Source organism: Petromyzon marinus, chromosome 55 (genome assembly GCF_048934315.1).
Source record: "Petromyzon marinus isolate PM22_M1 ecotype Great Lakes invasive population chromosome 55, UKy_Petmar_22M1.pri1.0, whole genome shotgun sequence".
Lineage (NCBI taxonomy): Eukaryota > Metazoa > Chordata > Hyperoartia > Petromyzontiformes > Petromyzontidae > Petromyzon > Petromyzon marinus.
The window spans coordinates 12,425,590-12,481,167 of NC_133721.1; the positions used below are offsets into that span (position 1 = coordinate 12,425,590).

Sequence of the window (55,578 nt, forward strand, 5' to 3'; positions counted from 1 at the left end):
TTGTAAAAAAAAAGGTTTCAGTTTTGTTGCCAGAAAAAAGGGGGAAAACCCTTATTAAGTGACATTGGTTAACGGTTTTTCGTGTAACGTTTCACCTCCATTGTGACCCCATGGTTTCGACTTCACGTTGTGATGTCACGTTACCGTGTTCACGTTCTGCACGCGGGGCGCCAATTTTAGCCAACCCGAGCGCTCGCACGTGGGGGCCGAGCCGCGCCCTCAGCCAATCGGCGACACCCATTTGAGAAGTTTAGACCTCGACTGCCTTTTTTTCTCCATTGTGTTTCCTGTTTTCGCAGTGTTTCTCCCGCAGACTCAAGTCATTTTTATTTATCTTCAACTTAAAAGTAAAGTTGATTCACAGTTATTTCGGTTAACGGTCGTTTTCATGGAACGGATTAAAAATGCTAACCGAGGGACTACCGTACAGGAAAAGACGATAGAATTTAAATTATTTCCGGCTGCCGTGTGACGGAGTGCTCCCCTCCACAGCGTGTGAAACATTTGTCACTTGGGGGATCCCAGAAGTAGCTCTGCATTACCAACTTCCATGGGCTGCGAGTCCCCCCCCCCCCCCCGCCAAAAAACAGCATCCGTCTCGTGACCCGGCAACGACAGCGTGACTGGAATAGAATCACCAGCAGCCAAGGCAAAGAAAACTCATTAAAAACGCAATCTGACGCGGCGTTGAATCGAGGCAGAAAATATCTTATTTATTGGAAGAAAAAAAAAGTGCAGAGAGAGGCCGGCCCAGCGACCGAGGCGACGTGCAATCGATCCCGACGACGCAACCCCTCCCAGCGGCCCCGAGGCCACGGGGGCCGCCCCCCCCCATCCCCTCGTGGTGGGGGGGGGGGGGGGAAGCTAGGCTACGAGTAACATCTAACACAGCTCTACGGATCACACCGAGTCCCAGGGGCCTTCGCACAAAGCACCGCGTCGCACGCGTGTATTGATTACGTCAGTTTGTACTAAGTGTCAAGCGGCGGCGGTCTACCGCAGACTTCTCTCGTCTGGCCGCACGTGCCTCTGCACTGCAGGGGCACAGGGACCGCGACGCTCGCAGCTCAGGAGACAGTGATCCGACACGCGCTGCCACGCTGAAGCGCGCGCGCGCGCGCTTACGCGACGGGGTCGTTAAATACACCAAACGGCACCGCTGCGCGGCACTCGCACTGGAAGTGTGCGCGCACGCGAGCTTGCACCGCGAACGCACGCGAGCTTGCACCGCGAACGCACGCGAGCTTGCACCGCGAACGCACGCGAGCTTGCACCGCGAACGCACGCGAGCTTGCACCGCGAACGCACGCGTGCAAGCTCGCGCGTGTGCGGGGGCGCTCACGCGAGCGTCCGGTACCTGCTGACCGCTGAAAGGCAACGCAGAGGTTTTTGTGTGTGTGTAAAAAAAAAAAAACCACCCTTCTGCACGGTCGTTTTGCGCGGAACCTACAAGCGATAGTAGTAGTAGTAGTAGTATTTTCACAACAGCATCATCTTCATACTTTTTTTGCGTCCGGACACACGGCTAACAGAACGACTACGTGGAGATGGCAAGCGACACCGCTAAGCGTTCCACGGGCAGCCCCCCAGCAGCTTGGGCGGTGCGGAGTAGAGGGGCGTTGGGGGGGGAGGGGGGCGGCTGCCGTGTGACAAAGCCGGGCAGGAGCGGCTGTGCTCGTGAGCGGCTGTGGTGCAGCTGGTCCTCGGTGCCTCCGTGGCACGCGCCTGCTGCTGCCCCGCGGGGGGGGGCGGGTGGACACCCTTGAGGTGGGGGGCCCCGGGGGACGGGGTCCTAGGAGGGCCTCACCCGCTCCCCAGGGAGCGCGTCACCTGACCCTCACCCGCCACCATCATGGCCGCGAAGCGCGACGCTCGGTTTTCCAGCAGCGTGGACGGCGAGTCGAACTCCACTACCTAGGGTCGGCGGAGAGGTGGTGAGGGAGAGAAATCGCGGGTTACATAGATGCGGTGGTGATGGTGGCGGCGCTGGACTGCGATCCAGTACTGTGGATCGTGCGACTGTTGTTAAAACTCCCTTCCCCCGTCGGCGACGAGGAGGTGCTGTACCCCTGACTTTCCAGGACAAGGCAGCGCGGCAATAATGTGGGCTCCACCTGCTCCGTCTGTGTGGGATAGAGCGTTTCCCCCTCGCTACGCACGTGGGTTTTCTCCGGGTGCTCCCAGTTTCCGTACCACATTTTTACAAAAATCGCTCATTAATTTACCTGTAACACCTTAATAAACATACGACCGCAGAGCTTGGGCAACCGTTGACTGTTGGCACCGGCTCATCGCGCGGCCGCCCTAACCGCTCGCCTGTGGTACCCTTGCACCTCCGAGTCGCCTTCTCCATCAGCGCGAGCGAATACTGAGCTGGGCGCGTCACAAGTCGAAATCATTATTAGACTGTTGTCACCATCTTCGTCTCGGGCGCGACCTGCGTGTGCACTGGCCCCGTGGCCCAACGTGCCTGCCCCTGGTCCATGACCATGATGCGGTCGCACGACAGCACGGTGTTGAGTCGGTGGGCGATGGTGAGCATCGTGCAGTCCCCGAACGCGCGACGGATCGTCTCCTGGATCAGCGTGTCCGTCTCCGTGTCGATTGCCGCCGTGGCCTCATCCAGCAGTAGAATCTGTCACCATGGAGACAGAGCGGCGGTGCGGGCGGGGGATAAGGAGGGGGGGGGGGGGTTAAATGGCACTTAATACCAATTTCGACTGCAGTCGAAATCTGCTGAAGGTGGGAAACCTCCCCCCCCCCCCCCCCATGGCCAATGACACCGATGATGTGACCAGGTCTCAGTTACCACCTCCCAAGCAGCGGCACGTGTGGTGGGGATGGAGTCGACACTCCTCCTCTCCCCCCCAACTAGTCTCATATTCTCTGGATGAATGGAGACATTGAACCGAAAACACTATGTAGCACGATTTTTGTCCCTGGGTAGAAAGTGATATATTTTTTTATTGCTTTTGCCTAAAAAGTATAGAAAATGGCTATTATTATTCCCCACCAACTTTGCTTTTGTGACCAGGACTTTACGTGATGGAATGACACAAAAGCACGCCACGTTTTCTCATATCACTGTCCTGGTCACAAAAGCAAAGTTTGTGGGGAATAACAGCAATTTTACGTACTTTTGAGGCATAAGCACTTACCACACCTACTACCAGGGGACAATTTTTTATTTTTTATTACACAGTGAAATCGGATTGCTCGGGGGTGGCGGAGCGGTGGCCGAGGCTGACGTCAGTGGCGAGAGCCGACCCAATCGACTATCCCCGGATAGCCCTCCACCCCGACTCTTGAAAAGGCAGTCACACTCGGTGCGGTGAGCGTGTTTGCCGCCATCGCACCTTACTATGGCGCAGGATGGCACGTGCGACGCACAGCAGTTGCCGCTCGCCCACTGAGAAGTTCTCTCCGTTTTCCACCACCTCCGTCTCGAGTTTCTGCGGGAGTTGTCCTATCTGCTCACACGCACGCACGCCAACAACAACAACAGATCCCCCCCCATATAGCCTCAATAGACTTTTGGGGCAAGTGTAAACGAGTAGCAGCTATGAAGGCCGGCACGGCACACAAGGGGGCTGGGGTGGCTGTGTCTGGCGATGGCGGGTTTAACGACATTTATATTTACACGATCTCACAAAAAAAACTCAATTATGGACAGACTGCTGGGGCGAGTTCTGTTAGCAAGTAGCACGTATGAAGGCCGGAACAGCACACGAGGGGGTATGGGTGGCCAGCACCACGCCCGGCAGCCTTTGTCTCCCTAGCGGATGTTTACACACCGCACCAGGTTCTCATCCGAGGCCGAGTCGACCTACAGGAGGCCCAGGACCGGTTCAGATAATCGTCACCGGTGTTGGTCGTGAGCGGGAATCGAACTCAGGCGCAGCACGCTAGCCGCTGTACAAACCTGCTGCATCTACCACCCTCCCACACACGCACGTATGCACACGCCGGTTCCAGCCTCCGCCGTGGTTTTGTCTTGGCAAGCAGCTCGTAGCTCTGACCTCCGAGCCAACCCCGGCCACCTCCCACAAAAACCCAAACTGGACACGGGGACATGGCAACGGCGCAGACGACAACGCGCCAGCGTTGCGTCGAGCGACGGTCAAGTTGGGTGACTCACGTTGTCCTTCATGTGCGTGCGCTCCAGGGCCTCCCAGATCTGCTCGTCCGTGTACAGCCCCAGGGGGTCCAGGTTTGTGCTGAAAAACAAAGGGCACCAATCAACGGGACCGCCCCTTTACATTTATATAAGGAAGTCGAAAAAATTGTCGTCATCCCGTAATAAAAATAAAACTGAAAAATTATCCTCATGGGATCACACACATCAGGAAGATCGCCCCCCCCAACCGCAAAACACTTGGCAGGACCCTCCTGAAAAAAAATCTGAGACTTTGCAAGGCTTTCCTGGGTAAAGCAGCATTGTCGTTAAATACTGATAATAACAATTATTATCACGGCTGTCCGGCTAAAAGCCGGATTCAGAACGGCAGGATGTCAGCGGTGCCATTCAGCATCTCTCCGGCATCCTCCGAACGGGCCCGGGCCGAGGTCGCGAAGCGCGGGGTTCGTACCGAATGGTCCCGATGAAAAGCACGGGCTCCTGGGGGATGATGGAGAGGCGGGAGCGCAGGTCGCCGAGGCCGATGTCGCCGATGGGAACGCCGTCGATGGATATGGAGCCGCCGCACAGCTCCACGAGGCGGAAGAGACACACGCCCAGCGACGACTTGCCTGCATCGCACGCGCATGGCACGTGGCGGTGAGAAGGCGGCACGCGAGAGGGCGGCACCGCCAAGAGCGTGCGACGCTCGTTCGGGGAGACTCGGCAAAGTTTCCACGATCGAAGGACAATGACTGAATCAGACGTGCATCCTCGTCTGTTTATATACGGGTGCTACAGCCGCCACAACTATTATTTTTGTCTACGTAGACTTGGAATGGTTTTGAAATGTAATGTGTCCGAGCCAACTTTTGAAACAGGAAATGCATTTTACTTGATGGGCCTTACCTAGTAAAATAAAAAGTTTAGTTTTAGTTTGTTTACTTGTGCCGGCCTTAATAAGTGCTCGCTAACAGCACTTGGCCCAACAGCTTGCCAAGGCTATACGAAGGGGACGTCTGCGTGCGTTTGTATGAGCGGCAGCGGAGCAGCCAACGCACTGCGCTACAAACCCAGCGACCAGAGTTTGATTCCCGCTCACGGCCAACACCGGTGACGATTATCTTAACCGGCCTTCAAAGGTGCTGCTCGCTAACAGCACTCGCTCCAACAGCCTGTCAAGGCTATACAGGGGGGGACCTCTGTGTGTGTGTGTGTCGTGTGTATGTCGTGTGTGCGCGTGTGTATGCGTGTCTATGCGTGTGTATGCGTATGTCGCGTGTGTATGCGTATGTCACATGTGTATGTCCGTGTGTGCGCATGTCCGTGTGTGCGTGCGTGTGCGTGCGTACGCGTGTGCGTGTGACCAACCGGAGCCCGTGCGCCCCACGATGCCGACGTTCTCTCGCGGTTTGATGTTGGCGGTGACGCGCTTGAGCACGAGCGGCAGGCCCTCGCGGTAGCGCATCTCCACGTCCTGGAAGGAGACCGAGCCGTGCTGTGGCCACTCGGCGGCCAGGGGCTTCTCGGGGACGTGGTCCGGGGCCTCCTCCTCCAGGGCCTGCGCGGAGAGAGAGCAGCAGCATGGGACGACGGTGACGACGACGACGGTGAAGCAGAGATTCGCACGAGCAGCACGCGGCACAAGTGCACGACACGCACGTACACACACACCACACATAGTATACACACTACAAAATGGTACACACACGCCACACAGACACTACTAAATCGTACACACACTACAGATATTACACCTGAGAATTACACAAACACGGGACCACACACGCACTGCACACACATGCGCGCACTGCACATATTAAACACACGTCTGCGCACACAATACAAGTATTACACGGGTGTAACACCCTCGCCAAACGGGATGCCCCACGACCATTACGTGCCCCCCACCCCCACCTCGATGTAGTGTTGGATTCTTTCCACCGAAGTGAAGCGAGCCTCCGTCTCGGACGCCAGGCGGATCGTGAACTGGAACGTTCCCGTCAGCTGCGGGGGTTTCACACGGACGGACGGGGGGGCGCACGTGTCACAATGGGCGACGCCATCACGTGGATTGCATCGTGACGCTCGCCCCGTTGAAAACAAACCCCATGACACAGACCGCGTTGCAACAAAAGACAAACATCCCCTGGACAACCTCAACACACTGTTGCGGGCAAGTGCTGTTGGTGAGCCGAGCGTGGTGGGTGTTGCGCGTCAACACAAACATTGTCACGCACACACAAGCAGACCACAGGTGGACAACAGCCACTTAAGTACCGGTGATGTGCGCTCGGAGGCTGTGAGAGGTAACAAAGGCAGGTGGTGTCGGAACAGACCCAGGTGTTATGCGTGGCGTAACGACACACAGACAAAGAAACCCCCGCCCCCCCGCCCCGTATAGCCGTAACAGCTCGTTGAGGCAAATGCTGTTAGTGGGCACCTATGAAGGCCAACGCAGCACACAAGGGGGCGTGGTGTGGTGTGGCCGGAACCACGCCCGGCCGCCTTCATCTCCCCCGGTGCTTGCTAACGTCTTACACGCACCACGAGGCGCGGGGCCGGAGACCGATTCAGATATCTTCGTCACTTCACATCGGCCGCGAGCGAGACTCGAACCTCGGGTCGCTGGGTTCACAGAGCAGAGCCCCTCAACCACCGCACCACCAATAACGACACGCGCCACCGCACGTGACCCATCGCCACCCAGTCTCCGAACGCCGCCCCCTCGGCCGCCCCCCACTCCCCACGCCGCCCCCTCGGCCGCCCGTCCCACACCTGTATGGCGTAGGAGATGGCGAGCCCCGCGTAGGCGGCGGGGATCTGCCCATGCATGAGCACCATCATGAGCGCCGTGGTGGTGATGAGCGCGACGCTGATGATGTCGAGCCTCACTGCCAGCCAGCGCACCGCGCAGCTGAACAGGAAGAGGCACGCCTGGTTCGTGTCCAGCAGCTCCTGGTACCTGCGCGCACAAAGATGAATATTCTCCGTTTGTGTGTGTCTGTGTGCGAGATGGTTACCTGCCGAGTAGCGCAAACAGTACACAATGTTGTCCTACGTCCGACCGCATAGCCGCATCCGAGTGAATTCACACTGCATGGTAGAGCGAATTTTGGGTAGGAATAGGGGCAGCCACATGCACAGCGGAAAAATAACACAAACCGAGCTGGCATAGAACCTGCCCATCACAACACAGGGGACAGGACTCTTGCCACAAACGAACCTGTGCAGGAACTCGTCGGACTTGCTATAGGCGTGGATCGTGGGCAGGCCCTGCAGGCTCGCGGCCACGTGCGACATGAACGGCGAGTGGCTGATGTTGTCCAGGCGCTTGAGCTCGCGGATGAACACCCTGACGGGACACAGACACAACCGCACGCCGTCTTAGCCGCTACACCCGGCGGCAACGCGCATCGTGCACCACCGCACCGCTCGGCCTGTTAAGGGTTTTTCACGCGAGCGATTTGCAGGCCGCGTCCACGGTTGTCGCAATGTTGTCTGCAACGGATGGATGGCCTGCAATCCCCACTCTCTCTGTGCCTCGCCCAAGAGAGCACCGTTGCACGTTACACCATTGAGAGAAAAAAAACCCCCATCTTGAATTACACCAGGGAAATTTTGGCCTATTTTTTTGGTCAAGTGATGACGGTCACCACCCCCACACCCACAGCCACCTCAAGGTCCTGCCATGTAACAATTCACCCAGCACTTGCAAAGAGCCGATTTGATCGCTTCATCTCCGCGGCGAACGACCCCTTCTCAAAACACGTCCATCGTTAAGCGTCATCCACCGGCCATTCACCCTTGTAGCCGTGACTCGTGCTGCCCGAGCGAACTAACTTTTCTCACAGATCAAAATGTACCCGCGCGCGGGTGTTGCTAAACGTGAGACCGACGTACCACATCGTTCACAACGGCCCGCAGCTCACCGCGAAATCTTATTGATGATGAGGAAGAGGACGCAGAGCGGGATCACGGCGAGAAGGAACCAGGGGAAGACGGCGGCGATGACGCCCAGGCAGAAGAGCACCAGGATGACGTTCTGGATGAAGAGCTCCGCTTGAAAGGGCATGCGCACATCCACTGTGAACACGCACGCAGGCACCACACAAGAGTCAGAGACTTACGTGCTAGAATTTCACGCAAATGCTTTTCCCGGCCACTCGTGATCCGCGTGTGGAACTTCAGAGTGAGGCCACGGGGTTGAGTTTTGGGGCCAGGCACCGCACGACTCACGGGGGGCGTCCATCCGGATATTTGGCCGATACCAGTCACTACATTTGCGTGTTGTTGGGGTTTTTGTTTTAGCTACGGGAGCAAACCAGAAAACCCAGAGGAAACTCATGCAGAGCAGGGGGGAGAGGAGAGGTGTGGGACACACACAGACTCCAGAGAGAAAGGCACCCCGAGTGGGTAATCGAACGCAGGCCGCGCGGCGCCAGTGGCACCGCTGCGCCACCCTGCCGCCGTGTACTTCGACGCGGGGCGCCCGACGACGACGCGTCGTCTGCGTCACGGACGACGGCGGTGGTGGCGGCGACGGCTGCGGCGGCGGCTGCCGTGTTGGCGTCGCTCACCCTCGTCCATGTCGCGGGAGAAGCGGTTGAGCAGGCGCCCGGTCGGCGTGGTGTCGAACACCGTCATGGAGCTGCGCAGCACCTTCAGGAAGAGCGAGTCGTGGAGGCGCGACGATGCGCGCAGCGTGCCCTGGAGACGCGTGCGGCGGGAGCGAGGGCCCCAGGGTGAGTCGCGCATGCTAGCGCAGACGCCACGCAGCGCGCGTATACCGCACACACAACGCGCATGTGCAGTAAACACTCACCACACCACACACAAACGTTTAATACCCAAACATGTGCGCAACACATACGACACTTGCGACGCACGCACATTTTGAGCGCGCACACACACACACACACACGCACCCCACCAATTGCACCACACAGACCGCACATGTGCAACAAAGACAGATTCCCCGTACAGCCTTAACAGACTGTTGCAAGCAAGTGCTGTAAAGCGAGCAACTATGAAGGCCAATACGGCACAAGAGGCGATGGAGTGGCCAGCAGCATGCCCGAGTGCCATTGTTTATATATCGCATCAGGTAGTCATTGACAGCTGAGTCGATCTAGGGGACGCCCAAGACCAGTTCAGATAATCGTCGCTGGCGTTGGCGGTCGTGCGCGGGAATCGAACTCGGGTCGTAGCCGGGTTCGTAACGCGGCTCCCCAGACGTTGAAACACACACGCACACACACACGCACACACACACACGCGCACACGCGCACACACATGCACGTAGCACGCGGGCAGAGCGACTCTCCGCTACCTTCACAAAGGCGATCCCGCGCACAGCCTTCAGGAACAGCATGGCCACCATGGAGAGCGCGTACACGCCGGCGTAGAAGTGCATGTCGCGGTTGTCCTTCATGCTTCCCATGCCGCTCAGCAGCGTGTCGTTGGCGCTCCACGTCGACCAGTTCTGAACAACGATCGCGGTGGGGATGGGGGTGGGGAGGTGGGGTGGAGGGAGGTGGGGGCGCTTTAAATGCCACCGAGACCAAGACGTGGAAGACGTAGATTCGAGAATATTAACAATATTAAGAATCACGTTTGGAATAAAAGTGGGCTTGGGTAGTAGGGCACGTCGCATCAAGCGATGACGGCTGGCGGTCAAGGTCAACAATGGCGGTCAAGGTCAACAACGGAGCGGCAGCCAAAGGAGACAGCACGCCCGACAGCAGACATCCTCTGCAGAGATGAAGCGGTGAAATCGACGACTTTGCGGAGCGAGCGCACCGGATGAGATCTCCACTGGAGGAGGTGGAGCTAGGAAATCAGGTCAACGGACCTTCGCATCGCGAGGCCGCGCGGGACGACGGCCCGCCTGGGGGGGGGGGGGGGGGGGGGGAAGGCCAGCAGCGGACAGATCGCGGCTGATGAGGACGTCGCGACGACACATTACAACGACGGCGGCATTGGCGGCTCACCCCGCTGCCCTGCTTGATCCAGTAGCTGAGCCACCAGTTGCTGAAGGCCGTGCTTCCCACGGTGAAAATGAAGAGCGACAGAATGGCGATGAAGGCGCAGGGCCCTCCGGCGGCGCCGATGTACACCGCGTACACCGACCACGGCACCGAGCCGTGGCCCTTCTCCTCGGCCGTCATCAGCTGCCCCTCTTCCTCCTCCTCTTCCACCTCCTTCTCCTCCTTGCTGACAGCCGGGGCGTCGTCCTCCTCCGTGGCCATGGCCACCAGCTGCTTGTTCTTCAGCTTCTTCTTCTCGGCCGGCTTCTTTACCGACTGACGCGCGCTCTGCTTCTCGTCGAGCTGCCGGGGGGGCAGAGGGGCCGCGGTCACGGCGCACTCCCCAACAACCGCCCGTCCACGCAGCATCAATGTCACAATCACAGGCAGATTTTATGATAGGACCTTCTGTGACAGTATGAAAGTGTGAAAAATAAAACAAGTGTTCATAGCCGCTCACCCCGAGCTAGAAATGCTCTGAAACGTGCAATGTCCTTGTACTGATCGCCTTTTTGGTGTTCTCTGGTCTGACACTGGTGGTGAGACTTGGCCAATCAGTTTCAAAGACAATGCAAATGTTATCAGAGCATGTTTAATTTGCATATTCACCACAAGTACTGTGTGTGGTTAATGCAGACTTCATTCCTTGCAAAAGGTTTTTATTTGGTGTTTGAACATCTTAACACCTGCTGTATTGCCAGACAGCGTAAAACCTATTCTTATTTTCCATAGTCATAGTTTAGAACATTTGATAATTGCTCCACGTTTAAGAGTGTTGCCTGCGCTGAGAAAACCTGCGGTGTCATTTTTTAAACGTAGCCAATTTGGACAGTGACGCAGGGCACACAATGGCCTACTACTCTGTTCCCAACGATGTCAGGGGATTTGTTTTTTACGTCCAGCAATAAGCACACGGCGCGTCATTTCCGGCTAAAAACGCTCGCGGTATTAATCAGGGTGGCCTGCCAGAGTGAAACCGCCAACTTCTGCAGCGACAAACGGCAAACTCTTGGCCACGTCACAGCCCCCAAAGGCAAAAGACTCCCCCCCCCACCCCGCCCGCCGTATGCTACAATGTGCACTTCTCTCGTGCTTTTGTATTGTTTTTGTAACGTTCTGACCCGCGCGCGACTGGACATTTGTGAAAAAGAGCTTCATAGCGCATCGCATTCCTCCGGCATGAATAAATATTCCGGGTACGCGCAGTGCCGTGGGGGGAGCACGCGCGTGCGTGCGCACGGCCCGCGCATGCGCGCGTACCTTGTAGTGGGAGCCCTCGTTTGCCGAGTGGAAGAGCGCCGCGTAGTCTCCGCTGTTGTTCATGAGCTCGGCGTGCGTACCCCACTCCGCCATGCAGCCGTCGCGCATGAACAGCACCACGTCGCACTCCGCCAGGTACTGCGCGAGCGCGCACGCCATTACAACGGGAATGAGACGACTCTCGCAGACACCGCGGACCGAGTGGGCGTGGAACTAAAGAGCTCAAGCCGTAAACACCGCACACGCGAATACGCACGCACACACCATTTACCCAACCCCCTAGTGCGTGCGCTACACGTACAAGGACGACGATTCCCCCATACAGCCTTAACAAGACTGTTGGGGCAAGTGCTATTAATGAGCACATAGGCTGGCACACCACACACAAGCGGGGGTGGCTAACACCACGCCCGGGCACCTTTCTCCTCCTAGTAGCGATGTTTACACACCTCGCCAGGTACTCATTCGAGGCCGAGTCGAAGCTAGAGAAGGCTCAGGATCAGTTCAGATAATCGTCACTGGGTTCGTAGCACAGCGCTGTACACACACATAACACACACATGCCACAAACACCAAACACGCACACAGCCGGGCCTCGGTTCATCTCAGAAGCCACATCTTTGGAGGCGAGCCGGCGCCCTCACCTGCAGCTGATGCGTGACGAACATCACCGTCTTGCCGCGCATGCCGGTGCGGATGGCGTGCGTGAAGAGGTGCGCCCCCACGTGGTTGTCAACGGCGCTCAGCGGGTCGTCCAGGAGGTAGATGCTGCGGTCACTGAACAGGGCCCGCGCCAGGCTGATGCGCTGGCGCTGCCCGCCGCTCAGATTCGCCCCTCGCTCTCCGATCTGCGGGCACCATCGCACACGCACGAGCGCGCGGGATTACCGCCGGTGCCGGCACCGGCGCAAGCTCAACAGCTGACATTTTAAACAAAACACGTAAGCGCGGGCCCGTTACAGCCCGTCGCGTAAGTTGCGTGATTTCGTAGCTCCATCTCCTCCGGCCGTGGGGAACCGGTCCCGACACATCCGTCCCGTCTATAAGGGGTGGGGGAAAAGCGGGGGAGGCCCGCTGCACCAAGTGAGAGCATCACGATGGGGAAGGAGGGGAAGATGAAAATGCAAATGGGGGTGGGGGGAAGGGTGACGGAGGGTTCTTAACAACACAAATCTGGTCTCAGGTCACCACGTGGCCTCACCAGAACGTCGGGCGCCAACGGGAGCGCGCCGGCCAAGCGCGAGCGACGGGCGGCCAAGTCTCGCGCCCGCATCGCGGACCGCTGCGCCAGGGTTGCGACGGCTCTCGCTACGGTCGCGTCCATCTCACAGTCGTCGCGACCAGAAGGCGCGTGATAACGGGGGGGGGGGGGGGAAGGGGGTCGTCGTTTGGCGTGCGAGCGGGATGGGGGCGGCAGGGTCCCCTCTCACCTCTGTCATGTCTCCGTACGGAAGCATGGCCAAGTCGATGCGCAAGCAGCAAGCCTCCAGCACCATGTTGTACCTGCACACACGCAGGTGAATACACACGCAGGTGAACACACACAGGCATACCCATTCCAGTGGCCCTTACTCAAGCACCACGGTAGCAACCCCTAAAAAATCCTTCTGTTACGTTATAATTGCACGGCTATGCGTAATTCAAGAAGAAATGATGTCAATGACAAAACGAATTTTGACGAACATGGAACACCGATTTCAAACCCTTATAAACAGTTTGCCTTGGAAGCTAACCCCCCTCTTCCTGAAGACGACCGCTTGTGTTGCGATAGAAACGTCGTAGTTTTTTTGTTATTTTTTTGTTATTTTCTTTGAACCTATCTACGTGACTTTACCGAAAGACCCAAGAATATGGACCACCCACGCAGGTACACACCTAAGCACGATGTGTGCGAGCCTGTTTCTCTCGATGAAACAAACACGCCCAACTGTGTCTGTACAGCCCCATTGAGGTGCTGGCGCAAGACGCGTCGGGGGTGATGGCCGGTGGTCGAGCCCAACAACAGAGTAGCAGCTAAGGAGGGATCACGCCCCAGACGTACAGGTACCAGACAGACAGATGTTGCCATCGACTAGTGTAAAGAATCTGTTAACAGATGGCCACAGCCTTCACACGGCAGTAAAGACGTGGCTAACGCTAATGATGACTAGAGACCAAAGATCGTATTCTTTGTCATGGCTCGGGCTCAGGTGAGGAGGCTCAAAGCCATTCTGAACTCGAGCCGGAATGGTCCCAGCCGTGCTCAGGATTTCCGTGAGCCCGGCTCGAACTGAGCCACGGCTGAACCGCTCATGGCGCGTCTTTAAAAGCGAACGAGCGACCCCCCCCCCTCCCCTCCTTTCCCTCCCTCCCCCCCTATACCTGGCTTTTCTCCTTAGCATGCTGGTTATTTCTCCCCTACCCCCCACCCACCCCAACTTAAATCTCCATCATCCCCCTAACGCGAGCTCCCCACTTGGCTGGGACAGCGGTGGGTGGGTGGGGGGGGGGCCCTAAAATTCCCCTTCTTCCCCTCCGCCCTTCCATCGCGGTTCCATCGCGACGGAATGGATTAACCGTTGAATCCTCTGTACCCCATCACCGGAATTGTACCGCGTGTTGTATCTGGCTCGTGTTTGGTTGTCAAAAACAAATTACCAAAATGTAAACATCTTTAAAAAAACACAGCGGCCCAAGCAGAGGCCACCGTGGAGCCGGGGGCGGGTCAGGGGGTCGGGGCTGGCGCCCACCTCTCCTCGTTATAGGCCTTGCCGAAGAGGATGTTGTCTCGCACGGTGGTGTTGAGGATCCAGGCCTGCTGCGCCACGTACGCCAGCGTCCCGCTTACTGCCACGCTGCCCTCCAGCAGGGTCATCTGCACGCACACACGCGCCACTCGCGTCAGCAGGGGCACGCCAACACGCACGCGCACTCGCTCGCGCTCTCTCACGCTCTCTCGCTCGCTCGCACGCGCTCTCTCGCACGCACACGCACTGCCAGGCGCTCTCGCTCAATCGCTCACACAGCCCCACACGCTCCTTGCGCGCACACACTCACGCACGCACACACGCACAGTCTTCTCACGCGCGCACACACACAGAGCCGCCACAGCCGGCCACCGCAGCGAGCATCGCCCATCGCGCATGGCTGGCTGCCGACGGCTCGTCGACACGATAGGCCATGTGCCGTATCATTACAAGAGGCTTTTTCTCTTTTTATAATTATCACTGTCGTTCGTAATACTCTACAACCTGAAAAAAACGATATCGTTTCTGTCGGGGTATATGTAAATATTACATATTCGTGAATTCCGTGTAATTCTGCATAAATAATTAATCGATAGAAAAACAGCAATAGGCCCTAACCCTGACTGTCATACGCTCACACCCTTTTACCCAGTAAAAAGTAAGCCCGCCATAAACCAAAACCCCAGCTCTGAACACAACCCCTGACCCCACAAGCTACTTTCCCCTTAAGCCAGTGGTTCCCAAACCTCCTTCAAATACAACAACTTTGTACGGTTACCTTTGGTGTTCTGCCGGGAGGCGGCAGGGGAAGGCACAATCGTCGGCGCTAAAACCTTGCGACGTCACGGCAAAGCAACGCGCCGGTTAAACCCGGCCGCTCACTCCGCCGCAGCATGGGCCACGCAAGACGCGGAGCTTGGGAACCGCTGACCTAAGGAACTCCCCCACACCCACCCTCCCCCCCTTCCCCCCTCCCCCCCGTGCCGAACAGAAACCCCTTGAAGGCGAACGGGCGGGCGAACGAGCGGGCGGGCGGGCGGGAAGGAGGACGGGTAGGGGCAGACGGGGGGAGGTGCGGTGGAAATCGTTCTATACCTACAAACCCGTAGGCACTGTTGGCTCCTCTAGCACACCCGCTGCTGTGCTACTAGGGAGAGAAGGCCTGGTAGGGAGACAAGACGCGTCAGGGTTGGCTTTGCTCGGCAATCCCGGCCCGCAGGGCTGTGTCTAGCAAGGCTCTCCCTTTGCTTTTGCTTTGCGTCAACAGCAGCTCGGCCGGCTGGCCGGCGGCGGCTGGCTCTGGCGGTACAGGTGTCCCGTGGGGGTTCGAGGACGCCGGGGGCTTGCCGGCCACAAGCCGTCACCCAGCCAAAAACGTAAAACTGTGCGCGGCGGCGGCGGCGGCGTCGAGGCCGTGCGTGAGCTCGTGCGAGAGCTCCCACCGCCCTACGGTGCGGGAGCTCGGCACCGTGTGTGGACCGTGCCGAGGGTAGCAAGACGTAGGCAGGCCTGTGCCGACCCACGCAGTGGACTGAGCAATGAGGCTGCGGTTACTTGTAACTGTTTATTCAATTTGATCGTTCGCAAGGACGCATCACCTGTAACACCAGCGAAGAGCAGCTCAGCGTTTCGGCTTTAAATTTGAACCAATTTCGGTCTCCATCGCTACTCAGCTGGGTGTTAAGATTTCCTCATTAAGACGTGGCTACGGTTGCGAATGCTCGCTTTGGATAGCTTTGTGCCCGATGTCAAACACAAGATGGGGGTTCTCCCAAAAACGGGCGTGTCCATGACATCATATTTCTGCTTGTCCGGGGTGAGGTGACACCGGTTTTTTTTTTTGGTTTTTTACTACACGTCTGTGAATTTTGCAACGTCGAGTTCCACCAAAACATTCACGGACACAGATAACGTCGAGCCAATTCGGCGCGGGCGAGTTACGGCAAATTCTGCCTCAAATTTCAGCTCGGGCGCCGAAACCCCCGTGGAACGTCATGCGGGCGGCCGTAGCGAGAGACCGGAGAAGCCTTTTAAACACACGCTGGCACTCCCCCTACGGCTGCGCGTTTGGGCCGCTCGCCCGTTGCAGCCAGGCCTTGCTAGAGACAGCCCGTCGGGCCCGGGCTGGGACGGGCGGGGAGACGGGGCCTCCCCACTCCTCCCAGGACGAGCCAGCCCCCGACCTCAAAGCAACAGCAGAGCCACTCCACAGCCACTCCACGGACCGCGCGCCACGGTGGCCGCAAAGGCCAGGGACCGGCCGCAGCGGGGCCGGCGCGCCCTCCAGCCACGGCAGCCCCCCCCCCCCCCCCCACCGCGGTGGCGTGAGCGAGCGGGGGTGGGGGGGGGCCCTCGCTGGGACGGGTGTCGGGGCCCGCCCGGCGTGTCCGTAGCCCGAGCGTTTACCGTGGACGCGCTCGTGGACTTCACCGTCTCGCACCGACCCAACCGCACGCTCGATGCGCCGCCTCGCCAGGCCACGGGGGGAGGTGATGGATCTCTTCGCGAATTTAAGTGCGGGGAAGCGAAGAGGAAGGCGGTGGTGGAAGGAAGTCGTTGGTTCGGATCTCTTGATCGTGGAAATGGAGAAGCGCAAGACGGCGGATGACGAAAATAATATAAATGAGCCCGAGTGGAATGCGGGGCTTCGTTTGATGGGAATATTACGCCACGAGTTGTTTTTCAATTCCATCACCAGCAACAAACACCACGGTCGGCCGGAGCGTGTGGGCTCACGACCCGTGCATTGATCGGCACGGCCGCTACTACCATCGAGCTCGGCAAGGCGCCATGCCGATTCACCAATTAAGAAGTGGAGGGGAGGGGGGGGCGGGAAGTGGCGGGGGAGCGAAGGGAAGTTTATTCGTCGGCCACCAGGGGCATCACCCCCAGGGGCGTTCCTCCAATTGCCCCCCCCCACCCCACGGAAACAAGAGGAGCGGGGAAATCGTGCGAGGGCGACGACGTGCGGAAGGAGTGGGAGCGCCAGACTCGGGGAGGCCGGGCCGAGCGGAGAGACCCCGCAGATGTTGCCGAGAGCCGGAGCTTGGCTCGCAACCACGAGGCCACATCCAGCAGGTAAATACAGCATCACAGCGAAAAAATCGACAAGTCAATAAAATGCACTTGCAAAAACAAACGAGTAAATAATGCTCTTAGAAGACGGGTTCGCCTTACCGCATGGCGATTCCTTGGGAAGACGGTAACGGGGAGGGTGGCGAAGTCCTGCGCTGGGGACGCATGTTAGTACAAGGACCCTAGCTCCGGCCTACTCCCCCGAGCCTCGCTAATCCTACCTACCCCACCCTCTACATCGTGGTTCCCCACAGCCTCAAACAGGACCCTAGGGCATAGTCTGTTTTCGTTCGCATCAGCACGACGGAGCACACACACAAAACAGGAGCGAGCATCGGACTCATGGTGTCGGTGGGGGCGGCAGCAGAGGGTAAAGCCAGGGGATGAGTTAACAGGATGTGTTGGGCTGTACCACTGTCAAAACCGCACCACGACAGAACTGTTAGGCACAACCTAGGCGATGCTAAACAGTGGTGGTGGAGGGGAGGGAGGGGGGGAGGAGGAAGAGGAGTCGGGAGGGTGATTAAAGTCGGCGCGGGACTCACCTCCGTGATTTACTAAAAAGGGGCACGCGGCCAAAATGATGATGAGCTGTACCCGAGACCCTAACGCACCGCACACCCGCAGAGTTTAGGAGAACAAGCCAAGACATCCTGTTAACTGCACCCCTGGGCACAGCAAAAGGCGAGAAGGACCCGGCACCCAAAGGCACCCCCGTCTCACCTGCCCCATGACGGCAGAGATGAGGGACGTCTTTCCACTGCCCACGCAACCACAGATACCCAGCAGCTTGCCCTGCAGGGTGGGGGGGGGGCGGGGCGAGGGCACAGCGGACGCAAGCGCGGCATTAGTAGTCGATCGGAAGAATAAAAGGGTTTGTGGATGAGAGGGTGGGTGGGTAAGTCAGTAGATTAGTGGGTGGGTGAGTGGACTGGTGGGTGAGTGAGTGGGTTGGTGGGTGGGTGAGTGAGTTGGTGGGTGAGTGAGTGGGTGGGTTGGTGGGTGAGTGAGTGAGTGGGTTGGTGGGTGAGTGAGTGAGTGAGCAATTGGTTGAGTGAGTGGTTTGGTTGGTGAGAGACTGAGTGAGCGAGTGGTTGAGCGAGCTGGTAAGTTGCTGTGTCTGGGTGCGAGGAGTCCCGCCCAGGATTTAAACGCCGCCCCCACCACCCCCGCTTGCCAACGGTTTGGGGAAACTGGTCTAGATTCCCGGGACGTGTGCAGAGAAACGTCGGGGCGTCGTTGAGAACGACGACCCGAATGCACGTCGGAGGGCCGCATACGGCACAACCGAGGAAACCTACGCGCGGGTGGTAACGCGGAGAAAAAATTGACAAGTGTGCAAAGCGCAGTAGAGAGGTGCATGCCGATATTTTTCAAACGGCTCAACATTTGAACAATACTTTTAAAATCTCCGGTTGTTAAGTGGAATGACCGACAGGCACCTATCAATTAATGAACAGCGGTAGGATGAGCCGATTAATCAGGTGTGCGCAGTAGCTTAGAACGGGTGCACGCTTGGAATTAACACTGAAGGACAGCCACAGGAAGGCACGGATCAAAGAGCGAACACACGCTTTCGGCTGATATCATAAACCCCCGACCTTTACAATGGTAAATGTCGTGGGGTTACTCTACAACACACCGGTGAACTGAAGTAGTAACTAACTGGCATGTTTTGTTTTACGTAACAAACCTCACTAATTGGCTGTGTCGGGTGGTGGTGGCGGGTTTAACGACACATCCATATTTACGTGATCTAAACCAAACAAAAAATGTGTCATGGATAACATTGGTGGCGAAAGCCGTGTTGAACGCACACACGAGAACGCATGTGTCCCGAGTTCCACTCCCTCTCCTCTCTCTCCGCTCACCTTCTCCACCGCGAGGTCCATGTTGTGGAGCACCTTGAGGAGCCGCGACTTGCGGAAGATGCTCCTCGTCTCGTCCTCCTCGTCGGGGCTGTCCACGAGGAGGTGGCCGATCTGCTCGGTGAGCGGCCCGGCTGGGGGCGGCCGCTCGGCCACCACCTTCTTGGCGGCGCCCCGACGGGAGGCCTCCTTGGCCTTCACTCGCCCCTTAGGCTAACGACAAAAGCCCCCTCATGTCACACCCACGCGGTGGCGGCGGTGACCATGGCGGCGGCGGCAACTGAGCAAGCGGGGGGTGGTTTAAATCCCGGGTGGGACTCCTCGCGCTACGACACAGCAACAGCAACTCACCCGCTCACTCACCCACCTACCAATACTCACTCACTCACCAACCCACTCACACACCCACCAACCCACTCACACACCCACCAACCCACTCACTCATTTAATTCACCACACTGCAGGCCACAAAACTTCTCTCTCTCCGCTTCTTCCCTTACACCGCTCCATTTTGGAATCCCCCTTCCACCGTCTCTTTTCCAAAGCTCTTATAATAATGATACTAACCTTGCCCAATTAAAGAAACGCGTTAATTCTTTTGTCTTTCACAACTCTGGCAGGGCCGTTTGTTGCCGCCGCATTTGCCATTTTGGGCCCTCTGGGCCTGTGCTCAAGGGACCGTGGGAAAGGGAAAAAAAGGCAATTTTTTTGTTTGATGCAAGCACAACGGGCGAACGGGAGTGCTGAGGAGGGGGCCGTGAGTTTGAACGCACCACGGGCGAGCGAGCGCGCGGCGATGCCTGGGTGCTGCCCGTCAGCGTCTCCCAGGCCAGCGTGGCGTTCTTCAGCTCCAGCGCAAGACCGGGGCGGCTGGGCTTGGCCCGCGCTACGTGCAGATCCTCCATGAGCAGCAGGCCCTGTGCCACGGCAAAAAGGTGGGCCACGGAGAGGTCCCGGTTGAGTCGTGAGCGCGCGCGCACACACAAGTAGGAACGCACGCAGCGTTGTAATAACGGTAGTGTCATTTTGATGCTTGGGCAATTCTGATAGCGGCAAGGATATTTCAGATGAGCTGTGTAGGGGGCCATGTTGCACTTGCAGCAATTCGAGTCATTTCCAAATGTGGCACGAATGTTTTCCCGTAACGAAGGCAAACAACGGCCGACGGCCTTCCCAAACGTCACGGGGTCTCTAGTAACGGCCACCGAGAAGCGGACGGCGCGCATTTATGACAGAAACACACGCCGTATTAAACAGGGCGGCCGCTGGGGTCGAGCCACGAACCTCTACTCTCGCTCATCCGTGCCAGACCGGCTTGCCCACTCAGCCGTGGCCGCGGAGCGCTCCACTTGCGTGGAACTTTCAGAGTTATCGATTCGTTTTATTTTTCCAATCTTCTCCAATTTCATCATCCCAGTCGTGCCATCGGCGTCGCATTATCAAATGTCGGCAATGGTAACGTTCGCCATAAGCTGTAATTTAGCTCGGCCCCGGAGACATCGCTGGAAGGGATGATGATACGATGGGCGGAAAACAAGCGACGGCATGTGAGTTGAAGGCGATAACGTGCACGAGTGGATGGAAACAGAGGAAACGTCGGGGTGAAATCGTCTCATGCTAAAAAGTGAGAAGGATCGTTGCATCGTAAGACGGTGCGCGGGGGTGTCGATGACACGTGGAAACCCAGTAGAGGACACACATTGGTTGACGATGGCAATGAGCAGGGGGTTCCAGCCGTGAGGTTGTGTCGAGGATTCAGGGAGGTGCATCGTGGCGAACGGGTCTTACCGAGTGGTGCAAACCACATGCCATCTTTACCTGGAAGCGGTCAACCGCAACAGAGGCCTCGGAGAGAGCCTTCACTGAAAACGGAGTCACTTTGAGGGCAAAGGTCATGGCATTAAACACCGTCACCACAGTGAAAGCCTGGGGAATACACGGAAAGGAGGATGCCGTTAACAATCGAGGCAGAAAAAGGCAACAGCATTCAACAGAGGCAACGCGTGCACGTGCATAGAACTGGTCCCCGCGTTTACTCACCGTCTTGGCACAACACTGCGCGGACCCATCAACTCGCTAACGCTACAGAACCCGCTTTGAAAACACAGGCGGCCGAAAACCCCGATTCGAACCCAGAATCCCAGCGGCGCGAAAGCACCGACGACGGCGTCCTTAGCTCTCCGTTTTACGCCACGCATCGCGACACGCCCACCCGCTAAACACCCAGCACTGGGCCCGGCCACTGGCGAAGCTATCGAGCGTGCAGATGGGAAACGCCGTCTGGAAGGGCCTAGTTTCCGGGGAGAAAATTTGGCGTGGGAAGGGGGGTGGGGGCGCGAGGGGCATCACCTGCGAGGCCTCCAGGTCATATCCCAGCACCATGTGCGTGGAGAAGGTGACGACGCTGGCTATGACGACCACGATGGGAGCGACGCCCACCGTGATGCTCTGCACGTAGCCCGCACGCTCCATGATGCGCCGCTCCTCTGCGCGCACCGCTGCGCACCGACACGCGTGACAAACAAGGCACACGGAATTTATTTGTTATTTTTTTTAAACGAAGTTGCTAAGCGCAGGCCCAATGGGCCAACAAAACAAGAAAAAAGAAGCCAGCAACACACGACACAATTGAAATTCTTGGGAATTTATTTTCAGGTTAGCCAGGTAATTATCTGACGAAATAAGCAAATCCATGGGTCTCCGAACGAGTCTACGCAACGCGCCGTGGGTTTATGCAGCGGCGTCCAATTGCAACCACGTCTCACGATGCCGCACGGGAGAAACGAGTGGGCGCGTCGAGGCGGTCGACCGTCAACAACCTCTCGGCGGGAAGGCGGACGCAGTGGCGCGATGCGGTGCCACGGAGGGGCGGTGCCGCCGAGGCCTTACCCAAGATGTTGTGAGAAAAGGGCTTCTCCCAAGCGTACATCTTGATGAACTTGATGCAATTGAGGACCTCGTTCATAAGACGGACGCGCCGGTCCGTCACGTCGAGGCACTTCTTGCGGAAGTACGCCGTGAGGCGGGACACGAACATCTGCGGCAGACGCGTTGGGGTTTTTTTTCCCCGCGATCGCGAGTTCACAACCAACGCTACTGCGATTACAGATCAAATGAAATTCAACATAACGGATGAAAATGTTATTATTATCAGTTTAATCTTTCATGTCGTAACCAGTTTTGTGATATTTTTACGGCTAAGTTTACGTGGGTGCCATATTGCTTTTTTGTGACCCAGGTCTTCCTTGACTTAAAAAGGGCATTGTTCTTTTTGCCTCAAGGTGACTATATCACCTAGTTCTAATAAAGTTGGGGGAAGAAAAAAGTCTTCATCAATCCACCGCTGGATGAAAGCCTCCTCCCCACGTCGTCGGGTTTGCTCGACAAATTCTTCACCCTGCCAGTCAGTGCGGACTGGCAAAGGGGGCGGTAGGCCTAGGTGCGGTTCCGAAACCACGTTAATCGTGACCGGGAATCGAACCGAGGTCGCCGGGTTCAACCACTGCACCCGCGCACCGCCATCGTTCGTTGGGCGCGACGTCAGCGGCACGGCTTGGCTTTTACAGCGGGGGGGAAAAATACCTCGCGCCTCTTGATCTGTGCCAGGCTTGGCTATAGGGGGTGAGGAGGAGGGGGGGGGGGAGAAAAACAAAGAGGTGAAAGAGGAGGCACGGGCCGGGCGCGCTCCTCACCATGCCGGGGTAGAAGAGGATGAAGACGGCCGAGCCGAAGAGGGCGGTGGGGCCGAGGATGAAGAGCGTGTAGACCATGCCGAGCAGCGCCACCAGCGGGCCCCCCGCCAGAAGGCTGCCCACGGCCGCCGCCTCGTACACGCGGTGTCCGTCCGTCGAGCAGATGTTCATCAGCTGCGGGGATCGTTTTAAAAGCGCGGGCAAAAACACGCGGGCACACGTCCACACGCTCAGACGTGCACGTCAGAGATCGTAAGCGCCGACCGGCTTGCGACCGCCTGGGGCAACCGGACGATGGGATCTGGGTGAAGATGCACAGGTTGGTAGCTGGGGTTGCGGGGTCAAACTGAAGGCGAGGTCAAGGCTTGTCCCATCCGCGTTGCCACGGCTACTTTAGAGCAGGCCGGCTCAATTTTGCCAAGAGGGAAAGTGGGCCCGGCCTGGTTTAACACGACAGTCTTACTGGGCTGATGCGACTATGGATACACGGCCCACCCGCTCGCTCTTAGAACGCCGGCAACCAAGCTGTTAACCCCATGATGTCACGGGGTTAACTGAGCGTAACTACTCCCCCCCCCCCATAAAGCACTTAACTTTCAAGTAGACGATTACTCGGGAGAGTGTCAGCTTTCCCAAATTGAACCCCGTCAATTAAGTCTTAAATTTACAATCGCGTTTCGGCAGTCGGAGAGGCAGAAGCAAGCAGCCATGCTCACATGGCCATGAAGATGTATTGAGGACGCTACCCCAGCAGCTGCGCACCATGCCATCCCAAAAACCGTCCGGCATGGCTCGGGTCAAAGTTTCTAACGGCCAAGAGAACGACACAGCCGGCCGTAGACCATGCGAGCGAGCGCGTGCGAGCGAGCGCGTGCGAGCGCGCGTGCGAGCGCGTGTGCGCGCCAACCCACCTCCCCCTGCGTCTTGTCGCGCAGGCTCCGCAGCTTGAGCACCTTCTCGTAAGCGAGCGACAGCGTGGCGCCGCGCAGCCTCGAGCCCGTGCGGTAGTTGAGCGCCCACGTGAGCGCCAGCGACCACGAGCGTATCAGCTCCGACAGGAAGATGGCGGCCACGAGCATGAGGCCGTAGGTGAGGTCGGCGGCCTCCTGCTGAGTGTACTCCAGCAGCCGGCGGACCACAAACGCCTAGCGCACAGAGCAAGGCAGAGACGGGCGCAGCGCGTGAGCCTCGCGCTGCCCCGGCGCTGCGGCGGAGCTGTATGGGGGGGGGTGGGGGTCAAAGGGTGGGCACAAGAGCGGTTAAGTCTCGACGCGGTGACATCGGCGCGGGTGGTGACGTGTGACGTGGCATTTACTTAGCGCGTGTTTTTTTAAGTAAAACTGAATTATAAGGGGGGGGCGGGGGGGCGGGGGGGGGCTACTGTCGGCGGGGGAGTTGTAACGTAAACAAAACGGCATTGTGACGGCTTGAAGGGAGCATATCATGCGAAGGACATACCCAGCGCACCGGGCCAGCAGAACAGTGCAGGACTGCCTGAGGCAAAGGAGGCCATGGGCGCTACCAGCTGCGGAGAGAGGTCAGCACTGATCGCTGGCACACGCACACACGCACGCACTTTACAGGCCGCCGCGACGGATCGTTTACGGTAAAACTCACGCTTACGCACACGCCCCTGTTCAAGGCAACCTCGTTTTTATTGTGTGTTTAAGAGTCTGGAATGGCCTGGAAAATTGCACTGCGCCCGACATGCACGCTTGCGTCAAAATTAATAAGAACCGCGGCTCACTGCTTTTGTTATAAAAGTATAAAAACGAAAAGTAACGGCACGGAAAGAGGCATCGATTTACACGCTTCCGCTTATTGCTAATTAACACCATCACAAAAGGGGCGGTGGAATGTTTTAACAATTAACTCATAAACAATTGCACCGTCCCAATCATAATTATACACACGACTGCATTTTAAGAACAGCTTTTCGATTTCGCCAACTCAACTTTCACGCCAAACCAGCAATGAGGTCGGTGCAAGTTTTTAGAATGTCATTAAAACACTGACCACCCCCCCCTTTGGGATCGCAGCACTTAAACATCATCCCCACCACCACCACCAACCAGGGTCAATCCACTGCTGGATTAAGGCTTCCCCAAGCCATCGTCATCTCACAGTCCCGCGACGCAGCAATGCGTCGTCTCGGACCCCCGCGCACGAGTTGCTTTCATCGCTCTCTGCCGTCTCCGCGTGCGAGCTTAAAGGACGGCACAACCCGTGAAAGACAGGCGGCCCCTACCTTGTAGCTACGTGCCAAGGCTCCGTGCATTTCGTGGGCGGACCCAGGTACGTGCGAAGACTTTGGATGCTACTACGGTCAGGAGCATCGATGCGACATCACCGCTGCGACGCTGCGTTACAAAGCACGGGAGCGACACAGCTGTGACGTCATTGGAAAATTCCGAACCGTCAATCGAAAGTCTCCTTTGGTCACCGAGCAAGCTTCGTGCGTGCATGTCGGACAGCCCAGGGACGTACGCAGCCTGGTTACGTATCTACGGCGGAGCTCCGTTTTATTATCGTGTCTTCATTTGAGCGGAGAGGGTGTTACCATTAGAGGGCAGCACTTGTTCGGTCCTGCTCGGTCAAAAGGTCACGACGTTATCCCGGACACCTGTGCGGGTAGCGGTTAGCGCAACGTCCCGCTATGCTTCCTGCTTTCACAGACCAGCATGGTGACGTACGGTCAAACGACCACCACGACCCCACACGGCATGGGGAGGCGCTCATCCAGCAGCGGAGTGACAGAACGGCTGCGCGTGTACACAGGCAGTTCTAGGGCGTGTTAAGTCGCGAAACGTGCAGTTCTCGCAGGGGTAGTAAACAAGCACGTCTGTAACGATGTACCGATAAAAAATAAAATTGTCGCTCGCAGGATACCGGCACGGAATCCCGCGAGTGACCATCGATTATTTACAACTTGAAGCGAGCGACATCGCCACGGACTGACACTCAAGCGCACCAAAACCGTAGCGAGAATGGAAAAAAACAAAACAATTCTCAACAATACGATAAAATCGTAATCTCATAGCGCATCTTTCGCAATTCGGTGAATCAAGAGGTGGGGAGGACGGGATGAACGGCGGTGAATGCTGCTTACGCTGGGTTCACGTGGTGCCAGGTCAAATCGGCATCTAATTGAACAAGGGGGCATCGAATCGGCAATCAAAATAAGATTCTGATGTTCGCGACACGTGCGTGCGAGAATTAATTCCTTCAGATTCGTGCGAAATTCGCACGCGGTGTGTCCCGTGCGGCCGACGCAGGTATGAAGAGAGTCGCTTCATCCAACGTGACCGCCGTTAACGTCACGAAACTTAACCGTGGAATCGAATCACGACCCCCGAATTGTGACAGCTCATCAAGCAACACACGTTTGTGGTGGGGGGGGGGGGGTGAGGGGAGCTGTCTATCGTTACAAATCTACACCAACCAGTGGCAACACTCGCAGCTGGGGTCATCGACAATCATAATCAAAGCAGCAGCAGCACCGTCAGCTGAAATTATAATCGCAACCCATCACATAGCATGCAATTAACAATAATACAAATTTATAAAGCGCCACTTAAACAACTGCTCTCAGGACGCTTAATTACGATGTTTGAAACCAGGTCTGGCCACCACTTTACCGAGATCATACCAACCAATCATTCTTAATAACTACACAATGTCTATTTTTGCACCCCCACCACCACTATGCTTCGTACATATGTACGTTTCGCACTGTATGTAACCATGCTATCGGAGGTGCGGGCGGTGGGGAGGGGGGGATAAGGACAACAAACTAAACACAAAGCGGTTAAAAAGAAATGAGCTTTGGGTTGAGGTTGGACTACCGAGGTGAAGGTCGGCTGCCAAAAGACTCCTAGATTCACCCCGACTGTGCACGACGATAACTCTCTGCTGCCTGCATGCACCGGCTCCTCACTTCCCATGTTCAAAACACGGCAATGCACCCGGGGGGCCAGTTATAGGGGCAACCGGATTGGCGGGCATCGCCGTGGTAACAGCTTGGAGTGACGCGGTTCTCTCTGGCCAATGAAAATGAGAGTTGGTTAAAAACAAGCGAGTCTGATGAGCAACGATTGGTCCACGGGACGCACAGACTTGGGTAGCCATGACCACCGTGCGATCTAATTGGACGTTGCCATGACCTGTTGTTCACTAGAATTACGCTAGGGGGAGCAAGTGACCACATTTGCACAGATTTCGGCGACTTGGCATGATTATTTCACTTTTTTAAAAAGAAAAGCGGTGCGACAACGGTTGCCGGTGACCGTTGACGGCAGCGACCGCCCTAAAACTTCCCCGTGCGTCGCGACCGCTAGGGGCAGTCTGTGAGCTTTTGGGGCGGCCGGAGGGCCAGATATTTGCCCCAACTCTCGATGCCTACGAGTGTTTTTGAGCTGGCCGCTCACGCACGACCGAGCACAGACTCGGCTAGAGAAGAGCGAGTTGGCAGGGAAGTGTGAGAGTGAAGCCAAAAGTGCCAATTACACAGCCATCGAGTTAATTATTTGGGGGGGGGGGGGGGCTGAGGGGGGAGGTTGGCATCGTTCTGTCTCGGTACTTCCTCTGCACCCACATAGAGTGACGCCAATGATAAAATTCACTGTGCCACCTTGGGTGGGAAAAGAACACGAACAAAAACAGAAGTGACACTCGTCACAGAAGGACTGGGCTAGGAAAGACATCTGTTTGGGATATGGAGGGGGAGGGGCGGTGGTGGCTGAGGGAGTCGGGGAGGGGGGCAAGAGCGGTCAGCCTCGCGTGAGAAGGAGCCATTTGTTTACGCGGCGTGACGAGCGAGCGCCAGACCGGGACGCCGTCGTCACGCAAAGCGTGCAGCAGAAATTAAATAATCCACGGCTCTCGCGTCACATATGAGACACTAAAAAAAAAGAGATCTCAGCTTTGTAAAGACGCGAGCGCCGCTTTGGCGTGGGAAAGCACCCGGTGGCCACGCAGCGTCACCCCCTGCCCACGTCACTTGCAGCAGCCGCCGCCACCACAAACTTCTAACCGAATGTGTTTTCACAACTAAATATATAATCTCCCGTTATGAAAACCGTACCACGCCCTGCGAGTCCTAGAGCCACTGCTGACGTTCTTTCCCACCACCGCCATCGCCAAACTTCGTCGCTTAAAATCGCTCGTGTCAAACGACCGACCGAAATGCGGCACATTAGAAGACGCTGTTGGTAGAGAGGCTACAGTGCAAACAATTATCAACGGACGCTGAAGAGGCGAGCCAGCACCTTGGATTAGAGACTAATTAAAACTGCGGTTGGGCCGCCCGACTTCTCTTCCACCATGCAGAGGGACACTGTATTATGAGCAATGCTGCGGTTGGCACGCAGGAACAAACGAGTCCACGCGACTCGCCCAAGCGCTTAACGCCAACGCCGCGGGGCAGGCCTCCATTAATTTTCGAGCGACGCTCCAGTCACAATGAACTAGAATTCGGATTTTCCAGACAGCCCAGCAACCCTTGCACAAAAACACGGGAGCACGGCCGACGCAACTTCTTTTGAATGGACTCTGAAGTGTCCTGACCCACGCAAAGGCAGGAGAGGACCCTCGTAGCCTCGCACGCAACCGTGACAACCACCCCACTTAGGAGTGGCCCGACCTCGTGCGCGCTGAGAAACATCGGCAAAAGTCGCATGCCGGCAAACGTGCGCGCGGAGCGTCTGGGCGCGTCCCCGTGCGCCCGCCGGCCCACCACTACGCGACCTCTCCGGCCGCAATCGACGCAGAGCCTGAGTAGGCTGCGGCGGCGTCACGCTCAAGAGCGGCGGCCGCCGAGGTCACGGCCGTTTTGATTTCCTCGCTGCGGCAGTTTTTGTTTTGTCGTTTGCCAAACTGTTTTTTGGGCAGGGAGCGATGAGAATGAACAGCTGTGGAAGGGGGACACCGCCCGTCTCCACGATTATTTTCGCCGCGGCATTGCTCGTGAGGGTTCGTGGATTTGCGTTTTAATTGTCTTGAGAGGTAGCGGGAGGAGGGAGGGGGGGGCGGCGGGTGGGAAGACGGTTGTCCGGTGGGTGTTTTTGGATCATCTCGCATCTCACGGCTGGGTAGTTTTTAAGAGTAGGCGAGTATAGGTTGTCCTTCGCTTGGCAGCGGCAGGCTGGGGAACGGTGACATCTCTCCACGCAAGCCCCCTCCCCCCACCCCCAACCCCCGGGGGGGGGGGGGGTAAAGGTTTTCTGGCGCCGAGCCTCGCAGTGAAATTTCGGCTTTTGGCGGTGGGACGGGTTTCTGAACGAGCGGCGACAGCGTCAGCTTCCCGAGCGGTCTTTGACGGCGGAGCAGCGCCGGTGACTCTCGTGCGCGCGCGGCACTTGCGATCGCGAATGCGGGATACCGGAGTCCGGCGAGCCCCTTGCCACGGATGCCCTCGTTCCATCGCACCGTCACCCTTGAGGGGCGAGGCAAGGCGACCTGACGTCAGATCCAGGAAATCCGTAAAGGATGACTCTCGGCAGAAGACGGCGGGAGCAGGAGCGACGGGGGGGGTGGGTTGGGTGGCTGGCATTGTTTGGTTGATTGTCCGTGACTTTAAATCGTTTCGTTTCTTTGCCCGCGTTCACGCATCGGAACTTGCCGTTGTGGGTTTGAGGCTGGAATGACGATGCACATTTCACAATTTTAAAGCAGTTGTTGTCGTTACGGAGTCGCGGAAATCATCTTAAAATGGACGCGCAACGACCATTTTCCCGGCTCGCGCCACGCGGCAATGAATTTTAACGCATCCGACGGAATAAAAAAACAAGGCAATAACGCAAATACTGTACACAAAATCGACGCAAGAAAAACAGTGCATTGTTCAAAAAAACATAATTCAGCAGCACCAATCGTGACTGATAAATCCCTACCGCACGAGTTCATTGTTACGTGAACCTGCTACTACCGTTAGCAGTTACAATCAGAAGTACCTGCGGAATGCTTTGTTGGGTCATTGCTTGCGGCTGTGAAGGTCAATGTGTGTATGCATGCATGCAAAGAGGCTTTCGAGTGCAGAAAATATTTCTGTAAGGGCCAAGTGCAGATGCGAACCCAAGTCAGACCCCTTACGCAAGACAAAAGTGCTCAAGGGTGTTGATCAAAAGGTCCACTCACGCATTACAAAACAGCACAAGCATTCACTTTGGCACTCTCCATGTACTCCTGCTGGGCACGCGTACACACACACACGTACACGCACACGGGCGCACGTACACACACGCGCGCACAAACACACGCACTCGCAGAGACAAAACTGTCACCGTCAACAATCACGTAAACATGTACGTTGAATCACGAGCGACACGCACACACTCGCACAGACAAAACTGTCACCCACGAACAATCGCGCATCGTACATGTTGAAATGCGCGCGCAGGGACGAACACGCACCCGGACACTCGACACGAATGAGAAAACCCAGCGTCTCTGGGCTTACCTGCGGCAACCACTCCTCAAAAAAAAAGAACGCTCCTAACCCCCCCCTCCGCCCCAAGGTCTCGAAACTCTACACGCACACAGTCCGGCGTCAGGGAACAACCAAACACTCAGCGGTGCAGCGCACGACGCTGCCACCGCCACCGGCCAACGGCCCCGGCCAAGCGGCAATCGAAAACCTCCCTCGCTCACACACGCGACGGTGCAACAGCCAACGCCAAAACCGGAAAAAATATCATGGCAAATTACTTTAACGAAAACAAAACGTATGGCAGAGCGGATCGATCGAGGAATGGCTGCAGCGATCGTTTCCGCTTGCTCGTTTCTCAACAACTCGGCACGAACGGTCGCAGCGGCAGCAACAACAACAACAAGAGTTACTCATGCAAATATGTGTGATTTGTTTTTGCAGCAGATACATTACCAGACACAAAGAACTAGGGGCTGGGAGGTGACTTGCCTCTACACGCCCGCAGACTCTGGAAAACGAATTCATACAACTCTGCCCAAGTTATCACACAACAACGGCGAAGCCAGCGGTCCGAGCGAGGCTCGGAGTCAGGAAGGAGACAGAGAAGATCAGAGCAAGAATCAACCTCACAGAAGCAAAGCTGAACGAAGCCAGAGGCAAAACAGCAGCTTATCGTGTGCGTCGAGAGAGAGAAGTAATCACAGCATTATATCTCCGCACACCCCAGTGCTTGGAACACAACTGCTCAAAAATCGCAAAGCTGTCAGGCGACGAGACGAAGACCACTTACGGTAGGTAATGTGCACCCCTCTTACCTGCAAGCCTTCACAACAACAACGACAACATAGCTAGCAAAAGACTCGCACCCACCTCTCTCCTGAGGACGAGGACAGTCACAACAACACTAGCTGGTCAGACACATACCAAGGGCCGGGAACGCAGACAAGGCACTGTTGGACAAACACCCCCACCCGTCAGAAGACCCATCATCAACAAGGACATCGGATCGGTCGTTCGGTCGGTCGTTCGTTGAGCGGGGGTCATCGCTTCCCTTCACGGAGGACCTCTACCGCTGGCGCCCGTGGAGGGCGCCGGCTCGCTCGTCGCATCTCCACGGCAAAACAGCGGAGGGCGCGCGCGCGCGCATCCGCACGCTCCCGCGCCGCCAACCGCCGGAGGATGAGAGGTTTCCGTGGCGACCGGAGTCGAGGCCGGGACGGCGAAGGTTATTGTTTTTTTTTATTTTTTGTCGCTTTTTTTTTTTGTGACGGGAGCGGCCGAAGAAACAGCTCGGGCCGGCCGGGGTCAGGAGTGCGCGGTGGGGATGAGCAGATGTGTGAAGTCACTCACGGGGCCACAAAATCCAGCGAGCATGGTGATCATCAGGCAGAGGATGGAGATGACGAGGCGGGTTCGGCAGAACCTCCACATGACGCGCGACAGCGAGGCGCCCTCCCGCCCGCACTCCTTCAGCTCCTGTTGCCAAAGACGCTCCAACCTGCGACGAGACGGATGGGAGCATTGAGGGGAGAGGGGGCCTGGTGTCAACTCAAGGGTCCTGCTCTTTTCGTCATCACGTTTTCCCAGCAATGCTCTTAGCGTTCACAAGGCATTGCTCTCACAGTAACTTATGACATATCTCATCCCGAGTAAACAAATTAGAGAACACAGGCAAAACGTATCAACTCCACGCAGAAAGAGTCAGGAATCAAACACGGGCATCCCTTGCTGCGAGGCAAGAGTGTTACCACTGCGCCACCCGAAATAACAAATGTTACGGTGGTGACGACAATTACAAACATTTCTGAGCACGTCCATTCTCGTGAACCACTGGGGAAACGCCCGAGGCTCTGGCCGTCAAACAAAGGAACCGCGAATGTGAATGCGGCGATACACGTAAGGCACGGGGCCGTTACCATGGGACCCACCCACCCTGGAACCCTGGGGGCAATGTTTTGAAGCACCCCCCCTCCTTCACCCCCCCCCCCGTTTTTAGAAGAGAGGGAAAAAAACAATACTCGAATACCAAAAAAAATTCCCGGTGTGCCGCACATTATTAACAAAATGTGGAGTATGTAAAACACTTGTGAATTATGTTGCAGGGCCACAATAGATTTATGCCGCTGTTGTTTCACCGACGTTTTTACTGCACGTATAACGACAAAGATTCCCCATCCCCCCCCCCCCCCCGTATAGCCTTTAACATACTGTGAGGACTGGTGCTGTTCGAGAGCATCTATTAAGGCCGTGCCGGCTCGGGCCGGCAAAGGCACACAAGCACTGAATCTTTATTTTTACAGTGAAGCCACAGTGAGCGCAACAGGCTGCTGCACAGCTATTTCGCAGGTCCAACAGAAGGAGTGTGGAAATAATCCATTGCAACTTCTAGACTACCACGTCCATGCCCCCCGCTGCCTTCACCAGCCCGTATCATCAAATAACCCCGCCCCCCACACCCCGCCATGCGCCGCCCCTGGTCTAAGCAAGGCGACTGAGACAAACAGTGATGTACAAAACGCAGAATAAACAAATGGCGATCACGCAAAGCGACAGATCGTCGCATGCTCGGTGGCGTGTCCCCGACACGGGGTGGGCGGGCGGCAGACTCGAGAAACTTGCCCATCGTTTCAACCGATCGAACTGGCGACCTCCGGGGTAACGCACCGAAATCTATCTGCGCCAGAGGACCTTTGAACGCTACGCGCATTGCGCATTTATCCGCGCGGAGCTTTGGAACGCGCGTTCAGCCACTGCCGAGTCGTGGTGCATGCACGTCCCGGAGCAACGGAGCAACGGGGGCCCAACGGATAACAATCGATGTTGACGACTGGAGACGGCGAAGATTCCGCACTAACAAAGTGAAAACGCAGGAGCAGTAGGGCAGAAAGCGAGGGGCAAGAGGGAGGGAGGCCGCCGGCACAGAGCAGAACATTGCCTCCGGAGAAGCAAGTGGGACAAAGGTCGCCCGTGCAGAAGAATGCGTGACGTCATGCGCAGCAAGTTCCCCCTGTTTACGCAGGCTCAGCTGAAACCGCTGGGTAAGCGACACCGTGCCCCCCCTTCTCTATGCGTACCTGTGGCATAGCACCGCAAGATTTGCTGGGAACCGATCCATTTTTATTCTCTCAACGATGTCCCTGAGATCTTTATTCTATTTAACTTCGGATTTATAAAGCGCCCTTTCCAGGTCAAGGCTCTGTTGCCGGGGTGATACAGCTTTTGACAGTGCAGCTCCCAGACTCCGGGACACTTTGCGTTTGGTAATAAGATGGAGTAGTTACACACATTTAAGTCTGCGTTCAAAACTAAAATCTTTGAATTGGCCTTTACACCCCCTAGCTCTGGCCGTTCACCCAGGTTCTGTTAATTTCCGGCTTTCCATACACAGCGCTTTGGGATCTATGGATGAAATGCACCTTACCAATGTCAATAATTATTATGAACAGCGGTTGACATTGATTGATGACATCCACGTGCTAATAAGCAAGGCTATCTGGCAGGCAACAACGAGGGTAATGACTAAGGCTTGGGGAATCCCCATGAGGGTTAGCCAAAGACGAAATTGGGCTTGGCGAGTAACGTGATGGGGGCAAAATCAAAGCAGCAGGAAACAACCGCGGGCGCCCCGTGTATATTGTCCAGTACGGCCTTGTTTGTCAGTTCCATTGCTGGATGAGGGCCTCTCCACGACGCCCTGCGGATCACGGGGATTCTTTGAGCACGTCGGTCGGTGCGGGCTGGCGATGGCGGACAGCGCCACATGTGGAAGTGTACAAAGTCAGTACGGTACAACGATGGAAGCATCTGCCGTCTGCGGCAGCTTATAACGAATGTATGCATGTTGATCATCTTTCATGTCGTATGTAGGCAGCCGTGCGAGAAGGTCAACAAACGCAACGCAAAAATCAGCTTTCAAGAAATGAGTTTTCAATCTGGATGATGTGAAGGTGCGTAGCTCCAGCGGCTTTCGAACATTTCGGAAGCGTTCCAGACGCTGTTTGCGAGTGGCATTCGCCCAGGCCAGCGCCATCCAGGCTCAACCGGATTGCGTGTGAAACAGCGCGTTCCCGCGTGACAGCCTTGCACTTTCGGAACGGCAAGAACACCAAATGTACAAAAAAATAATTCATTATTATGATTATTAAAAGGTCAGACCCTTTCACTGTGACAATGTACTTATTTTTGCCAAGGTCTCCGCTGAAAAAACGGGCTGCTCATCTCAGCAGGGGCTTGCCTGTTCTCGCGTAAACGAACGAATGCTGCACTCCGCGGTGCGGTTTGCGTTCGGAAAAGCCCGAGCGAAAAAAAAACCCAACAGCTCGGCCCATCGCTTAATGGGATAAAGCGCCACTGCCACCGGTGATCTAAGGGAAAGAGCAGTTACATAAGTGCCCTACATTCGTATGCTTTGTTACATAAGCATGTACACACTCACGGGCGTATATTCTCCAATTTATATAGCAGCCAACCATTGTTGGCCAATACCAAGCCCTGCTACTACTGCTGCTGCTGCACCACTGCTATGACCAATGTTGTCATGCCCCAAACTCGACGCCAGCAAGAGATGCTGCTGCCAGACTCCAACAACAAACGCCGTTCGCCACCAAGTGGCGGTGACGTCACCACGGTGCTTGGGCCAGGCTATGTGCACGTTGAGGCCAGACTCCTCACACACACTCACAATCGAGGTCACGTCGCTCCGACACTACGATGTCTCCACTGGCTCCCCAATCCAAAATGAAGATCACGGCTCACCACCTTCGTGACCCTCCATGGACTCCGCTCCGTGTAACGCTCCCCCCGTCTCGTCTCACTCTATGTATACTAATTCAATATATACAGCAGCTTTCCATCAAGGATCTCAAAGCGCCATACAGGATGCAGCAGCAGATGCTCAGCATGAAAATAATTACATCAAATACATTTTAAAAATCCATTTGCAAGATGAACTAAAAGTGTAATAAGCGGAAGCGTATAAATAGGTTTCGAGAAACATTTTAAAAATGTCCACAGATTTAGAGATCCCTGATATGTTGTGGAAGAGCCATCCACGGACTCTCCTTCCTCTCCGCTCTCATCTAACTACTCCACTCACTTTCCTACCTCTCCCCTCTCATCTAACTACCACTCCACGCACTCTCCTACCCCCTCTCATCTCACTCTACTTCCCACAACATACACTCTCCAATCAAGCAACCAAGGCTTGCCGTGGAAGCCCGCTGCCAACCTTCAGCCAGCGGGAGGTCGCTCATTATCTTCTGCTGCCTCCAAAGTCTGGAACTCCCTTCCCCCAGTCATCAGTGCTGTGGACTCGCTGCCCCTGTGCAAGTCCAGACTCAAGCCCTTCCTCTTCTGCTCTGCCCGACTGCCTCTCCCGATCAAACACACACCCACTGTGCAGTGTCTTGAGCAGGGGTCACCCTTTATAAGCTTTCTACAACCACTTTGTAGTGTATTTGTATTGCATTTGTGAGTGCAGAGTTCCAGACGCTGCTGTTTACGGAAATTGCTCGGCAATCCATCACAACAGTGCTTCCCTGGAGAACAAAGCACGGGTGTCTGGAGGAACAGCAGACTTCGCACAAAAGCATTTTAATGATGCCTGGTGAGACACAGTCCTCCTTAGCTTCAGGCACAGTAAAATAAAATAAAAAATCACCAGCCCCCCCGCCTTTATCATCCGCAATCTTGTCACGCAGGGCAAAGCGCGCTCGGCTTTAGCCAGAGGCGCTCGCAGTCCCACGCCTATGGACGCTCGCATTGTTGCCGCCTTTAATGCTGCGCATTTGCTTCCTGCTTTTACCTTATCCTGTCCAATTCTGTCGCGCGCGATTGTACTCTCGGATGTAATGACACGCGATGACGAATCCCTTTGGATCTTTCCATTTGGATCTTTCCATTTGGATATTTTGCAGTGCATCCCCCCCACCTCCCCACCCCCCCTCCACCAGCGTCCCCCCCTCCTCCCGCCCTTTGTTAGCGAATGGTCTGCAGAAACGGATATCAAGGAGCACTTTCCCACCCGCAGTGATACAAAGTCCGTCGCACGATAGTCAAACTAATCGTTCGCGGTTATCGGAGCTGGAACTCACCGAAAATTACGCGCGGAATTAAATTTAACGTTGTATCTTTTTCGTGCAGCCATTGGTGACCGGGCATCGACCGTCAACTCGCTACCACTGGAGAATGCACTTTCAACCCAGGAACTCCAAAGTAATGCAAAGCTCAGCTTTCTGACCTCCGAGCCACCCGGCCCACTTCAAACAGGCAACAATCTTAATTTGGAAAATACACCGCGTGCAGCAGAGCAGTGACCCCGGTGGGTGGGCAGGAGAAAATGTCAGAGCAGAAGTGGAAGCATCGGTTAAACAGGGCAGGGTGTCCACACAACGCCGCTAATTTGTTTGTACACAAATATACACGGGCCCTGGTGCAAGGTGTAAAGAAATGGGACCCCGTGTCAAATTCACCTTCCCCCCCCCCCTTCTTCGCCATCGCCGGGCACATCGAACCCTCTGGCCATTGGGCCTCCTAGCAGGTGCCACCGCCCGTACACTCCAGAGCTGCTCCGCTGTATTCTCTGTTAATCGACGGGTTCTGTGTTAGCGTATCCCGCCAGTCTGTGGGTTCTAATGAGTCTGATACATAAATGTTAGTATACGGGTAACTATGTTGGTTTTATGGGTCCTATGTTAGTTTGTGGGTTTCATGTTTGTCTATGAGCGCTACGTTAATCTATGTTTTCTATGTGTTCTATTTTAGTCTACGGGTCCCGATGCATATTCTTCTCAGTTGATTTTTTTTCTCTGGGTCCCCCGGTTTATTCCCTCCAGATTTAGAGACATGCATTGAGATTATCTAGATTATTTTGGTGCTATGAAGTCCAAATGGGCCACTTTTTTGAGCTACCATTTGTGGCCAGGTCACTTCTGAAAAATAAGTGAATACATCAGTGGGCTTTGCCTGGTAGGATGGGGATGGTTGATTTTTATTTATGTATTTGAGTGATGTGTTTATCTTTCTTGTACTTTTCACTACTATCGTTTTTGTAGTTTGTTGATTTAACGTTCTTACCCGCCCCTCCTGGACATCTGTGAAAAAGAGCTTTATAGCTCATCGGATTCCTTAAGTATAAACATTCTGATTCTACGGGTTACTTGACTTAAGTCTTTGGGTCTGTATCTAAGGGTCTACATTCAATTGAGTGGACATAACATGATTGGCATTGGCTCTGGTGCAAGAAAAGTAAAGGGGGCCCCCACGTTCTAAACTTTCCCCCTTCTTCAGATCCCAGCGCTTGGGCTCCTCCACCCCATGCCCTCCCAGTGCAGCTGCACCGCCTGCACCCCCGATAGCCACAACACTGCAATGCAGCCAGCGATGGAAGAGCAAGACAATGTTCCCTTAACAGATTTTTTTTTGGGTTAGTCACATAAATATAAATGTCGTTAAACCCGCCAGAACCTGACAGCCAATTAGTAAGGTTCGTCACGTAAACAGAACGTGCCAATTCATTACAATGTTCCGTTTACAAATCAACCCCCATCCCCCCACACTGCCCTCACCATGATGATAACCTCCAGTGACTCCTGAGCACTGAGACCCAGGAGGAATGGTGAAGGTGACAGTGCCATGCCCCCCCCCCCCTGAAGGCGTAACCACAGTGTTTGTGTAACAACTGCCATTGCTAAGGAAACAGCGGTTGAGTGTGGGCGGTGGCCGAGGCCTTTAGGCCCTTATCTGCGTGTGACCACCCGCTACAGGCACTTGCGTGTGCTCGCAAGCGGGCCTTCTGATCGTTATAACGTCACTGATGATCAGCCTGCATTCATTAACCCGGAGCCACGGCGCAGACTAACAGTGAATGTGCCGGGGGGTTTGAATTCGGGCACTGGCGAACGCACAATTCAAGCCAACCCTCTTCCTCAGCGCTGCAGTGCATGGCCACGTGACGCAAGAATCACCATTGTCAAAATATAATTTACACCCCTTCGTCAACCAACCGATGGATGTATTATTGTTTACAACGTTGATATACCCCAAGAACACCTCACTGAGTCTCCAAGACACTTTTTCGGTAACATCCTTCCAAGTTTTTGCGGGAGGGGAAATATGTTGCAACGTATCATCCCGATTGAGCCATTTTTCCTTTTTTGCATGTAATTTTCCAGCATTGGGATGCTTGGTCACTACCAGCTACGTTGTGTGTGTTTTGTTCTGGGAAGATTGCGGAGAACCCGGAGAAAACCCACGCAGTGTAGGGAACGTACAAACTCCACACAGAAAGGGGGGCCAAGTGTTACCACTGCATCACCAACATTAAAGCCTCCCCCCCCCCCCCCAAGCTGCCGTCGGTCATGGGGGTTTTGTTGTTTAACCATTACTTGGCCATACTTCACAATGACGCTCAGGGCACGCTGGTGTAATATCTAATCATTACATGCCTAATTGCCGCAAGGGGCTGCCCACCACCCACATTCCTACCACACACCTGGCGTGAATCACCACCAGGCTCAATGATTACATTCCCCCCACACCCAGTCCGGCAGCAGGGGGGTAATGTTTACCAATTGCCCTAAAATAACACTGCAACAAGTCCACCAATAAAACTATTGTGGTCCACAGGCAGAGGAGACCTTATTTGTCCGAGATAATTTTCCACATGACAAGCCAATTTAACACGTAGGCTTTTGCGACCAATATTATCCATAAAAGGTTTTTCTTTTTATTGATAAGCCACTTTGTAGAGCTATCATTTGTGGCCAGCTCATTTGTGGCCAGTCAGTTAGAACTCTTCAAGCCATACAATGCAGCACAAGTTAGATTGTTACAGCATATAAATGTGACCACATCTGAATATGCTGTACAGTATAAAAGTAGGGGTTCTGGCAATTTCGGCACTATGCCTTTAGACAAACGTTTCCCAACCTGTGGTCCGCGGACCATACTGGTCGTCTGCAGGGCCATGGGAATCGATCCACGGAACTGTTACAGATTGCAGATAAGGTTTGTTTAACAAAACACCAAAATTTGTACCGCGCAGTGGTACACCAAGGTATTTTGAATGTTGACGGTGTATTCCTGATTCGGAGAGAGATTAGGAACCACCGCCTTAAAACGACCTCAAAGATATCAACTAAAACCAGGCACTATCAATCGAGTGCAACTGGTTAATAGTTTATGCCCCAGGCTTTATTGTATTCAAGTGGTCAGAATTTTTTTTATTTTTGTTGTTGTTCTTGTATTGAAGAGTGTCTTCTAAACAAAGGCGTCTTCTCATGGAAGATTTTTTTTTATTTTTAACCCATTACAGCCTGCTACCAATACACGAGGAATGCGCCAGATTTCATCACATCTGGGAAGCCAAGCAGGCTCGAGAGCCTGGACCAATGGTGGGCCAACCTGTGGCCGCCCGCAGGCCGAACGCGTCCCGCAGAGCCCCTAGTGGTGGCCTGGTCCCAGTGTCTCTCGGGTGATGCGAGGGGGGGGGTCATGGTTAGTGCACAAACACGGTGTCAATGCTTGCGGCCCGCTGAGGTGAAGTAGGGCCACTTATGTGACCCACCGACGAGTCACGGTTGCCCATCGCTGGCCGAGACGTGGTAACTATGAAGGGCGACCACCGCCACGCACAGCGAGGTTGTTGCCGAGCTTGGTGGACGCAGCAGGAGAAGTGCGGAAAATTCCATCATCTTACTGCACTTCCACGCTCCCCACGTCTACGCTCCCCCTCCACCAACCCGCACTGACCACCAGCGGCAGTCAAATACGGTCAAACCATCCTCATTTGGCAGTGAACTGGCGAAAGGGGCCGCACGTGTCACACGTTACGCGTACGCGTGTCGCGCGAAGATTAAACGAAGGTCGGGAGGGGACGTGCGGGGGTCACAACACCCAGGAACAAACCCCGCTTTGTGAAAGTGTCAACACAGGCCCCTATTTTTGCCCCGCAGAGAGAATAGCTCAGCACACTCCTCCCAAAGGTCGTTGGCTAAAAATTACAGCAGCTGATGGTGCATGTGACGCACATGCACTCATAACTCCACAAACGTGGTCCCGCACATGCACACATAAAAAGACAAAGATCCCCCACCCCCCAACCCTGTAGAGTCTTCTACAGATTGTTGGGGCCATTTCTGTTCGTGAGGAACTATGAAGGCCTATTAAGGCCTGCACAGCACCTGATGACGTGGTGTGGCCAGGTCCACACCCTCTCTGTCGCCTGCAATGTTTATGTTTATACGACGCACCAGTTACTCATTCAAGGCCGAGTTGTCTTCAGAGAGGCCAAAGACTGGTTAAAATATTTGCCAGTGATGTTGCCTGTAAGCTGGAAATTGAGTTCGTAGCGCAGCACGCTAATCGCTACACTTCCGCGCGCGCATGCACGCGCACACAGGCTGAACGGCAGAGACGGAGGCGCGGGGTTCACCTGCGTGCGTTGACGGCCGAGCCCTCGTGCTTGGAGACCGGCCACACGTGGTCCATCTTGAGTTCGCCTTTCTTGAAGGCCTTCCATGCGAGTGGCGACAGCCAGTTAAACGTCATGAAGGAGAAGAGGCCCGCGTTGTCCACGGGGTGTGTGTGTCTGCGAGGGAGGCAAGAGGGCATCACAACGAGCGCTGGGCTATCCGATCATTCATGTACGTACATATGCGTGCGTATAGAGAGTCATTCGTGCAAATCGCGTCTCAAAATAACGTAGGATTTTCACACCTTTCGTGTTAAAACGCTTGGCAAAAGCGGCCAGAAAAAGTGCCACCAATTGCTCAGGCTCTGCGGTCATATAATGGGTTGTTTATTAAATAAGTACTGCACGAATGATTATCGTTTTGATTACTCGACCGATCGGATGACACAGAAATCGTAGGAATCGATTGTTTGCAATTCAAGAGAAAATTACTCCCGTGGCAAGATTGCAAATTGCTGAAGTTGTGGATAATTTGCCACCGGTGGACGGTGACATCGAGATGACAAAAGCCCAACAAAAACAAAGCAACCGAGTGGAAAAGGGAGACAAAAAAAGAATCGATCATTCAATTAAATTTCGATTATTAACCTTGACAATTAAATAGAATCGCCGACACACAGCCTTGCCACTCTACTGTCTCGACAGTATATATCAATATAAATAAATTAATCTGTATGTCTCTAAAACCTATAGAATGCTTCCCGATGAGGTAGAAAGCTGAAATTTGATACATAGGTAGTTTTTAGGACATGAACAGGGAAAATCAGAAACTCAGATGTTTTTTTTTCTTTTACGGCCCTAAAAATCTCGATTTTAAGGCCCTAAAAATCTCGATTTTAAGTGCCCCGTAAACATGTTTGTGCGTGTCATTCAGACACTGTTCAAAATATAAGATTGCGTTTTTTTGTCGTTTGATAGAGCGTTAACAGCAAATAAAATTCAAGTGGGAACCATTGTTTATCTTTCATTGTTTTTTAGATATTTCGGATTCAAGCGGTTTTGAACTAAAATATGCATATTATGATGCTCAAATCTGAATAATATAATAAAAAAACAGTAAAAGATAGGAGCTTTCACTCAGAGTATTAAGGTAATAGATTTTTGTTCTTTCTAATAAAAACAGAATCTATAAATTGAGCTGTTTCCGATGAGTACGTCTTCAACAATTATTTTTTTGCGGAAAAATACACATTTTTGGAGTAGTCGTTCGTGTATGATCGTAGATACAAAAAATCATATCAGGCTCATTATAATATTTCTTGAAAACTTTTGCCTGGCGAAGACGGGCTTTATGAACTCGTTCCTCATATGGGGGGCTTCTGCTCTCCAAATAGAGGTCCCTCCAGACTTCGGGGTGGGCAGTGATGGATGGGGAAGGTCAAGGCTAAGGGCATGCGTAGGATATTTTACATTGTCGCATTTGTCACACGTCTATTTAAAAGTCGACTCGGCAAAGGAGAGACCAGGTTGGCTCTGGGGTCACGAACACCGAGATCCACGGTTTGAATCCAAGTTTCAGCTCCCTGTGATTAAACTGTCTGGTAAATAGTCGAGGGAGTTAACGAGCTCAATGATCGCACAGAGAGATCCGTACAGTTAAATCCGAAATCCATTAACTTACTCGGAGAACCTTAGACTCAAAAACGGGACCTGTAAATCCATAAAGAAACTCGTAAACTCATCCTTGCATAGAGAGCCATAAACGTGCGTGGAATGAGTTGTGATTAAACAGGATTCTCAAGTGTAACGAGTTTCAGTACCGTCACTGATGACTGCACATAAGAGATACATATACAGTAAGTCTTCGTTTAACGTGCACCTCCGATTAGCAAAGTTGGCTACGTAAGGTGCGAAATAATTTCAACATACAGAATACATACAGAGAAAATTAGTTCAAGTGTAAACACCGCCACACGTTGAGCGGAAACTTACCGTATATTTAAAAAAGAGACCCAGAGTGTTGGACACTGACCAACAGACTCGAATAGAGAACCATACGTGGATCGTGTTGTGATGACCAGTGGATGCCCGGTGTAGCTAGTTGATGGTCTGGCACGCTACCGCTGGACCACGTCACCGCCCCCAAAGGCTTTGTAAAGCTGCTATTCTTCATTCAGGCATACCCAACACATGCATTTAGGAAACGTGTCACCTGACCTATACTCAAGCGAACGTGTCAGTCAAACGACACCTCAACCGCCCGCTAAAAAACACAGGGGCTGGAAGCACAAACACGCGGCGTGGGAAACGGGAAACCTTTTATCGGGGGTGAGTGTAAGGGGGTGAGTGTAAGGGGGTGAGTGTAAGGGGGTGAGTGTAAGGGGGTGAGTGTAAGGGGGTGAGTGTAAGGGGGTGAGTGTAAGGGGGTGAGTGTAAGGGGGTGAGTGTAAGGGGGTGAGTGTAAGGGGGTGAGTGTAAGGGGGTGAGTGTAAGGGGGTGAGTGTAAGGGGGTGAGTGTAAGGGGGTGAGTGTAAGGGGGTGAGTGTAAGGGGGTGAGTGTAAGGGGGTGAGTGTAAGGGGGTGAGTGTAAGGGGGTGAGTGTAAGGGGGTGAGTGTAAGGGGGTGAGTGTAAGGGGGTGAGTGTAAGGGGGTGAGTGTAAGGGGGTGAGTGTAAGGGGGTGAGTGTAAGGGGGTGAGTGTAAGGGGGTGAGTGTAAGGTGATGAGTGTACGGGGGTGAGTGTACGGGGGCGAGTGTAAGGGGGTGAGTGTAAGGGGGTGAGTGTAAGGGGGTGAGTGTAAGGGGGTGAGTGTAAGGGGGTGAGTGTAAGGGGGTGAGTGTAAGGGGGTGAGTGTAAGGGGGTGAGTGTAAGGGGGTGAGTGTAAGGGGGTGAGTGTAAGGGGGTGAGTGTAAGGGGGTGAGTGTAAGGGGGTGAGTGTAAGGTGATGAGTGTACGGGGGTGAGTGTAAGGGGGTGAGTGTAAGGGGGTGAGTGTAAGGGGGTGAGTGTAAGGGGGTGAGTGTAAGGGGGTGAGTGTAAGGGGGTGAGTGTAAGGGGGTGAGTGTAAGGGGGTGAGTGTAAGGGGGTGAGTGTAAGGTGGTGAGTGTAAGGGGGTGAGTGTAAGGGGGTGAGTGTAAGGGGGTGAGTGTAAGGGGTGAGTGTAAGGGAGTGAGTGTAAGACGACGCCTGCAGTGGCCACAGCTCATAAAGCGGCCGGACAACCCCAGGGGGTTCATGTACCGGGCTCGTCCCCCCATCACTAGACATAAGAGGATCAGGTTTATGGAGGGGGGGGGACAACCCCTGGGATAAACCCCACCACCCCACCCCCCTAATAAAATCGGCTCACTGTACGCACATCGCACGAACCTAGCTAGGAGTAATTAGAAATCGGTTGCTTTGCGTTACCACCGGTAGCCACACAACGAAAAAACGATTTTCAAACGTAAATCATTTTGGCGCACGTGCAGGACGGTCTGGAGCAACAAGCACAACTGAGGAACGAACGAAGCTGCCACAGCCGTCGTGGTTAACAAACGGGACTGTTTCTCGGTCGTTTCTTCATTGAACTCAAATCTCTTGGGTGCCACAGACCCCCACTGCAACGCATTCGTTTTTGCGTCGATTTCAATTCGTTCCTTTGTCGTACTATTTTTCGCGTAATTGCTTTCGTCCACGTCGGTGACCCGGGTCAGCCATTCATCCTCGTCCCCCAGTTCTCACCCTGGTGAAACAAAATAAACTTGGAGCATGGAAACAACACCCGCCACGCCATGAGGGCAAGCACGAAGGTGACACGACTGCTCACTTGGAGGTGGTGCGGAAGGGCTTGAGAAGGTGAATGCCGGCCTGGTACTTCCGGCGGTGTCGCTGGCCCGACTCGCCCAGCATGCCCATGTGCGAGTGGACCGAAGGGTCGAGGGGGAGGCCTTCTGCGCGGCCGGCCACCTCCATGCCGTCCGGAACGGCGACGTGACCCTATGGGGGGGACACGGAGCACCGGGTGAGCCGACCCAGACTCAAGGATATATATACACACATCTTTGATACATCCATTTGCCACATCCACACCACCTGGTCGCCTAAGTCTATCGAACCTTTTCCGCTTTGTTCGAAAATGCACTGAGCATCTTCGGGAAAATCCAGAAAGTCAGAATGAAATATAGGAACCTTGTCACTTGACCCAGCTTCTTAAATGTCTCACAACACAGGAAGAAGCTGTCATGTTTTTTTTTTACAGAAGATGCTTGATGCAGCTTCAAGTGAAAAATCAGATCTGCTAAATTTATTTGTGAGGGGTTTTCTTCAACTAACTTGATGAGTGAGCCGAAAAAACAATTATTCCCGCATTAAACGCTTGTACAGGTGATAACTGAAATTGTTTGACTCTGTTACGTGGTGGAGGGTCTTACAAAACAAATTTGGCCGGGTCAACACGTGGCCTAAACCCAACAATCTATGCTGAATCTCAACGTGTTGCTATAAAAGGTTTTCTTTACTTTAAAATTGTCCCAAAAAAATAGAATACAGTTAAAACCAGCTCATGCACCCTGACGCCCAGATGTCCTACACAGTGACTTCTTTATACATCACAACACTGGCGCATTAGGAGAAACCAGTACGCCGTGTACCCTGGCATACACAATTCGCTCTGAACAAGAAACGTTGTTCCCAATAGGCTTTTCAACGGCCAATTCAACAAAGACACGAGCCCTCCGACATGTGCATGCAGGAAGAGCCGTCACTGTCAAGAGTTGAGGATGGAGCCAAATTCCCGAGGGAAACACCAGAGGGGGTTTGTTTATAAAATAGAGGTATTAATAACAATTTGCACACCTTTGCCAATCCACTGCCGGATGATAGCTTCCCCAATGCCCCGATAGTTATTGGGGAAGTTTGTGCAGGCAGTGAGAAATGAAGAAAGTGAAGGAGAACCGGTTCGCCACTGATGTTAGCCGTGGCCAGGAATCCTATTGAGGTCGTTGGATTAATATGAAAATGTTTAAGACTGCGCCACCACGCTCCAGGCCCCCATTCATCTTTAATACAAATTACTGAGTCCCCATATTCTCTTTCGGGAGGGTCCTACTACATTGGGCTGTTGGGCTAAATTCCTTCAATTCGAGTGTGGGAGGAAACCAGAGTGCCCGGAGAAAACCCACCACAAACGCGGGGATGACAACTCGGCACCACCATCCATCCCGGTGGCCACCTCACAACCCTCCCGCACCCCGAGACCTGACGAGGTGGTGTGCACTCAGGGCACTTTCTGCTGGAGCACAATGGGGAGCTTTGATCATCTAACTTCAAAAGCCACAAACCGAGATGACCGGTTTCTTGGCCTTTATCCCAAAAATGAGGGTTTAAAGCCAGGGACCCAGCCACCTCTTTCATCAGTGGGGCAGTCTGAAACGCCACGGCCTAATCCAGGAGTTCCCTGTGTGGCGAGACCAGCGCAACGTTGCGGGTGAAGCTTTAGTTGCCGAGGCTTCGTTTCTCGCTCAATATTTTCCGGTTGCACCCCAAGGTTGGCTTGGGAGGGGGAATTTTCGGCATGAAGGCGCCACCGCTGGAGGAAGGTACACGGTACGCCCGTCCGTGAACTCAGACGGAAGAGCTGTCGCTCAGAATAGGAATATATATTTATACAGGAGGAATCTGATTAACTATAAAGCTCTTTTTCACACACGTCCCCACTCACCGAGCTGCTGTAGCGAACGCGGTAGCCGAGCCTCGCCGGGCCGCCCTGCTCCACCGAGGCCTTCATAGTGACGGCGTCACGCTGGGACATCCCAATCCTACGGCGCGCGCGCACAAGCACACACGCGCGCGAGACACCGCGAAGAGACACGCAAATGAACGTCACTCAATCACTCGCGCCGCGGTCTGTCATCAAACTCATCATCCACGGGACGTTCCGCAGCCTGCGGCGTCAATTGCACAACGTGGCCGCAAGTCAACTAGGTCACGATATTTTCACTCGACGCTGCGACGTGATCGCGGTACCTACTGTGGTGTATCGTGGGACCGTGCATTCCAGAATCGACTTGTGATTTTTGATATTTTCAAGTGGAGTTATTTTTACCTCTCCTTACACTGATGTTATAAAATTCTATAATTTAAATCGATATAAATAACTTTACAAGCTATAACCAGGCTATATTTGGTCTTCCTGGAAATAATGGGAGTTTGTTAATATCGATATACCGGGGCACATCACTCATTGAATATTTAGAGGATTGTGCAAGTCAACAAATTACTCATATTTATATCGTCAACAGCGAGGAACTCTGCAGTGTCGTAAACACATTATGTTGACAACAGAGTCCATGTCAAAACAGCCCACCCACATAGCTCGCGATTGAGCTCAGCTGTCTTAACCACTGCAGTCCATTATCACTTCACCACTAATATTCACAAACCTGTAGCTGACAAGGCATACACACACACACATGCACGCAAGCACGCAAGCACTCAGACACACGATGACATATAAACAAATACTGTACAAAGATGCCCCCTAATTGACCTTAAGATGGTTAGGGGAAGCGCTGTAAGCGAGCACCTACGAAGGCCGGCACGGCACACGCGGGGATTGGGTGACCAGCACCACGTTCCCGCGCGCCTTTGTCTCCCCAGTGGCGATGTTTTACACACCGCACCAGGTTACTCATTTAAGGCTGAGTCGACCTATAAACAAGCGCGCAACATCAAGCACATCCGTACACGCACACCCCCCCCACCAACTCCGGAAGGTAAATGTAGGGGACCCCAAATCATTAAGTTGGATGAGGTCCCAAAATCTCTTCTAATCCCTACCATTGTTAAAGGGAGCAGCAACGTTGCCGAAGCAAAGGTCGAAGCTAATGTTATGTAATATTTAGCAAAGTTTTTGTAATAGCACGCAGCTGCCTCATGTAAAATGTTGAACTCTATTGTGAAACATGATTGAATTTGTACAAATATCAGCAAATTTCGTGTCGCTTGATATTAAACCGACTGCTTTCATCATTACATGTTCACCCCGATTTTCAGGAGATATTAGTCATGTAGTTCTCACCAGAATAAACAAAATAACCTTGCTATGCATACTGGCGCTATTATTATTATTCACTGAATTATCGACACTGACACAATGTTCTTGTGATGTAGGGGTTTCCCTGAAATTTACCGAGGTCCTGGCATAGATGTTACCCCCCTTCCCGTAAACTCTACACACAATCACACCCGGCATCGCCTTAACAGACTGTAGGGGCAAGTGGTGTTAGCGAACAGCAACCACGTGGGGGTGGACGGTCAGCACCACACCCGGCCACCTTTGTCTCCCCAGTGGCGATGTTTGCTGCAATACCCCAGCGATCACAGCACTCACACGTAACGCTTGACATTCACATACACCACAAGCAACCACAAAGACCCCCAGTATAGCCTTAACAGACTGTTGGAGCAAGTGATGTTAGCGAGCACCTATTAAGGACCGGCACCGTGGCACACGAGGATGCGTGGGTGACCAGCATCACGGCCGTGCCACCTTTGTCTCCCCAGTGACGATGTTTGCTACAACACCCCACCCGGCAACAGCACTCACACGTGAGGCTGACCAACCAACACAGACACACCGCAACTACAAGCCTCAAATTCAAAGGCACAAATTACAAAGCTAAGACAAAAAAATGTCCCCCTAACGACCCCCATCGCCCAACTAAATCCGTTAATGGGCTGTTGGTGAAAGTGCTGTTAGTGAGCGCCTATTAAAGCCTCAACAGCGCACGGGGGAGGTGGGCAGGTCCGCCTTTGTCTTCCCAGTGCTGATGTTTACAAAAGACACCAACCAAGGTCAACAAAAACAGCAGGTCTGACTCAGCAGGGACGCACGGTCTCTCACACGTAACCGATCTGCAATGACATTTTTTTTATTGACGATTACATTTATATACCGATAGATGCCGATGAGGATTTGATATTGCTCATAATTACCGGAGTATATTCACGATTGTATTGATATTAATCGATAATTACGATGTTATGTTTGACGCCCATGTGGATGCAGATCTTGTTGACGGGTGGTGATGAGGCTGTTGTTGACGATTGTGATGTCGATGTTGATGATATTACGATGACTACGATGGTGATGTCATTATTGATGGTGTTCTATGGTGATGTCATTATTGATGTTTGGTGATGTCATTATTCATGATGTTTGATGGCGATGATGGTGTTTGATGGTGATGGTATTGATGAAGATGATGGTATTAATGATGGTGTTTGATGGTGATGTTATTATTGATGGTCAAGATGATGTAATTGATGATGGTGATGTTATTATTGATGGTGTTGATGGTGAAGATGATGTAATTATTGATGGTGATGATGGTGATGTAATTATTGATGATGGTGATGTTAGTGTTGATGATAGTGTTGATGGTGATGTTTTATTGATGGTGTTGATGGTGATGATGTTATTATTGATGATGCTGATGTTAGTGTTGATGATGGTGTTGATGGTGATGTAATTATTGATGACGGTGATATTATTGATGATGGTGTTGATGGTGATGATGTTATTATTGATGATGGTGTTGATGATGTAATTATTGATGATGGTGATGTTAGTGTTGGTGATGGTGTTGATGGTGATGATGTTATTATTGATGGTGTTGATGATGTAATTATTGATGATGGTGATGTTAGTGTTGATGATGGTGTTGAAGGTGATGTAATTATTGATGATGGTGATGTTATTATTGATGATGGTGTTGATGGTGATTATGTTATTATTGATGATGGTGTTGACGGTGAACACCGCTGGCCCATCATGGCGACCGTTCGCACAGAGTGGGGGAGGGGAGCCCCAATTAGAGGGGGTCTCGAGACACATGGGGGGGGGGGTAGAAGGGAGGTTAAAGGGGGGCTAGAGACAATGAGACAGCAGAGAGCTTGATAAGTGGGAGAGAGAGGGGGGGCTGCATAGCGTGGGACGATTGCAATGGGGGGGAGGGGTAAGGTTGTAGAGAATGATGGTTTGAGAATGGGGGGCTGTAGACGAATAGGGTCAGTAATAAAGGTCGGGGGGGGGCTTTACAGGGGAAGTTACGAGTAGGGGGATTGTGTGTGTGGGGGGGGGGCAGGCTGTAAACAAGATGTGAAAAAAACGAGTCGCATAACGGGAGCTAGAAAATAAAGAGTTAAAAGGGGAACGGAAGGGGAGGAGGGGCGGCTGTAGAGAATGGGGGGGCTAGAAAAGGGGGGGGGGGAGGGGTGTCTAGGTGAAGGTGAAGAGGGGAGAGAGATGGTGGTGGTGGCGGCGGGCTCACTGTGGTAGTTGCGGCGAAGACGATGAGCGAGAGAGAGGGAGAGAGGCCGCCGCTCCGCTGCTGCTACCGCTGCTGCTGCCGTTGCCGCGTGAATCCGCCAGCTCCGACTGCGCCGCGCGCCGTCACGTCGGAGCGACCACATCGCGCGGTCACGTGACGCCACCGGTCTCGGACCAACGCGGCGAGGGGAAGGGGGGGGGGGTGGCGCGAGACGAGCATTTTGGATTCAAGGTTTATTTTTTTTAGCGGTTTATTTTTTGGTTTAAAAAAAATAACACCTCGTTGTTACGGTGAAAAATAAAAGCGAGCACGTGTTTTTGTTTTAAAACGCGCTCGCAAACTTGCTTCCGCCCACCGTTTGTTGTACACAATACGCTATCCACTCTACCTCACCCCCTCCTGTTGCAAATGGGATCGTCCGCGCTCCGCACTGCGACAGCGCGGCTTCCGGGAACGGCGCCTCGTGATTGGTCCCCTTGTTGCTGGGCGAGAGCGCGGTTCAATTTTTATTTCAGTTTCAGTTTATTTATTTTGGTATAGCCCTGTGAGCCATTCGGCTCTTGAATCGGAGTGCAACCACAACAAACAAACAAAAAAACGATCAAGAAAAACAGCTTAAAGTGACTGTGTGTTACTGTGCAAAACAGAAAATCCATGGAAAAAAACAGCGAAAATATTCCTGAAAAAAGCACCGTACACCAACGCTGTGTGCAAAAAATCCCAGTGGGATGCAAGTCAAACAACAACAACCACAAGACAACTTAGATTAATCTTCTTTGGTTCTTTCGGTAAAGTCAAGTAGAATGAGAATAAAATAATAAATTGATAAAATAAAAATAACACAATAATATTCTCACGACGTTTCGGCCACAACACAAGCGGCCTTCATCAGGTGAAGGGACGAGACTGTCTGGTAGGACAGCGCTGGAGTGAAAGAGCCACGTTCAGATCACGACCTTTAAGCTGTGAGAGGAAACAAAGCGCCTTGACAAAGGAATTAGCATATAATTTAGCATTGAATAGCTAAGTTAAAGCATACACATCCGCAGAGGCACCCCTTGACAAAGGAATTAGCATAGAATTTAGCATTGAAATAGCTGAGTGATTAGCTTGTAACTGGTCACAGAAATAGCTATGTTCAGCTATTTCAATGCTAAATTCTATGCTAATTCCTTTGTCAAGGGGTGCCTCTGCGGATGTGTATGCTTTAACTTAGCTATTTCAATGCTAAATTCTATGCTAATTCCTTTGTCAAGGGGTGCCTCTGCGGATGTGTATGCTTTAACTTTTAACATAGCTATTTCTGTGACCAGTCACAAGCTAATCACTCAGCCATTTCAATGATAAATTATATGCTAATTCCTTTGTCAAGGCGCTTTGTTTCCTCTCACACAGCTTAAAGGTCGTGATCTGAACGTGGCTCTTTCACTCCAGCGCTGTCCTACCAGACAGTCTCGTCCCTTCACCTGATGAAGGTCGCTTGTATTGTGGCCGAAACGTCGTGAGAATATTATTGTGTTATTTTATTTTATCAATTTATTATTATATTCTCATTCTACGTGACTTTACCGAAATAACCAAAGAAGATGAATCATTGCAGTCACGAAAGCTTTAAATCGAAACTTAGATTAAGGCCATCAGTCTAACTCCGTACTACAACAAAACAAACATGTCCAAACAAAAAAAAACATTTTCCAAATCACCAAAAAATGAAGCCATAATTGCAACGTAACAGTGACCACAAGGACTGTGACCGAATTTTTACAATAAACTACATAAATAACATGTAACACCAAAATCCTAGAGCCACAGCTGGCTGCATGAGTTACTCCACAACAACAGAAGCATCGGTCGGAGTATCAAATGTTGATGAGCCTTAATGCTGCCGTGTCTACACTTTCTGGCTGTGACTCACAACTAGGAATTATTGTAACTAATTAGCGCTCAAAATGTGAAGTTAGCCACTGCTGGTGCGGTGCAGTTCGTGCTGGTGTGTGGTTCTAATCGCAATGCGGGGCGGTGTAGTTCACTACGAAGTGCGGGTTCTGAACGACGCAGTGCATTGCGTTGGTTCTGACTTGGGTGCAAGTGCATTGTGTGGTTCTGACTTGGGTGCAAGTGCATTGTGTGGTTCTGACTTGGGTTCAGTGCATTGTGTTGGTTCTGACTTGGGTTCAGTGCATTGTGTTGGTTCTGACTTCGGTGCAAGTGGATTGTGTCGGTTCTGACTTGGGTGCAAGTGCATTATGTTGGTTCTGACTTGGGTTCAGTGCATTGTGTCGGTTCTGACTTGGGTGCAAGTGCATTGTGTGGTTCTAACTTGGGTTCAGTGCATTGTGTTGGTTCTGACTTGGGTTCAGTGCATTGTGTCGGTTCTGACTTGGGTGCAAGTGCATTGTGTTGGTTCTGACTTGGGTGCAAGTGCATTGTGTTGGTTCTGACTTGGGTGCAAGTGCATTGTGTTGGTTCTGACTTGGGTGCAAGTGCATTGTGTGGTTCTGACTTGGGTTCAGTGCATTGTGTCGGTTCTGACTTGGGTGCAAGTGCATTGTGTGGTTCTAACTTGGGTTCAGTGCATTGTGTGGTTCTAACTTGGGTTCAGTGCATTGTGTTGGTTCTGACTTCGGTGCAAGTGGATTGTGTGGTTCTGACATGGGTTCAGTGCATTGTGTCGGTTCTGACTTGGGTGCAAGTGCATTGTGTTGGTTCTGACTTGGGTGCAAGTGCATTGTGTGGTTCTGACTTGGGTTCAGTGCAGCCAGATTAATGGAACAAAAAAAAACGCGCGCTATTGCATTGGCGGCGTTGCACAAACACAGATTACACACACACTAACACATTCCCCGTGATTCATGCCGCTGTAAAGTGTAAATAATGCACGGTGCATTCAATAGGCGAACGTTTCGGGCAATGGATCTTCTTCATAGCAGCTCGCTCCGTGAGAGTGTGTTGAGTGTGAGGTAAACATCGGTGCAGTACACAGTATCAGTCTGCAGTGCAGTGCCACTAAAACACTCGGTGCAGTGCCACTAAAACAATCTATGCAGTGCAGTGCCACTAAAACACTCGGTGCAGTTCCACTAAAACACCCGGTGCAGTGCCACTAAAACACTCGGTGCAGTTCCACTAAAACACCCGGTGCAGTGCAGTGCCACTAAAACACTCGGTGCAGTTCCACTAAAACACCCGGTGCAGTGCAGTGCCACTAAAACACTCGGTGCAGGGCCACTAAAACACTCGGTGCAGGGCCACTAAAACAACATATGCAGTGCAGTGCCACTAAAACACTCGGTGCAGTTCCACTAAAACACCCGGTGCAGTGCAGTGCTACTAAAACACTCGGTGCAGGGCCACTAAAACACTCTGTGCAGTGCGGTGCCACTAAAACACTCGGTGCAGTGCCACTAAACCACTCTGTGCAGTGCCACTAAAACACTCGGTGCAGTGCCACTAAACCACTCTGTGCAGTGCGGTGCATTGTTTCACACCCGTGTGCGGTGCCTCGAGAACAATCGGCGCGGTGTAGCTGTGGGGGTGAGCAACCCCCCTCGACCCTCTTACACCACCCCCCACGCCCGCTCTGTGTGAATGGGAGGAGGATGATGAGGAGGAGGATGATGATGAGGAGGATGATGATGAGGAGGATGAGGAGGAGGGTCACCTCCTGTCTCCGCCACGCCGTTGCTGACCCCCCCCCCCCCCAGGGGAGGGAGGGGAGGGAGGCTGGCGGACTCTCAGCTGGCAATGGCTCTTGTGGAAAATTCCCAGAGCACCGACACGCGCCTCCACCCTGCAAGACGCAACAATGCCCTGCTGGTGGCGACATGATAATAACATCATCGCCTGGTACACGTGAGGTCCGCGGGTTAGATCCCGACCCTGACGATGCCTGCTGCTGTATATTTGCAGTTTGCGTGTCTCTCTCTCCGTGGTGAGATGTTAACTACATCGCCTGGTACATGTGAGGTCCGCGGGTTAGATCCCGACCCTGACGATGCCTGCTGCTGTATATTTGGAGTTTGCGTGTCTCTCTCTCCGTGGTGAGATGTTAACTACATCGCCTGGTACACATGAGGTCCGTGGGTTAGATCCCAACCCTGACGTGCCTGCTGCTGTATATTTGGAGTATGCGCGCTGTCCAACATCGCCACGCGTTTATTTGGCGGCTGGTAAACATTTCCACGCGAATAGCCGCTGCCTTGAGCCGTCGTTTGTGATGGACAGGTCGAGCTACATAGCACGGTGGGGTGGGCCTTACCTGATACAATAAAACAAAAAATAGTTTAATTTATAGATTAGACAGGGTGGTCCAGATGTCTTGTAACGCCCCATTACATTCTCTAAATTGTTGAGGTCAATTAATTTGGGGTCACTAAACATTTGGACCACCACCCTGTACCATTAATAATCAAACAGCTACGACTCCCTCATTAATCTCTGTCCACTCCACACACAAAATATAAAAGGTTTTTTTTTACACATCCCATCAGCCACGCGGGTCTATCCAGGAGCGCATAATTTCAGCAGCGTGCATTGGGTTCGCTCTCATCATTCAGTGTCTCATCAGCAGTGCGGCTGTGTGCTTCAACCAATGCTGGTGAACTGCCAGATGATTATAACGACAGGCGGCGGACCTTCTGCGTTAGCGATGGGTCCCAATTGATGTGCTCTGAAGAAGGTCCATTGCCCAAAACGTTACCTGTTATACATTTCCCCCCGTTTGAAGAGCAGAGTGTTACTGAGTTTTAGGTTTACCCAGGGCTTGTAATGTATCACTCGATAGTTTCCAGAACGCTCGAGTTCATTGTACGCCTGTCCATACTAAACAGCCTCGACTTTGAGGCTGTTTAATGTTGGCGAGACCAATGCATTCAGGCTGCGAAGAGGTAAATTGATCAATAATAATTATGAACCCCTACAGAGTGATGAGATCATCTGGTTCTAATTAAAACACGAAGCAGGTAGATCTCTCCACAATTCTGGCAAAATTTCCCGATGACGCTGGAAGCGATTGCCAGCGAAACGTCGTTGTCGAAATGTAAACGTTGTGGATTTACTCTCTAACACACCGGTGGGCTGGAGTAACCAATTGGCACGTTTTGTTTCGACGTGACAGACCTCACTAATTGGCTGTGTCGGGTGGTGGCGGGTTAACGATACGATCTACCCCCCCCCCCCCCCCAAAAAAAAAGCTGCATTATGAATATTGGTCGCGAAAGCCAACGCGTGAAAAGCCCCGACAGTCTTAATTGGCGTTTTTTGTATCAAGGCAAATCGACACGTCGCCTGCGCTGCAGCACTGTGGGGGCAACAGCGAGGGTTAGTGGATCACCACTCCACCTGGGCATGGCGAGACTTGCCCAGCCCAGGATTTGTTCACCCCACGCTGGGGGGTGAGGACGATGCCTTCTCGAGCGCAGCCCCAACAATCTGGAACACAACCCCCAGTAGAGGCCGACCGAAATTCGGTTTCGGCTTCGGCGCCGAAAGTTGGCAAATGGCCTCTTTCGGCATAGTTTCTGTTTCGGCCGAAGCCAAAAAGTTAACTTTCAGTTTACTTTTGATTTAAAGCTTTCGTGACTGCAGCGATTCATGTTCTTGGTTCTTTCGGTAAAGTCAGATAGAAGGGAAACAATAAAATAATATAAAATAAGACAATAC

The 55,578-nt window shown here is 53.5% G+C and overlaps 1 protein-coding gene across 4 annotated transcripts; it reads right to left on the reverse strand.

Annotated features, from left to right (window-relative positions):
- Nucleotides 1–687: 687 nt before the first annotated feature.
- Nucleotides 688–50,073, reverse strand: ABCC5 (ATP binding cassette subfamily C member 5). 4 transcript variants are annotated; one of them, XM_032975085.2, is made up of 30 exons: nucleotides 49,918–50,073; nucleotides 46,305–46,401; nucleotides 44,412–44,581; nucleotides 40,626–40,781; nucleotides 31,544–31,691; nucleotides 23,679–23,912; nucleotides 22,768–22,941; nucleotides 21,965–22,112; nucleotides 21,425–21,573; nucleotides 20,894–21,001; nucleotides 19,849–19,992; nucleotides 19,079–19,288; nucleotides 17,931–18,002; nucleotides 14,136–14,260; nucleotides 12,837–12,909; nucleotides 12,051–12,254; nucleotides 11,407–11,544; nucleotides 10,111–10,449; nucleotides 9,450–9,602; nucleotides 8,698–8,827; nucleotides 8,050–8,203; nucleotides 7,344–7,472; nucleotides 6,896–7,082; nucleotides 6,035–6,124; nucleotides 5,489–5,678; nucleotides 4,590–4,749; nucleotides 4,139–4,217; nucleotides 3,357–3,470; nucleotides 2,471–2,635; nucleotides 688–1,914 (listed from the first exon to the last, which is right to left on the reverse strand). In XM_032975085.2, exons 2-30 carry the CDS (start codon nucleotides 46,392–46,394, stop codon nucleotides 1,804–1,806), a joined length of 4,344 nt encoding a protein of 1,447 aa, XP_032830976.1. In that variant the 5' UTR covers nucleotides 46,395–46,401; nucleotides 49,918–50,073; the 3' UTR covers nucleotides 688–1,803. The 4 variants fall into 4 exon arrangements, with proteins under 4 accessions (XP_032830976.1, XP_075908476.1, XP_075908478.1 ...); XM_076052361.1 differs by having other exon boundaries at nucleotides 688–1,910; nucleotides 2,467–2,635; XM_076052363.1 differs by lacking the exons at nucleotides 19,079–19,288; nucleotides 19,849–19,992; nucleotides 20,894–21,001; ... (7 more) ...; nucleotides 46,305–46,401; nucleotides 49,918–50,073 and adding an exon at nucleotides 15,228–15,294 and having other exon boundaries at nucleotides 17,931–17,951.
- Nucleotides 50,074–55,578: the final 5,505 nt, after the last annotated feature.

Coding starts and splice junctions, on each gene's coding strand:
- ABCC5 (XM_032975085.2), bottom strand. CDS start 46,394: ATGTCCCAGCGTGACGCCGTCACTATGAAGGCCTCGGTGGAGCAGGGC. Junction 10,450..11,406: donor ACGAGGGCTCCCACTACAAG/GTACGCGCGCAT, acceptor CCCCCCCGGCAG/CTCGACGAGAAGCAGAGCGC. Junction 7,473..8,049: donor ATCATCAATAAGATTTCGCG/GTGAGCTGCGGG, acceptor GTGTCCCGTCAG/GGTGTTCATCCGCGAGCTCA.